Here is a 72,089-nt window from a genome sequence, read left to right as displayed (position 1 = left end):
ACCATGATGATTAAGTTGATCTTTTACAGGTTGTTTGTAATTTTGGATGGGTCAAAATATTGTTTTACCCCCGAGATTACATCTTGCTCCTTAAGACCCACTGATCCACTATTGAACAATTGGTTTAAGGTCAACCTATAAACCTGAGTCCTTCTCGGGCCAATGAGAAGGTGGGGCCCCTTGTTCAAGACTTGGATTCAGTCCTTAAGGGAACAACATATCTACTATTCCAGAAGTGGGTAGGAGTAAGTTCTATCTTGCACCCTATGTTCTTAGCTATCCACTTGGTCTTATCCCTAAAATGGGAGGCTTATTGGGCCAGCAATGATGAGCTGTCCTCACCTATGCAGATCTAAGGATACTACCGAATGAACAGAAGTTCATAATTATCTCAGGATTAAGATCAAGTTACCTAGGTCATCATAATTGAAATAGTCAATTTATAGTTTACGGTGTTATAACTAAAAGTGATAGTCAATTTATAGTTTACGGTGTTATAACTAAAAGTGACTATTTCGAGATTCCAATATTATGCAAACCATTTACATAGGATGTCCCTACTCCCATGTCTCTACATGAACGATTCAGGATTACATCGTTTGTACTAACTACGGAGCAGGCCGGATCCATAGTGTTTTTTCAGAATAAGGTGCCCAACCTTATTCATACACTATAGACTATTTGGGCTATTAACTCAAACTTAATTCATGTTTATGTCTCTACATAAAGTTCAAGTGTATTGACAAACTTAGTAAAATAGCCTCGGGATCTTAACTTATTGGTTTTAAGATTATAACATTCAATAATAAATTTTATTGAATCAAATAACAAAGTACAAGTTTTAGGACATAAATTCCAACAGGAGTTGTTACATAACAACACAAAGAGGATACCCCACATCTCGTAGGATACTAGTCATAGGATTAGACGGTTAACATATTTTGGCATGATTCATGTGTAAAACCTAGTGTGTCAGCAAAGTACGAGAACGGACCAAACAGGTTTCGCCATTCTATGCCACCTACTTAGGACCATTGCTGGACTAATGTCGACAAAAGTGTCAATGTTGAGGAGATGGTCGAAATGTTCCTCCACATACTTGCGCATGACGTGAAAAATCGTGTATTCAAAGGGAATTCATGGGGTCGAGTAAGACAATTTCATGTCATTCCAACATGGTGTTATTGGCAGTCATTCGACTGCATGACAAGCTCTTGAAAAAATGTAAGCTCACGTCCCGCTCTCCTTTATTTTATTTATTTAATATTTCCTAAATAGTGAAAAACAAATTGGAACACTTTTATATTTCTTGAAGGTTGATTCATTTGAAAAGAAAATTTTGAAGCATTTTTAGTTGGGTATAAGATTTGAGTTTTTATTAGATGTTGAAAAGAATAAAGTTATAAGGGCCAAAAGTAAGTTATTTTGAAGCGAGAGGCAGTTTGGTCTTTTCTATATATTATTATATACTTTTTGGTAAATAAAGATAAAAAGAAAAGGGGGGAGTCTTCTTCTTGGTGGAATCACACACCTCTCTCGAAATTTCTCTCCCTCTCCTTCATGTTGACACCGATGCCTCATTCTGCCACCGTCGATCGTCGAGCCACCACGATCTTCCGGCATTAGTCGTCTAGCACAGCCGTCGACGGCTGTTCGTCGTGCGCCAGCCCACTTACGACCTTTGAGCTTTAACCGACGGATTTGTTGAGCCACGTACCGAAGGGTTGCAACACAGCCATAGAGTTGTTGCTTCGTGTCACCAAATCTGGAAGATTAGGTTAGTTTTGGGCTGTTCGATGAGTTTTGTGTTTCTTTTAATTGAAGATTTATATTACCCAGCAGCCTTTGGCTTCGAATGACTAGTTTCTGTCATGTCTTAGTGTTAGATTGAAGAGATGTGATGTTGTTTAGTTGTTTTCTTGCGAGTTCCATAAGGTTTTTGTCGAGATTTAGGTGATTAGTAAAGGTGGAATTATTAAGATGTGAAATAGAGTTTTGGGTAAAGATTTGCTTATGTTAGTTGTATGTTTTGAAGAGTTTCGACTACCCATTCAGTTTCAGCTTTGATTTTTCTTTTCCCATTATAATTCATTGTTAGATGTGGAGTTCTGGAAGATTTCTTAGCTGTAAAGTTGAGAGAAGAAGATGAAGTCTGGAAGTTTAGTGCGAGAGAAAACAAGAAAATTGCAAGAAAAAGCTTCAGCACGGCAGATTTTTGGTTCATTTGATAAATCTCTAGTTTTCTGTTAATTTTGAGCTACACAAAAAGAATTAGAAGGTAAGTTTTATCAGGTTTGAAAGCTAATCCAATTTATAATAAAGATTATGATGCATGCTTGAGCAGATTCTGATGAGAATTTTATGAAAATAGAAAGAGAAGACAGATTACAGGTTTCGTGCGTGAATCTGCGAAGACTCTATTGTGTTGAGTAGTTAGAAGCGTAGAAGTAGAGTTAGGATCTCTATTTGGTATCGTTGGAAAACTTATTCAATGTACTACAACTTTTATGAAGAAATTGTGAGCTAAATATGATTGGAAGTAAGCTTAATTTTATAAACAAGTCAAGGGATAGCAGAAGACTCTGTTTTTGAACTCTCTCTATTTCGGGCAATTTCTGTAGCAATATGTTGGGAATCATATTTTTCTTCCTTCAAGTAAATTATTGAAGACATCAAAATGAATATTTTAACATAAAGAAAACTTATTTTGGTTAAGTATTGGAAGAGTTATGATCATTTGAAGTTCATGTTGTGAATCTGGAAAATTTTGAGAAATGTGTTGTCGAGGTGATTTTGATATGATTTTAGATAAATTTTAGTGGGTTCTCTCATGTTTGGGTGCTTGTGGCGTTAAGAGATTAATGTGATGCTAAGGGTCCAAAGTTGGAATTTTTAGAATAGATTAATGCATGAAGGGATAATTCAATTTAAGTCTTGGAAGAGAGAAATTGGAGTCTTTGGAACATAAAATAGTTTGAGTTGACTTTATAAAGTATGTTGAATATTGTTGTGTCGTCTTGCTTTGTAAAGTTAATTGATAAACATAAATCTTTGTTTCAGGCTAAATTGAAGTGAGGAAAGTGTAAAATCCCGGGGGATCGAGTAATTGATTTTAAGTGGTTTACTTTTAAGTATTTTCCCTATAAATCTAGTATGATGATTTCTAGTACGAAAATTTAGAATATGATTTCTTAATGAATTATGTGTTAGAATGGCTTTCAAATATGATTTTCAGTTTTCCATGAATCCTTGTATTTCGGAACTATGGTTGAACCCAAACTTACTAAGCAAGTTTTAGATGACAACTAGTTTCTAAACATTTATTGATTTATAACTAGACTTGAAGGATTTCTTAAAGTACGTATTGATGGCAAAAGATCGAAAATAATTTGAAAATGTGTTTCTAACCATGTTTGGTTTTTAAACTCAAAAGATGTGATTTCTATGAATGTTAGTGATTACCCTTAAGGCTACGAGAATGTGTTTCTGTAGGGTCACTTACGATTGTCAGAGGATTCCGGGGCTGAAAGAGGTCGTGACCGGAGATCCAAGAACCTGAGCCTAGGTGAGGACATGGATGGAGGATTGTGATATGGCTTCAGGCCTAGCTTAACCCATAGTGGGTGGCTCTATGTGCACATAGGAGCGGTATGTTGTTACCGTGGTAGGTGCTAAGTATGCGTGAGCTTCGTTTGGCCGTGTGTTTCCTTGCGGATATGAAGCACGTGTGAGCTATCGTTAAGTCGTATGCTTAGTATGCTATCATGGTTGGGTTGGATTTGTTGGATCGGATTCGATGGAGGTTGTTATCGTGGTGGGTACTAAATATGCGTGAGCTAGTTTTGGCCGCATGATTTTTGGTCATGTGCGAGCTATCTTTGGCCGTATATTTAGACGCCTTGCCATAGTTGGTTTGGATACAGGTTTGTTGGCCTTACTTATGGTTTATGGTAATATATGATTCTAATGTTTTAATTATCATTTCGATGGTGATTTATAACTAAACCGTTAAATGTATGTTTTATAAGTTTTTAAGAAAAATAAACAAAATTGCCACTCACTGAGTTTCAACTCATGTTTTCAATGTTTTCTCCCCTCCAGGTAACGGTCAAGGACCAAGTGTTGGTTGTGCTTTCCTATCAGTGATTGTAGTATCTCGTTTTGTAGTATGTATATACTTTATGTATTCTATTCCATTATTGGGTGATTAGAAGAAGTGGTAGTCACAATGAAAATTTGAGTCTGTAATGTCTCTTATTAGACTGTTTTTCCTTTGCCACTAATTCGTAGTTGAATATAAACTTTGTTTGGGACTCTGAATTATGTTGGATGAGTGTGTGGTGAGACACACTCGAGGATATTTCAGTTTTTGAAAAGTATAGAAGTGTGTCTTTCTTCTATTTTCCAGGTATGGTTAGTTCGTTTTTCAGGGGAGACTCTGCCGAAATTTTTATATAATTTCTTGAAAAAGGTTTTACTAATCCTATTTATGAAAGGAATGAATTTAAGGAGTAGATTCACACCATGATCTAGGTTAGAGGGGAAAACTTAGAACGGGGTTTGACAAAAAACCACAACCAGTGTCGAATGGTTGTACAGATTAAAGATGGAAGTGGTTTGAGGTTCGTCTTTTTTCTTCAACTACGTACTTCAAACCAATAAACGTAAGATCTTGTTATTAATCATCAGTTATGCATTACAGAATTGTCTTTGTGCATTAGATGGCACGTATACCAAGGTCAACGTTCCAGTAAGTAAGCAGCCTAGATATAGAACATGCAAGGGGGATGTGGCCACAAATGTCTTTAGCGTATGTGATACGAAAGGAGATTTTGTATACATACTAACCGGTTGAGAAGGATCAGCTGCGGACTTACGCACCATTTGAGATGCCATTTCAAAATCAAATGGCCTGAAGATGCCTAAAGGTAACTACCTACAGTATTGTATATAGAAGTACAAATTTTCCATTATCAGATGCAGCATTTTAATCGTGCAATGTGATCATAGGCTGTTACTACCTAGTCGATGTCGGGTACCTAAATGTAGAGGGTTTTCTGGCACCATATAATGGGCAATGCTACCACCTGCAAGACTAGCGTTGCACTGAGAATGCACCTTCAGCATCAAAAGAGTTCTTCAATATGAAGCATTCTTATGCACGTAATGTAATTGAAAGACCATTTGGTGTCTTGAAGAGTTGATGGGAGATATTGCGAGGAAAGTTATACTATCCTGTAAAAGTCCAATGTTACACAATACTCGCATGTTGTCTACTACACAACCTCATCAATAGGGAGACGACGAACTTCGATATACCGGACGACAGATGAGGGCGATTCATGTAAAACCGAAATTCTCTATGGATTTTTTTATATGAAATGAATAAAAGAAAAATGGAAATTAAGTATATATATATATATATATATATATATATATAGAATTAAAGGTTTGAATTAAATAAAAAAGAAAATAAAATAAAAGATAAAAGGAAAGAAAAAGGAAAGTGGGAGAGAGAAAGAAATAAAACAGAAGGGTTTGTTTTTGTTATTCATTTCTCCATCTTCATCATTTCTTTTTCCATTTCCACCGTCTCCTCTCAAGGAAAAGCAAAACTCATCCACCAGAAGTTGAGCAAGGAAGAAGAAGGAAGGTTTTGTGAAATTGAGGCTGAAGGAGGAAGAAGAAAACCTTGGAAAAGTGACAGCTATGGCAGAAGTATGGTAAACACAGACCACCTCTAGTGTTCTAAACGGTTTGAGCTACACAAAATGAATTAAGAGGTGAGGTTTAAATTTACTGAAAGCTACTTCATTTTCAAACAAATTTTAAGAAGAAAGTTTGAGAAAATTCGGATGTTCATTGGGTGATTTTTGATGAAGAAAACAGGGTAGCTGGTTTTCACGCGAATTCAGGAGGTCTCTGGTTTTTCCTGTATTGTTGAGAGTACCAGTGGAGTTAGGATCTCTATTTGGTATGGTTGGAAAGCTTATTCAATATGAAGAAATTGTGAGCTAAATATGATTGGAAGTAAACTTAATTTCAGAAACAAGTCAAGGGATAGCAGAAGACTCTATTTTTGAACTCTCTCTGTTTCGGATCATTTCTGTAGCAATCTGTTAGGAATCGTATTTTCTTTCCTTCAGGTAAATTATAGAAGACATCAAAATGAAGATTTTGACATAAAGAACACTCATTTTGGTTAAGTATTAAGGGAGTTATAGTCATTTGAAGTTTATATTAGAAATCTGGAAATTTCAAATAGTTGTTGAAATAGGATTTTATTTCTTAAGCTTTGTTTTCGTGAGCGTAATCTTTAGTGCGACATGTTATGTATATCTTTAGAAAACCAGAATGTTTAGAGTTCAAATACTCGGTTTGGTTGTTTGCAGACCAAGAAGAATTAAAGTGAGCTTACAGACCAAGGATCTAACCTAAGACTATGAGAGACAAAACAAATTTTGAAATATTTTCCATAACTCTTATTTATGATTGAATGCGATAAATGTTTATTTACGAAGCCATGAAAGGTATTTGAATTTCATGACTATTTTCAAGTATATGTTTGGAGACTAGATTTCTTAATGAAATTTATGCTAGCACGTGGATATTAAATGTTTGGAAAGTATTTAAACCACAATGTTTTAAGCAAAGCATGAATTAGTAAGAAGTTTTGTTTTAAGAAATATAGCTTTTCACGAATAACCTAAGTTTAAGCTTTACGAAAGAAAAGGATAACATGCATGTTTTAATGTTTTCATACGATTTTTCTAATGTTTCTATTAACTACATGACTGAGGTGTTGAGCCGAGGCTATATGGTACTGTGTGCACACAGGTTAGATTCTGTTGTTGACGTTGAGTGTACTCTGTAACAACGATGCTGTCGTGAGTGCTGGGCGGGCCCGACTATGACAAAGACGATGGGAGTGCTAGGTAGGCCCCACTACATCGTAGAGATTGTAAACGTTGTTGTACTAGGTGTACCCTACACAACATAGATTTGTCATGTTAGTTAAAATATTTTGATATACTTGATAGGCTTTGCTAGATTTCAATGACGTATATACTGAGTATTTAAGGAAGCTATTCTTACGATTATACGTTTATGACTTGTATAAACAAATTTATAAGTGTAAGCTTTCACATGCTCTTACTTTTAAATTTCTAGTTTTAAACTGAGTCACTCACTGAGCTTTATAGCTTACCATTCCAAAATGTTTTATGTACACACTTTCCAGGTAGAGATCGAGTTCCCGATGCCTGATAAATTGCCTTAGTCTGCTGAAGTTTCGATATCGATTGCCAGTACGTGGTTAGAGTTGTGCATAGAGTTTGTTGTATTATAATGTATATATCTTTGTATGATATAGATACTCTAAAGTTTGTTAAGCTTTAGGAGTTGCGGTTGTATAAACCTTTGTTGGTTATATTTTGGTTAAGGTGTCTCTAGGTTTACTTGTGAAATTAGTTATTTTTGAGATACATTTCATGCATGTATATGATTAGTCTAGGATTCGCTGCGTTGTGTTCATGTATAATAGTTTATATCCGAGGTAGGCAAGTTCATCATATTAAAGTTTTAAGCAGAGTAGACAGATACAAGTAAAGAAAAGTGTTGTCCGTCGACTTCACGCCATCTCTTGGTCTAAGCTAGCAGGTAGTCCGAGAAGGGGTGTGACAATTTGGTATCAGAGTAGTTTGCTCCATGGGAATTAAGATAGAGTAGTTAGCTCTAAGAAGAAACTAGAAAGTAAATAGTTGGAAGTCAAGTTAGCTTAGAGGGAACTAGTGAAGTATGGTCTAGGTAATGGTAGAAGTAAGTCCAGTTATGATTAACATGTGAGTAGACATTTAGTATCATGCATTTAAGTTAAGTATCTATAGTATGTCTAATGTGTTGACATATTATAGGAGTCATGCCACCATGTACTAGTAAATGATGCACGCAGAATCAGGACGGGATGCAAGGTCCTACCCAAGGTCGGTCTGTAGGGGAATCTAGTACCCTAAGAGTTCGAGGTGGAGTAGGAAATGAGCAGTTTGCAAGAACTGCACAGGAGATAGGAAGGCTAGAGAGAGCAGAGCCTAGTGATCCAGAAAAGGCATACGGAATTGAACGGCTGAAGAAGTTAGGGGCTACAATGTTTGAGGGTTCCACAGATCCAACTGATGCAAAGAACTGGTTAAATATGCTTGAAAAGTGTTTTGATGTGATGAATTGTACTGAGGAGCGAAAGGTTAGATTGGCCACATTTTTGTTGCAAAAGGAGGCTGAAAGATGGTGGAAATCTATTTTAGCTATGCATAGTGATACACGTCCTTTAGACTGGCAGACTTTTAGAGGCATATTCGAAGATAAGTATTATCCCAGCACATGCTGCGAAGCCAAGAGGGATGAGTTTCTGGGGTTGAAACAAGGATCACTTTCAGTGGCTGAGTATAAGAGAAAGTATACCGAGCTTTCACGGTATGCTAACGTTATTGTGGCTTCTGCAAGTGATAGGTACCGAAGGTTTGAAAGAGGGTTGCGTTTTGAAATACGTACCCAGTTACAACCATTGCTAGGTGGATGAACTTTTCTCAGTTAGTGGAGACTGCCCTTCGTGTGGAGCAGAGTATAACAGAAGAGAAATCAACAGTGGAACCTAGTCGTGGGACTTCAACAGCTAGTGCATTGAGAAACCGTGAGCAGCGGAGGTTCACACCTGGGATAAATATTTCAACCCGTCAAGACTTTAAGAATTGGTCTGGAGGCCAAGCATCGAGGAGCGTGAGTTATGGTAGTATTTTTCAGAGACAGAGCCGGATAATACCTAGTCTACCCACTAGATCAACAATAAGATTGCAACCAGGTTAGGAGTCCATTGCTAGTACAGTCAGGCGAACACCATGCACGAGTTGTGGTAGGAACCATCGGGGTCAGTGTTTGGTGGGTACCGGTGTATGTTACCAGTGCGAACAACCAGAACATTTCAAGAAAGATTATCCGCAGTTGAACATGACAGTTCAGAGAGATCAGGGAGTTGGGTCCCAAACAGTTGAGCAATCAAGAGTTTCAGTGGTTCCAACAGAGGGCACCAGTGGTGTAAGCTAAAAGGGAGTTGTTGGAAGACCTAGGCAACAGGGAAAGGTCTATGCTATGACTCAACAAGAAGCGGAGGATGCACCAGACGTTATTACTGGTACGATTCTTATTTGTAATGTACCTGCAGATGTTTTATTTGATCCAGATGCTATGCATTCATTTGTTTCTAGCATATTTTTGACTAAGCTGAAATGGATGTTAGAGCCTTTATTGGGGAGTTAGCTATATACACTCCAGTTGGTGACGTTTTACTTGTCAACGAGGTGTTGCGTAATTGTGAAGTTTTAGTAGAAGGTATCAGTATGCTAGTGGACTTGATACTACTAAAGTTACAGAGGTTAGATGTAATTTTGGGAATAGATTTCTTATTTGCTTACTATGCATCTATGGATTGCCATAGGAAGAAAGTGGATCTGAGGAGTTAGTTATATACACTCTAGTTGGTGACGTTTTACTTGTCAACGAGGTGTTGCGTAATTATGAAGTTTTAGTAGAAGGTATCAATATGCTAGTAGACTTGATACTACTAGAGTTACAGAGGTTAGATGTAATTTTGGGAATGGATTTCTTATTTGCTTACTATACGTCTATGGATTGCCATAGGAAGGAAGTGGTTTTCAGAAAACCAAGCCTTGCTGAAGTGGTTTTCAGAGGTATGAGGAAGGTCATTTCTAGAAGCTTAATCTCAGTTTTGAAAGCTGAGAAATTGCTGAGGAAGGGTTGCATAGCGTTTCTTGCACAAGTCATAGTAGTACAGAGAGAAAAGCTGAAGCCAGAAGATGTTCCTGTGGTGAAAGAGTTTTTTGATGTATTTCCCGATGATCTATAAGGTTTGCCACTTGATAGAGAGATTGAGTTCACCATTGAATTGTTACCAGGAATAGCACTTATTTCACAGGCAACGTATAGAATGGCTCAAAGCGAGCTTAAAGAATTTAAGATGCAGTTACAAGAGCTGGTTGACAAGGGATACATCAGGCTTAGTGTATCGCCTTGGGGAGCACCAGTACTATTTGTGAAAAAGAAAGATGGTACCCTCAGATTATGTATTGACTATAGATAGTAAAACAAGGTTACAATACGTAACAAGTATCCTTTACCACGCATCGATGACTTATTTGATCAACTAAGGGGAGCAACATTGCTCTCTAAGATTGACTTAAGGTCAGGATACCACCAGTTGAAGGTTAGAGAATCAGATATTGCTAAGAAAACATTCAGAACGAGGTATGGGCATTATGTGTAACGCCCCAACAATTTGGAACTTAATTTATCATCTTAAGTGTAATTATGGAAACATTGGAAGTAATTGAGGAACTTGATTATTTTGACTTTGTGTTTAATAAAGATTTAGAGTTATATAATTACCTTGTTTTAGATAATAAATTTGGTAGAGTTATATGTGGAAAATAAAGATAATTGGGTTGAGGAGAGAGAGAATTGATTTTTTTTGTTCAAGGTAATGGTGAGATATTATTTGGAAAAAGAAAGAGAAAGAGAAGGAATTGATGTGATTGGTTGAAATTGAAAAAGGGAGATTTTGATGGGTTTAATGGAAGAAAGAGAGTGAGATTTTGGGGAAGAGAAAAGATAATAATAATGATAAAGAATTATTATTATTGCATTAAATAGCTCACTATTCATCTTCCTCTTCAACCAAACCAAAAAGGAAAAAAAAAAAAAAGAAACCCTAGCTCTAAAAGCGTCGCTGCCACCCTCCTCCCTCGTCGCCGGTCGCCACGCCGTCCGCCCAAGCCTTTCGTCGGGCCTTCGCCGCAGATCAACCCGAACAGATCAGCCCGAGCCGATCGACACCCATCCGAGCCGCCACTCTTCGCGTCTCCAAGCCGTCAGACCCCCGCCGGCAGCCGCTCGAACCCGGAAACCCGTGCGCCACGCCTCGTTCACGCGTAAAACCTGACCCAATCGCGTCTCCGCTCCACTCCCAAATGAAACGCTTGCCGGACCGCGTCTCTTCCCCCTGCAAGCCGTCACCGAGCACCGTGTTCCGTCCCTGCCGTCGCCCGAGCTGGAAACGCGACCCGCATACCCAACTCCGTGCGAATTAGATCGATCCACATCACCCTTTGTAACCCAAGCCGCGCCTCACCTGTCCGCACCATAGTCGATCCGCTCTCCTCTGCATCGAGCCACGTCTTATGTCGTAAGCCGAGCCGATTCCTACTTTTCTAGTCGAGCAAATTCGTCTGTCCTTGAGCTGCCAGCCTGCTCCGATCCTTTGCACCTATTTTGGTAAGTTAATTGGGCTTTTGGCACACCCAGCAAGGACTTAAGATTTTGAACCTAAATAATTTATTTGGATTAAACTGATTTATCTCTCTTAAAAATGTAGCTTGGACCAATTGAATTGTAGAGTGAAAGACTCCTCCAATATGTCAATTAATGAGGGCATGATGTGACTGATGATGTGATTTGATATGATGACATGGTATAATGTGATGACGTGGCTTGTTATAACTGTATGTTGGATATTGTGATGAGAGGTGATGTGATGATTAGATTGATATGATTACGTGATGATGCTACGTATATGTATGTTATGGTTAGGGTACCTGTTAGCTTAGCCTATTAGAGTCGTACCTGCATGGTCTCCTTTGGGATCACCACCTATTTAGGACTGCGTAGTCCGACGGGACCGCCAGTCTGGCATGGATATAGATATGATTCGAGTGATTCGACGGGATCCTCGCATCCCGATTGTCTTAGTGTTTCCTCCGGGTTCGCTACAGACCAGTATGTCCTAGGTGCTCCCTCAAGACACCGAAGACCAGATTCTGTTCCTATGGGAGCGCATGTTGCACGTGTTCGGGAACGTGCCAGTTATTGGGTACCATTTTCAGGACTCTAATAGGAAGTTAACAGGCACCTAGTGGGACTAGTAGTGGGTCCCTTACTGAGTATTTTGTACTCACTCTTTCCATGTCATATTTTTCAGGTAGGGGCAGAGGTAAGGGCAAGGGCAAGCTGACGAGCGACCAGAAGTGACCGTGGCGAGCCATAGGGATTTCTGCTTCCGCTTTACACCCCAGTTTAAACTTTCAGTATTTGAATTTTTATTATTCTTTATTTATTATTTCGTTTCTTCAAAAGTAGATAGGGTCCGAGTAGGATTTTAATATTTGTTACGTTTTGCACATTACCTTTGATTTGTTTTTTTTAATAAATAAAATTTTGAGGTTTTGTTCGTTTTAGCCAACTTTATAACTTTAATTATGTTATTTACATTTAGTAATGACTTCGACTCAGTATAAGGAGTTGGGTCGTTACAGTTGGTATCAGAGCCCAGTGTTTTAGGTTCTGTAGACTGACTTACGATGTAAGTCTTTGTTTTGTTTTGTTCTATTTTACCCCTATGGCTATACGGTCCTTCGTCACTCGCCAGGTATGTCTTAAGGCCTTGCTAAATGTTATAGTTACAATCTTGCCTGAATGAAATGAGAATAGATAGTGTGAACGTTATGTTTTTGTGGTGAAAAGTTTTACTTGTGAAATTTAGGGATAATGCCGCCACGTAGAGGTGCACACCGAGGAGGTGGTAGGGGAGGCAGATGAGCTGGACGTACCCAGCAGGAGGAGCAACCTGCTGTGCCGGCAGCTAACCCTAACGCACCGATCACCCAGGCAGATCTCGTCGTGATGGATCAGCGTTATCAGGACATGCTGCAAACTACTCTAGCGCCTTTCCTCGCTGCCCAACAAAACCAGGTCGCCCCTGTTCAGGCCCAGACCGTCACCCCTCCAGTCCATGTGGAAGCTCAGCCCGCGCCAGTTCAGCTGTCGGCTAAGGTCAAACACCTGAGAGACTTTAGGAAGTATAATCCTAAAATTTTTGACGGGTCCATGGACAACCCTACCAAGGCCCAAATGTGGTTGACGTCCATAGAGACCATCTTTCGGTACATGAAGTGTCCAGACAACCAAAAGGTGCAGTGTGCAGTTTTCTTCCTGGAGGATAGAGGCACCCCCTGGTGTGAGACTACTGAGAGGATGCTGGGGGGAGACGTCAGCAAAATAACTTGGGAGCAGTTTAAGGAGAGCTTCTATGCTAAGTTCTTCTCTACCAACGTGAAGCACGCTAAGCAGCAAGAGTTCCTAAACTTAGAGCAAGGCGACATGACGGTGGAGCAGTACGACGTCGAGTTTGACATTTTATCCCATTTTGCCCCCGATGTGGTAAGGGATGAGGCTGCCAAGACTGAGAAGTTCGTTAGAGGTCTTAGACTAGACCTCTAGGGCATCGTCTGAGCCCTCCGGCCAGCCACTCACGCTGATGCACTACGCATAGCACTGGACTTGAGTATGCACGAGAGAGCGGATCCGTCCAAGGCTGCGGGCAGAGGTTCAGCCCTTGGTCAGAAGAGGAAGGTTGAGTCGCAGCTTGACGTGATACCGCAGCAAAACCTGAGGTCAGAAGGTGTCTTCCAGAGGCATCGACGGGAGCTTGCCGCAGCCGGGAGGACCCTGAGAGAGCTACCCGTTTGTCCTACCTGCGAGAGAGTCCACGGAGGTCGTTGCTTGGCCGGGAGTAGAGTTTGCTTCAGGTGCAGACAACCAGGGCATACCGCTAATGCGTGTCCTCGAAAACTTTTTGAGATAACACCGCACCAGCCTTCCGCTTCCCAGCAGGGAAGAGTTTTCGCCACTACCCATCAAGAGGCCGAGCGAGCTGTGGTGACAGGTACGCTCCTAATCTTGGGGCATTATGCTTTTGTGCTGTTTGACTCTAGGTCATCCCATTCGTTCATATTCTCTGTGTTCGTTCAGCATGTGGGTTTAGAGGTAGAACCATTGGGTAGTGTTTTGTCTGTTTCTACTCTATCTGGGGAGGTCCTGTTGTCTAAAGAAAAAATAAAGGCATGTGGGGTAGAGATAGCGAATCATGTGTTAGATGTGACCTGCTAGTGTTGGACATGCGTGATTTTGATGTGATTTTAGGCATGGATTGATTGTCGGCTAAGCATGCAAGTCTAGACTGTTTTGGTAAGGAAGTCGTTTTTAACACTCCCTCTGGGCCTAGTTTCAAATTTAAGGGGACAGGCATTATATGTGTACCCAAGGTCATCTCAGCCATGAAGGCTAGTAAACTACTCAGCCAGGGTACTTGGGGCATCTTGACAAGCGTAGTAGATACCAGAGAACCAGAAGTTTCCCTGTCCTCCAAACCAGTGGTAAGGGAGTACCCTGATGTTTTCCCCGACGAGCTTCCAGGACTTCCGCCTCCCAGGGAGATAGACTTCACCATCGAGTTAGAGCCTGACACAACTCCTATCTCGAGGGCCCCTTACAGAATGGCTCCAGCCGAACTGAAGGAGCTAAAGGTACAGCTGGAGGAGTTGCTGGACAAGGGTTTCATCCGACCTAGTGTGTCACCTTGGGGAGCCCCAGTGTTGTTTGTGAAGAAGAAGGATGGGTCGTTGCGCCTTTGCATTGACTATAGAGAGCTGAACAAGGTGACAGTTAAGAACCGCTACCCCTTGCCCAGGATTGATGACTTGTTCGACCAGTTGCAGGGAGCCACTATCTTTTCTAAGATCAACCTGCGATCAGGCTATCACCAGTTGAGGATCAGGGACAGTGATATTCCTAAGACGGCCTTCTGTTCAAGATACGGACATTACGAGTTCATTGTGATGTCTTTTGGTTTGACTAATGCTCCTGCGGTCATGGACTTGATGAACAGGGTGTTTAAGGATTTCTTAGACTCGTTCGTCATAGTTTTCATTGACGACATTTTGATTTACTCCAAAACTAAGGCTAAGCATGAGGAGCACTTGCACCAGGTTTTGGAGACTCTTCAAGCCAATAGGTTGTATGCCAAGTTCTCCAAGTGTGAGTTTTGGCTAAAGAAGGTGACTTTCCTAGGCCACGTGGTTTCCAGTGAGGGAGTTTTTGTGAACCCAACAAAGATCGAAGCGGTTACCAATTGGCCTTAACCATCTACGGTTAGCGAGATTCGTAGTTTCCTGGGTTTGGCAGGTTACTATAGGAGGTTCGTGGAAGACTTCTCACGTATAGCCAGTCCCTTGACTCAGTTGACCAGGAAGGGGACTCCTTTTGTTTGGAGCCCAGCTTGCGAGAGTAGCTTCCAAGAGCTTAAGCAGAAGCTTGTGACTGCACCAGTCTTGACAGTGCCCGATGGGTCTGGAAGTTTTGTGATCTACAGTGATGCCTCCATAAAGGGACTGGGTTGTGTTCTGATGCAGCAAGGTAAGGTAGTTGCTTATGCCTCCCGTCAGTTGAAGAGTCACGAGCAGAACTACCCTACCCATGACCTAGAGTTGGCAGTAGTGGTTTTTGCACTGAAAATATGGAGACACTACCTGTACGGTGAGAAGATACAGATTTTCACTGACCATAAGAGCCTGAAGTACTTCTTTACCCAGAAGGAGCTGAACATGAGGCAGAGGAGGTGGCTTGAGTTAATGAAAGACTAGAACTGCGAGATTCTGTATCACCCAGGTAAGGCAAATGTAGTAGCTGATGCACTGAGCAGGAAGGTTGCTCATTCAGTAGCGCTTATCACCAAGCAAGCTCCCTTACTCAGAGTTTTTGAGAGAGCCAAGATTGCAGTCTCAGTAGGAGAGGTTACCTCACAGTTGGCTCAGTTGTCAGTACAGCCGACCCTGAGAAAGAGGATTATTGTTGCTCAGCTAAATGATCCTTATTTGGTCGAGAAGCATCGTTTGGTAGAGACAGGGCAAGGTGAGAATTTCTCCATATCCTCTGACGATGGCCTTACGTTTGAGGGACGCTTGTGTGTGCCGGAAGACAGTGCAGTCAAGACAGAGCTTTTGACTGAGGCTCACAGTTCTCCATTTACTATGCACCCTAGAAGTACGAAGATGTACCAGGACTTGAGGAGTGTCTATTGGTGGAGGAACATGAAGAGAGAAGTGGAAGATTTTGTCAGTAGATGTTTGGTATGCCAGCAGGTGAAGGCACCTAGACAGCAGCCAGCCGGGTTGTTACAACCCTTGAGTGTGCCGGGATGGAAATGGGAGAGTGTGTCGATGGACTTCATTACAGAACTGCCCAAGATCCTAAAGGGCTATACAGTGATTTGGGTTGTTGTCGACAGACTCACGAAGTCAGCCCACTTTGTTCCAGGGAAATCCACTTACACTGCTAGTAAGTGAGGACAGTTATATATGACGAAGATAGTGAGACTGCATGGAGTACCTGTATCCATCGTTTCGGACAGAGATGCTCGTTTCACATCAAAGTTCTGGAAATGACTTCAGCTTGCATTGGGCACGAGATTAGACTTCAGCACAGCTTTTCATCCTCAGACCGATGGTCAAATAGAGAGGTTAAACCAGATTTTGGAGGATATGTTGCGAGCCTGCGTGCTAAAGTTTTTAGGGAGTTGGGACTCCCATCTACACTTGATGGAGTTCGCCTATAATAACAGCTACCAAGCTACTATCGGCATGGCACCATTTGAGGCTCTATATGGTAAGTGTTGTAGATCTCCTGTCTACTGGGGCGAGGTCAGTGAGCAGAGGATGCTAGGCCTCGAGTTAGTTCAGACCATCAATGCAGCCATACAGACGATCCAAGCTCGTATGCTGACAGCATAGAGCAGACAGAAGAGTTATGCTGATGTACGATGTAAGGATCTCGAGTTTGAGGTGGGAGACATGGTCTTTCTGAAGGTAGCACCTATGAAGGGTGTTCTGAGGTTCGAGAAGAAGGGAAAGCTAAGTCCATGTTTCGTAAGGCCGTTTGAGATACTGGAGCGGATTGGCCTTGTAGCTTACCGCTTGGCGTTGCCCCCATCTTTTTCTGCAGTGCATGATGTATTCCATGTCTCCATGCTGAGGAAGTATGTTGCAGATCCGACGCATGTAGTGGACTTCGAACCACTGCAAATTAGTGAAAACTTGAGCTACGAGGAGCAACCTGTTAAGATCTTGGCAAGGGAAGTCAAGAAGCTCCGTCGTTGAGAAATTTCACTGGTCAAAGTTCTTTGGCGAAACCATGGAGTTGAAGAGGCCACATGGGAGAGAGAAGAGGACATGAGAGCCCAGCACCCTGAGCTGTTCGAAGATTAAAACTTTCGAGGACGAAAGTTTTTCAAAGGAGGGAAGATTGTAACGCTCCAACAATTTGGAACTTAATTTATCATCTTAAGTGTAATTATGGGAACATTGGAAGTAATTGAGGAACTTGATTATTTTGACTTTGTGTTTAATAAAAATTTAGAGTTATATAATTACCTTGTTTTGGATAATAAATTTGGTAGAGTTATATGTGGAAAATAAAGATAATTGTGTTGAGGAGAGAGAGAATTGATTTTTTTTGTTCAAGGTAATGGTGAGATATTATTTGGAAAAAGAAAGAGAAAGAAAAGGGATTGATGTGATTGGTTGAAATTGAAAGAGGGAGATTTTGATGGGTTTAATGGAAGAAAGAGAGTGAGATTTTGGGGAAGAGAAAAGATAATAATAATGATAAAGAATTATTATGATTGCATTAAATAGCTCACTATTCATCTTCCTCTTCAACCAAACCAAAAAGAAAAAAAAAACCCTAGCTCTAAAAGCGTCGCCGCCACCCTCTTCCCTCGTCGTCGGTCGCTGCTTCGTCCGTCCAAGCCTTCCGTCGGGCCTTCGCCGCATATCAACCCGAACAGATCAGCTCGGGTCGATCGACACCCATCCGAGCCACCACTCTTCACATCTCCAAGCCGTCGGACCCACGCCGGCAGCCGCCCAAATCCGAAAACCCATGCGCCATGCCTCGTTCATGCGTAAAACCCGACCCGTTCGTGTCTCCGTCCCGTTCCCAAATGAAACGCCTGTCGGATTGCGTCTCCTTCGCCTGCAAGCCGTCGCCGAGCGCCGCGTTTCATCCCCGCTGTCGCTCAAGCCAGAAACGCGACCCGCGTGTCCAGCTCCGCGCGAATTAGATCGACCCGCATCACCCTTTACGACCCGAGTCGCGCTGCACCTGTCCGCACCGTAGCCGAGCCGCTCTCCTCTGCGTCGAGTTGCGCCTTCTGCCGTAAGCCGAGCCGACTCCAGGCTTCAAACCGAGCTGACTTCAGCCTTCAAGCCGAGCCGATTCCTGCTTTTCTAGCCGAGCCGATTCGCCTGTCCTTGAGCCGCCAGCCTGCTCCGGTTCTTTGTACCTATTTTGGTAAGTTAATTGGGTTTTTGGCACACCCAACAAGGACTTAAGATTTTGAACCTAAATAATTTATTTGGATTAAACTGATTTATCTCTCTTAAAAATGTAGCTTGGACCAATTGAATTGTAGAGTGAACGACTCCTTTAGTAAGGACCACCTCCTTGTAACCCGACCACGAGTAAGTTATTCCAACTAAATCCTTGAGTCCTTGGTCGTTTAATGTTCAAGTTATGAAAATTGGCGTTATTAAACATTTAGGACCTCGCTGCTTGGAAAGCGCATTTTCTTGTTGTTAGGACTCGTTAAGCAAATCTCCAAGTAAGAGATTTCTACTACTAGCTCTACAACTAGAATCATGAGACCGCATGCATTCCTAGTTATGCACGTTGAGGACTAGACTGTATAACGATATGTCAATTAATGAGGGCATGATGTGACTGATGATGTGATTTGATATGATGGCATCGTATAATGTGATGACGTGGCTTGTTATGACTGTATGTTGGATATTGTGATGAGAGGTGATGTGATGATTAGACTGATATGATTACGTGATGATGCTATGTATATGTATGCTATGGTTAGGGTACCTGTTAGCTTAGCCTATTAGAGTCGTACCTGTATGGGTGTCCTTCGGGATCACCACCTATTTAGGATTGCGTAGTCCGACGGGACCGCCAGTCTGGCATGGATATAAATATGATTCGAGTGATTCGACGGGATCCTCACAGCTCGATTGTCTTAGTGTTTCCTCCGAGTTCGCTACAAACTAGTATGTCCTAGGTGCTCCCTCGGAACACCGAAGACCAGATTCTGTTCCTATGGGAGCGCATGTTGCACGTGTTCGGGAACGTGCCAGTTATTGGGTACCATTTTCAGGACTCTAATAGGAAGTTAACAGGCACCTAGTGGGACTAGTAGTGGGTCCCTTACTGAGTATTTTGTACTCACTCTTTCCATGTCATATTTTTCAGGTAGGGGCAGAGGTAAGGGCAAGGGCAAGCTGGCGAGCGACCAGAAGTGACCGTGGCAAGCCATAGGGATTTCTGCTTCCGCTTTACACCCCAGTTTAAACTTTCAGTATTTGAATTTTTATTATTCTTTATTTATTATTTCGTTTCTTTAAAAGTAGATAGGGTCCGAGTAGGATTTTAATATTTGTTACGTTTTGCATATTACCTTTGATTTGGTTTTTTTAAATAAATAAAATTTTGAGGTTTTGTTCGTTTTAGCCAACTTTATAACTTTAATTATGTTATTTACATTTAGTAATGACTTCGACTCAGTATAAGGAGTTGGGTCGTTACATTATGAGTTTTGAGTTATGTCATCCGGTTTAACGAATGCGCCAGCGGTTTTCATGGATCTCATGAACAGGATCTTCCATCAGTATTTAGATCAGTTTGTGATCGTGTTCATTGATGATATATTAGTTTACTCGGTTGACAGAGAAGCCATGAGGAACATCTGAGGATTGTTCTACAGACTCTACGTGATAAACAGTTGTACGCTAAGTTCAGCAAATATGAGTTCTGGTTGGAACAAGTAATATTTTTAGGGCATGTAGTTTCAGCAAAAGGAGTTAGTGTCGATCCACAAAAAGTGGAAGCGGTTGTAAATTGGGAAAGACCAACCAGTGCGATAGAAGTACGTAGTTTCCTGGGTTTGATAGGATACTATAGGTGTTTTATTGAGGATTTCTCACGATTGGCATTGCCTTTAACTGCTTTGACAAGGAAGAATGCTAAGTTTGAGTGGTCAGATAAATGCGAGCAAAGTTTTCAGGAATTGAAGAAAAGACTAGTCACAGCACCTATTCTAGCACTTTCTGTAACAGGGAAGGACTATGTAATTTATTGTGACGCTTCAAGGCTAGGATTAGGTTGTGTGCTTATGTAAGATGGGAATGTAATAGCTTATGCTTCAAGGCAGTTGAAGAAGCATGAATGTAATTACCCTACCCATGATCTTGAGCTAGCAGCATTGTTTTAGCATTAAAAATCTGGAGACACTATTTGTTTGGGGAAAAGTGACATATTTTCACAGATCATAAAAGCCTGAAGTATATTTTTGATCAGAAAGAGCTAAATCTGAGACAAAGGTGATGGCTTGAATTGATTAAAGATTATGACTGTATTATAGAGTACCATCCAGGTAAGGCTAACGTAGTAGCGGATGCATTAAGTAGGAAGTCAAGACTTCTGAAGAGTGCCTTGTGTGGAATTCGAGTAGCTTTGTTGAGTGAGTTAAGAGTTTCCAAGGCAGTAGTAACTATAGAGGATTCAGGAAGTCTCTTAGCTCAACTTCAGGTTCGGTCTTCTCTAGTAGCTGAGATTGTAAGAAGACAATTAGAGGACAATAATTTACAGAAGAAGCTTGGAAAATCCAAGAAAGGCTTAAAGGTGGAGTTTGAAATGAGAACAGATGGAACCATTGTTAAACAAGGAAGATTATGTGTTCCAAATATCAGTGAACTTAAGAATGCTATTATAAAAGAAGCTCACAATTCAGCTTACGCTATACATCCAGGTAGCACCAAGACGTACAGAACTTTAAAGAAGACTTATTGGTGGACTGGAATAAAGCAAGAGATAGCTGAATATGTTGATAGATGTTTGATTTGTCAACAAGTTAAAACCAGTGAGACAGAGGCCAGGAGGATTTCTTAATCCTTTGCCAGTGCCAGAGTGGAAATGAAAGCATATTACTATGGATTTCCTGTTTGGATTACCTCGTACATCCAGTGGACATGACGATATATGGGTAATAGTAGACAGACTCACCAAGACGGCATGATTTATTCCGGTTAAAGTGACATCTACATTAGACCAGCTAGCTAGATTATATGTCGATAAGATTGTGAGTCAGTATGGAGTACCAGTGTCCATAGTTTCAGATAGGGATCTGAGGTTTACTTCTAAATTTTGGCCTAGTTTGTAGAAAGCAATGGGGACAAGGCTAAAGTTTCGTACATCATTTCATTCCCAAACAGATGGTCAGTCTGAGAGGACCATCCAAACTTTAGAAGACATGCTGAGAGCATGTGTCCTTCAACTTAAAGGAAGTTGAGATACCCACTTACCACATATGGTGTTTGCTTATAATAATAACTATAAATTTAGTATCGGTATGACACCATATGAGGCCTTATACGACAGACCATGCAGAACTCCTGTGTGCTGGAATGAAGTGGGAGAGCGGAAGCTAGTAGGTCTTGAGTTGGTTCAGATTACCACAAACAATATTAAGTTAATCAGCGAAAACCTGAGGATAGCCCAAGATTGGCAGAAAAGTTATACGAATAAGCGATGAAGAAACTTACAATTCCAAGTTGGAGATCAAGTTTTCTTGAAGTTATCTCCATGGCGAGGTGTTATTCGTTTCAGAAGGAAAGATAAGTTAAGTCCTAGATATATTGGGCCATATTAGATAACGGAACGAGTGGGACCAGAAGCGTATAGACTTGAGTTGCCTATAGAACTTGCACGAATACATGATGTTTTTATGTATCCATGTTAAGGAAATATATACCAGATCCATCGCATGTGTTGCAAGAGCAACCGATTGAATTGAAAGAGGATTTGAGTTATGTTGAAGAACCAGTTCAGATTCTCAACAAAAAGGAACAAGTTTTGAGAAACAAGACGATTCCACTCATAAAAGTTTTGTGGAGAAATCACGGAGTGGAGGAGGCAACTTGAGAACCAGAAGATCAAATGAAGAAGAGATACCCGATACTTTTCACTTAAGGACATCTAAATTTCGAGGACGAAATTTTCTAAGGGAGTGGCAAGTTGTAAAACCAAAATTCTCTTTGGATTTTTTTTATAAGAAACGAATAAAAGAAAAATGGAAATTAAGTGTGTGTGTGTATATATATATATATATATAATTAAAGGTTTTAATTAAATAAAAAAGAAAAGAAAAGAAAAATTAAAAGGAAAGAAAGAGGAAAGTGGGAGAGAGAAAGAAATAAAAGAGAAGGGTTTGTCTTTGTTACTCATTTCTCCATCTTCATCATTTCTTTTTCCATTTCCACCATCTCCTCTCAAGAAAAAGAAAAACTCATCCACCAGAAACTGAGCAAGGAAGAAGGAAGCTTTTGTGAAATTGAGGCTGAAGAGGAAGAAGAGAACCTTGGAAAAGTGACAGCTATGGTAGAAGTATGGTAAACACAGACCACCTCTAGTGTTCTGAATGGTTTGAGCTATACAAAAAGAATTATGAGCCGAGGCTTAAATTTTCTGAAAGCTACTTCATTTTCAAGCAAATTTTAAGAAGAATGTTTGAGCAAATTTGGATGTTCATTGGGTGATTTTTTATGAAGAAAACAGGGTAGCTGGCTTTCACGGGAATTCAGGAGGTCTCTGGTTTTTCTTGTATTTCCAAGAGTACCAGTGGAGTTATGATCTCTATTTGGTATGGTTTGAAAGCTTATTCGATTTACTACAACGTTTATGAAGAAATTGTGAGCTAAATATGATTAAAAGTAAGATTAATTTCAGAAACAAGTCAGGGGATAGCAAAAGACTCTATTTTTGAACTCTCTCTGTTTCGGGGCATTTCTGTAGTAATTTATTGGGAATCATATTTTCTTTCCTTCAGGTAAATTATAGAAGACGTAAAAATGAAGATTTTGACATAAAGAACACTCATTTTGGTTAAGTATTAAGAGAGTTATAGTCATTTGAAGTTTATGTTAGAAATCTAGAAATTTCATAGAGTTGTTGAAATAGGATTTTATTTCTTAAGCTTTGTTTTCGTGAGCGTCATCTTTAGTGCGACATGTTATGTATATCTTTACAAAACTAGAATGTTTAGAGTTCTAATACTCGGTTGGGTTGTTGGCAGGCTGAGAATAATTAAATCGAGCTTACAGACCAAGGATCTAGCCCATGACTGTGAGTGACAACCAATTTTGAAATATTTTCCATAACTGTTATTTATGATTGAATACGATAAATGTTTATTTACGAAGCCATGAAAGGTATTTGAATTACATGACTATTTTTAAGTATACATTTGGAGACTAGATTTCTTAATGAAATTTATGCTAGCATGTGGATATTAAATATTTGGAAAGTATTTAAACTGTGATGTTTTAAGCAAAGCATGAATTAATAAGAAGTTTTATTTTAAAAACTACAGCTTTTCACGAATAATCTAAGTAAGTTTAAGTTTTACGAAAGAAAAGGATAGCAGGCATGTTTTAATGTTTTCATACGATTTTTCTGATGTTTCTATTAACTACATGACTGAGGTGTTGAGCTCGAGGCTATATTGTACCATGTGCACACAGGTTAGATTCCATTGTTGACGTTGAGTGTACTCCGTAACAATGATGTTGTCGTGAGTGCTGGGCGGACCCCACTACACCGTAGAGCTTGTAAACGTTGTTGTACTGTGTGTACCCTACACAACGTAGATTTGTCATGTTAGTTAAAATATTTTGATATACTTGATAGGCTTTGCTAGATTTCAATGACGTATATATTGACTATTTAAGGAAGCTATTCTTACGATTATACGTCTATGTTTACGACTTGTATAAACAGATTTATAAGTGTAAGCTTTCACATGCTCTTACTTTTAAATTTCTAGTTTTAAACTGAGTCACTCACTGAGCTTTATAGCTCACCCTTCCAAAATGTTTTACACACTTTCCAGGTAGATATCGAGTTCTCGGTGCCTGATAGTCTGCCTTAGTCTGCTGAAGTTTCGATACCGATTGTCAGTACGTGGTTAGAGTTGTGCAGAGACTCTGTTGTATTATAATGTATATATCTTTATACGATATAGATACTCCACAGTTTATGTAAGCTTTAGGAGTTGCGGTTGTATAAACCTTTGTTGGTTATATTTTGGTTAAGGTGTCTCCAGGTTTACTTGTGAAATTAGTTATTTCCGAGATACATTTCATGCATGTATATGATTAGTCTAGGATTTCCTGCATTGTGTGCATATATAATAGTTTACATATGAGGTTGGCAAGTTCATCATATTAAAGTTTTAAGCAGAGTCGACAGATACATGTAAAGAAAAGCGTTGTCCGTCGGCTTCACGCCATCTTTCAGTCTAAGCTAGCAGGTAGTCCGTGAGGGGGTGTGACAATTCAACCCATGCGACTACTATCAGAGATGATATATATTATATAGAGACCTCTAACGAGTGGAGTCAGTGGAGGGACGAGCTTGTAGATGGAATATTTAGTGACTAGGAGTTGCATAACTAGTAGCACAACTAGTGTAGCACTATTGAATGTTTTGCGTTCAATTTCTTTGTTAATGATTGCCTTGGGTCTTCTTTTGTCAAAGTTTTGGAATTTACTTTTTTCGAATGTATTAGTTAAGCAAGTAAATGAATGGCAATATGGCAGTTCTCTAGAAGTTGAATGTATGGTAATCGTAGGAAAATTAATGATACTAATATGTTTGCGTTCATTTTATAGCATGACAAGACTGCCTAAGCACAGTTGGATGAAAAAGGAAGAGATAACCTTTGTTGAATGCCTCGTCAAGTTAGTTAATGGTGATGGCTGGAGGTCCAACTATGAGACCTTTAAACCCAGGTACCTTAATCAACTCGCAAGAATGATGGCCTTTAAGATTCCAGGTTGTAACACCCATGCTACAACACTATTGATAGCTAGATAAAATTGTTGAAAAGAATGTTCCATGCGCTTGTGGAGATGTGTGGGCCGTCCTATAGTGGCTTTCGGTGGAATGATGAACAAATATGCATCGTCACAGAATAGGAAGTGTTCAACGATTGGATAAAGGTGCGCTATTACTTATATGAACGGTTATTGTAGTATAAGTGAAAATATTACTAACAATTTTTATTGTACTTGAACAGAGTCATCTGACGACGAAAGGCCTCATTAACAGATCGTTTCCCCACTGTGACAAACTTTTGTACATCTTTCGCAAAGATGTGCGACTAGAGGACAGACGGAGACTTTTGGTAACGTCGGGTCTAATGAGCTTGGTGGGTACGAGGGATTTACCCTAATGCTGCACACGATATGGAGTTTAATGTATAGTCAGGGACTAGACATGTCACCTGACGAAGTAATGGGAATAAGAACCGCTCGGGTAAATGACGATAGGCATATTTCTAGCGGGTCTGAGCATAAATAGGAAGGACAGTCAGTAGACAATATGAATGTAATTCACAATGCCATTAAGTATGACAACGAACAACTTAACCGCATTGTTGATTGACCCGTCCTACAACATCAAAATGCAAGCACAACATGGCAAGACGTCGTCCAATAGTTACAGGCCATCCTTGAGTTGATATTAATGGATAGGTGTCGCTTAATGCGTATACTGATGCGTAACGTGGACGACATGAAAGCTTTCCTTGATGTACCCGACGAAATACTTATATTAATATTCTTTATTTTAAAAAAATATCATAAATCCATTAATGTAACCCTATCTCCAAACTCATATTATTATAATACTACACTCATAATCCTTTCCCCAAACATATGTTATAATAATACTACAATAATAATCCTCCCCCAAACATATATTATAATAATACTATAATAATAATAATATCCTTCCCCAAACACATACTATCATAACACTACCTTTCATATTCCTTCCCCAAACACAAATTGCCACTACCAATAATAACCTTTCCCCCAAACACATATTATCATAATCCTTTTCCCCCATTACTCTTTCCCTCCCCCAAACGCACCTTATAGATATATTTTCTCGGTTTGAACCCAAAACAAAACCAATAACTATTCCAAATCTCTAAAGGGAAATAAATATTATTAAAGAAGAAATTTCTAATATTAAAAAAGAAAATTCTCAAATTAAATTTGAACTTCTATCCCTCCAAACTCAACAAATAATTGACCAACCTTCAATTTCTAAAGACCACACTGAAATATTCCTCATGATTCTTTTATCAATCTTATCGACAAGGTTCAAGTACAAAAATGGCATTTTGTCATTAACCTTGTTATCAATAAAGAATATCAAGTGACTTCAAAAGTCTTGATTGATTCTGAAGCTAATCAAAATTGTCTATGAGAAGAACTAATTCCTACTAAATACTTTGAAAAAACCTCATAAAAATTACATGGTGCTGATGGCCATATGTTAAAGATTCATTACAAACTATCAAATGCACACATTTGTAACTAAGGTTATTGTTTCAAAAATACATTTATTTTAGTCAAAGATTTAGATGAAGAAATAATTTTAGGAACCCCATTCCTTTCTCAACTATATCCTTTCTCAGTAAATGAAAAAAGAATAGTTTTAAAGATCCTAGATCAAGAAATCATTTTTAAATTTGTAAACTCTATTTCTACTAAAACAATACATTCTATTCAAAGTTTTTCAATCTATAAAACTATTAATTGTATCCATAGAAAGACACGACAAATACAATTTTTAAAGGAAGAAATAAGTCATAAAAGAATTGAAGAACAACTAAATAATCCTTATATTCAAAATCAAATTAAGGAATTAATTGACAAGGATATTTGTGCCTCTATTCCTAATGCTTTTTGGGAATGAAAGCAATGCATTGTTAGCTTACCTTACATTAAAAACTTTCATGAATAAAAAAATCCTACTAAAGCCAAATCCATACAAATGAATGCTAAATTATTACAATAATGTCATAATGAAATTCAAGAGTTTTTAGAAAAAGAACTTATACGCGAAGTGAATCACCTTGGAGTTATGACGCTTTCTATGTTAATAATCAAGCAGAAATTGAACGAGGAGTACCTCGCCTTGTAAATAACTATAACCCTTAAATTCTATACTATAATGGATTCATAATCCTATACCAAATAAGAAAGACTTAATAAACTGAATACAAAATGTCCTAGTTTTTTCAAAATTCGATATGAAATTTGGATTTTGGCAAATCCAAATTACTGAAAACGCAAGTATAAAATAGCATTTAATGTTCCATTTGGACAATATGAATCGAATGTAATGTCATTTGAATTAAAGAATGCTCCTTCTAAATTCCAAAATATAATGGATGATATTTTTAATACATATCAAGAATTTTCAATTGTTTATATTGATGATGTTTTGATATTTTCTTAATCCATAGAACAAGATTTTAAACATTTAAGAATTTTTCATAAGATAATTAAACAAAATGGTGTTGTTGTTTCTCTACCCAAAATAAAATTATTCCAACAAAAAAAAAAGATTTTTAGGTAATGACATCTTTCAAGGAAGAATAAAACCAATTCAGAGAACAATTAAATTTGCTAACAAATTTACCGATGAAATCATTAATAAAAATCAACTGCAAAGTGTTTTAGGATGTTTAAATTATATTTCAAATTTTATTCCAAATTTAAGACAAACTTGTGAGCCTTTATATCAACGATTTAGGAAAACTCCTCCTCCATGAACTCATGAGCATACATGAGTGATTAAAACCATTAAAAGTCTTGTCAAGAGTCTTCCTTGTCTATCTATTATCAATCCACATGCATCACTCATTGTAGAAACAGATGCATCAGATATAGGATATGGTAGCATTCTTAAATAGTCCATCAACGATCAAGAGCAATTAGTTAGATATTTTTCGGGTATTTGGCTAGAAGCTTAAAAAAATTATTCAACTATCAATTTTTTCTTTTATCATTTGTCTTATGTACAAACAAATTTCAAAGTGATTTAATAAATAAAAGTTTTTTAATACGTGTTGATTGCAAAGCTGCATCAGATGTTTTACAAAAGAATGTTAAGAATTTAGTTTCTCGACAAATCTTTGCCAAATGGCAAGCAATACTTTCTTGTTTTGATTTCAAAACAGAAGCTATAAAAGGAAGTACCAATTCATTCCTGATTATTTTAGTAGAGAATTCCTACAAGACAAGAGGGAAAAAGAGTGAAAAAGAAAAAGAAAGTAAGGAGAGCAATGAATATGTAAGTTGGAGTACTTTTTATACTCTTTTAAGCTTGAGTTAATTGAAAAGAAAATTTGGAACTATTTTTAGTTGGGTTTAAAACTTAAGTTTTTTTTATTAGATGTTGGAAATAATGAAGTTAAGGGCTAAAAGTAAGTTTAAATTGAAGTGAGGGGAAATTTGGTCATTTCTATCATTATTAATTATTATTATTATTGTTGTTATTATTAAGTTTTTTAAAAGAAAGAGAGAGAGAGAGAAAGAAAATTGAGGACATTTTTTTTCTCTCCTCTCCTTTTCCTTCCTCACCCTTCTAGACCGATTGCCCCCCTCTCTCTTGAAAATCTCTTCTACCGCCACATCTCTTTCTCGCTCCTTCAAGTCGACATGTCACTCAACCATCGTTGCACCACCCCACCGTCGTTGCACTGCCTAAGTCGTCTGACAATGATCACCCCACCCGCGCACAACCTTCGAACCATAGTATTTTGAAGTCGTAGTTTTGATCGACATAATTTATTCGAGTTTCCTCCCTATGTTTCATCATTAGCCGAGTTGTGCTATACCTAACCATCTTTCATCGTCATTCGACAAGTCGAATCATTGCTAACATCGTCCTTTACCAACTCCCTATCATCGGATCTAAGTTTTGGGTAAATCTTCTTTATTTTAGTTGGATTTCTTCCTGAGTTTCAATTACCCATTAAATTTCGACTTGGTTCTCATGATACCCATTACATTTTAATGCTAGATTTGAATATTAGAGGAGTTTGAGCCGTGTCCAACCATTCGAAAGCTTGAAATTAGGCTTTTTGACACAACTTTGGTAAGTTTCTAAGCTTTTTGGAGCGAGGGTTGAGTACCATTTAACTTCATTGGTAATATTGAGTAACCTCTGATGTTAGATGCTTAATTCGAATTTAGATAGTAGTTAGGCTTGTGTTTGTTGAAGTTACGGATGCTTTACTAAGTTCTTTGTAATGTTTAGAATGGTTTTATTGAACTTTCTTAAAGCTTTTGAAATACCCATTAAGTTTAAGCATTAAAATGGAATTACCCATGATACTCGGTTCCTAGAGTTGAAATGGACTTTCCAATAACCTTGGAGTTCGCTTGAGTGTTACCTCCATAAGCTCGAAGCATAAAATGGTTTTAGGTACTAGCTTTGAATTTAGAAAGTCGTTAATGTGCGGTCAAGGCGATTTCAACAAGGTATCAAAAAGGTTTTAGGTAAATTTAATGAGTTCTCATAGAGTCCTTAAATACCCATTTAGTTTTAACATGAACTTAATATTACCCATGATGTTTGAATGGAAAGTTGGAGGCTTTACATAACTATGAAGCATTTTCGCTGCACTTAAGATCATTTAGGACAAGTGTAGATAATCTCTTAAGTTATTGACTTGTTAGTTTGGCTTTGAGATTGTTAATGAATCTAAACCTCTAAGGTGTGGATATTGGGTATACGAGCATATGGTTTTAAAAGACGACTTAAGTTTGTTTGCTTGTAGCGTTAGAAGTTTAAGGGCCCAAAAGTGAAATATTAGCCTAAATTAAAGACAACTTATTTTTGTTAATTAATTGCAATTAGAGTAATCTTTCGGTCTTTCTTCCGCTCTGCTCGTTTAATCTCTATCAGTACCAAATCTAAACGATGTTGTTTTTAAGTCTACACAATATTGAACAACCAAATAAAAGTTTGTAAAGAAATAGATATTTTATATTTGATACACGATCTTGAACCAAATAATAGTTTGGAAAAAAGAGAGGAAAAAAAAGAAAGACGATAGAAAGAAATCGCACCGAAGAGGAGAAGCAAAACGAAAGGGCAAACTTCGAATATTTAAAAAATGACTAACTTCATGGATGGTAAATATTTTACTAGTTTGTTATATTTATGAAAATCTTCCTAAGTTTTAATATAAATAATATATGTGGAATAAAATATTTATAGCTATAGATTATATATATTTTGAAAAATATGTAATATTTGAAATTAATGTGAAGAACAAATTCATCCATAAAAATAATCAAATCTAATTAACGAAAATAAATGATATTTTAAGACATTTATGTAAAAACAAAACCAAATTAGGTGTTTCCTCTATTTTTTTTTCTTATATAGCATAAGAATGAAATAAATAACTAATTAATCACTCATTTGATAAGAAGAAAGCGTTGGGATAGGAAGGATATATTTTTGGTAAAAATTGATAGGGGTGACAAGAAGAATAACATAATTAGAGGTTTACTTTGGATAAATGACAATTTTATTTTTAAATTGACAAAATAGCAAAACAGTTAATTTTTAAATAATAAATTAGAGAACAATGCCTTAAATGCCCTAAATGGCCTTACCTTATTGACAAATGTGATTTCTAAATACAATTGTAACAAATATCACAAATACCCTATAATTTATACAAACTATGCATCCACACTTGAATATTCTAATTTCCCCACCCCCACTCCACTCCCCCAAAGAAAATAAACATCTTCTGCAATATATCAAATCTTCTGCATGCAACCACTTCACATCTTCTGCATTTACTTCTCCACTTTTGAAAACCCTAGAATTTTTTTGTGCCATCTCATTTCCTTTATATTTTTGTTCCTTTAGCATCTTCGTTGCTTCAAATCTTCAATTAGCATCTCTGTTCCTTCAAACTTTCGTTCACGCAGCCATCTTCGTTCTTTCCTCTGTTTTGATGACTTTTAAGATCGCTTTCCACCGGCCTTCGTTCAGGTATTCAATCGTTTGTTTCGTCTTCAACCTTCTGTTCATTTTCAACCTTTTGTTCGTTCTTCAACCTTCTGTTTTTTAACCTTCTGTTCGTTTTCAAATCGATGAGTTATTCTTTGGATTTGTCCCCTATTCTCACATTTTCTGCAAGTAGATAAAAAATACCTCGTCCTCAAATTTTCTTCTTATGATTTGTCCCGGGTTTTAACATTTTCTGCATCTGCTTTTGATGTTCTTCTTGACTGGTGTTCTTCTATTTTGAAAATATAGTACAAACTTTTTTTTCTCCACTTAAATGTAAAATTTATAAATACAGTTGAATAGATATTTTATATTTTATTTGTTTATTTTAATCTTCCTAAAATAAATGGCATAAAATGTGAACATATATGCCCTTTATTTTAGGAAGATTAATTGTGTACTCATAAATATATATTGTTCTTATAAATTTTATAAATTGTAGAGAATATAAAGATGAAAAAGGGGAAGGGAGAGGTCAAAACAAGAACAAGTGATCGGTTAAGAGCCGCGGGGATCACTAGTTCTAAAAAATGATTGCTAACTAAAATTCCAACTTTGTCGAGTTCTTCTGGGGAGGTATAAATGTATGTTTTTAAGAAGTATACAAAAGTTGTAGATGTTTATAATTTTTTCAATGCCTATCAGAGAATAGAAAATATAATGGGAGAGAGATCGGTGAGCAAGCGAGAGAGTCTAGAAACTTCAAAAGAGAGGGGGAGGACTGAACCCCCAAAAGAAAACGTCAATGTACAGAAGAAACAAAGGATAAAAAGCTTGGTAAAGTGCATATTTATTTTCCAATGACTTGTGGTCTGTTAGGTTTCAACAATGCTTATTTATGTTATTGCCTGTTTAAGTTTCAAGAAAGCGAGTTTACAGAGGAAAAGTTGAAGGAAAGAAACAAAAAAGAGATTGAAGGAAACCCTTTGTTGTACTTGAATTATGTATTATATAAATTGATTATAACTTTGACAAACAGAAAGAAACTGAAAGCGAAAGCGAAAAGGAGGAACAAGTAGAAGAAGATAAACAAGTAGAAGAAGAAAATGATGAAGAAGGGGAAGCTGAGACAACAGTAGATGAAGATTCGAGTTCATCGACGAGTCAACGAGATGAAAGACCAATGGATACTAAGAAGAGAAAAAAGGTTGGGGAAAACGGAACGAAAGTAAGCACATAATTTGATAATGTGTTTGTTATTTTATGTATTGGCTATATATTTTGGTTTTATAAAATAGGTGAAGGATACTAAAATAGAACAAAAGGCAAGAGAAGATCGAAGGAGGAAGGGAAAGGCACCAATGAAACCGGAAAAATCTGGGGTATGTATTGTATGGTACTTCTGTTATATGTGATTCATTCAGATACTCTGAATCTGTGTTTTGTGAATGTAACTTGTGTTCTGAATGTAACTCATGTTCTGAATGTTAAGTATGGTATTGTGAATGTAACTCATGTTATGTTTTTTAACGTAAGTTTTGAATTTATATTTTGAATTCCATAAGGCATCGTATATGGAGTTTATATGTTTAGTGTATTTGGTTGTATGTTATTTTATGTTGACAGTGTATTCAATTATATATGTTGAGTGTATTTATATGTTGAGTGTATTTATGGGTTGAGTGTATATGAATTCCAGTAGGGAGCATATGTATTGTGAACGTATGTGAAGTTTTATGTACTTTGTATGTTGAATATAACTCATGTGGAGTTTTTGAACGTATGTTTTGAAGTCAACACTGTATGCTTTGAATCCTCGTGTATGTGGTGCAGTTAATTAAACTGTATTTGTTTATTATGAATGTAAACCATGTTCTGTTCCATTGAATGTATTGACGGTGTATTCAACTATATAGACTGTCTAAGATTCATTTGAAGTAGTTACAATATTTTTGTTTAATATATCTTTAGTGTTAATTAATTAAAAGTGATAGATATATGTGTGGTTACTGATAATTTTATTCAAATCAGTGTTAGGACTCGATCTACTTAATGTGCTCTGAGAGGAGAAACAAGCCTTTAAAGATCAATCTACACACTAAGAGTACAGTAGTAGACAAAATTAAAGGAAATCTTGGAGATAGGCTGATTAATAGGTTTAAGGATGAGATATTTAGGCACTTTCTAAACTTCTCCATAACAAACCAATCCTCACAATTGTTGTTGCACCTTATTCAGCGAATGTGCAAACCCAAATCGACTAGTCAGCTTCAATTTCTAATAGGAGGGAGAGTTCTGAAGTTTGGGTTGAGAGAATTTGCCCTTATAACTAGCCTAAAATGCCATGAGATTCTTGATATTAACCAGAAGGATATAAAGGGGGTGGGCGGCTAAAATGAGTATATTTTGAAAACCTTAAAATTGTGACGAGACAGTACTAGAACATTATGTTTAATATAAGTACTGTTGGCACTGATGATGATAGAATAAAAATGGCCAAACTGTACTTTCTCGAGAGTTTTTTGATCCCTAGGCAAGAATGTCGTCTAAGTATAGAGTGGGATCATATCATTATGGTAGATGATAATGAACTATTTGATATGTACCCCTGGGGTAGGGTTGCTTTTAAACTCTTAGTAGAATTCATAGAGTTGTTTGTAGCAAGGAGCAAACAAGGATTTTGATGGGGGTTTATTTTCCCCATTCTTGCTTGAGCTTACAAGGTAATCCCAACATTAAGTACCCCGCCCAACTTCTTTGCAACAAGGATTTCAAATGAAGTCCTTAGGATTATAAATTGGACAGCCGACACATAACCCAAATGGAAGGACTTAAAACAGAAAATCTTCGATTCACCAACGGTATGTAAATCTGATAATTTGTAGAAGTTTTGATATTCATAACAATTTTAATATTTATAAAGTATTTTGTTCCTTTTTTAAACAGTTTGAAGTGTCCCCCATGCTCGCCACACCAATTAAAGTAAGAATGTCATACTTTCTACCATTTATGGAGATAGAAAAATATATACTCAAAGAAGCAGAAGATGAGCTTCGAAAGACCCAAAATTCTGACCACGTAGCCCATGTTTCACTGAATAGAGGCATGCCCTCTACAAGTGGGATTGATGGCCTGACGAGAATGGTAGAAAAGATTAAGAAAAGTCAAAAGAGTATGGAGACAAGTATGGAGAGTATTCTTGAGTTTCTTAAATCTATAGAATTGAAAATAAATACTCGATTTGAAGAACTAGGGTAGAAGATTAATGAAATAATGAAGCTATAAGGAGCCAACAATCTAGTTCTTCGAGTGCCTAATACACCAATGAATTTATGGTAAGCATGTTCTGTAGACTTCAATAATTTGTGTGCAAGTAACATAATCTTAACAAATACACTGTATCTAGTATGTATTTGTTACGTAAGGAGCAAGGGCATTTGAAGAGCACCTTGACAAGGTGGAGGAGGACCAAGAAGAAGATGACGTTGAAGATTTGAACTTGGATTCAAGCAATCCAACGATGCTTGGAAAAAGGAATGACGACGAAGACAAAGACGAAAAAGGGCTCATGGATGAAAGTCGAACAGAAACTTCCAAAGGGCAAGATGGTGGGCAACCTAAAATGGCAAAATCAGGCACACCACCAACAGTCGGAGATAGAGATTATTCGCGATATAAGGTAAAAAAAAATCAAATTGTTGAAGCTGTGTATAATACATATTATAAACTAACATATGTACATAATTGTAATAGGCCATGGAAGAAATCGAGGAGGAGATAAACAGGATGATACGGTCAATCGATGAAAATGTTATATATGATGAAATCAAGAAAAAAGAAGATAGAAGAAAAACGATATAGTTGTGGATGTGTGTATGTTTCTTATATTAAATGACTATTAGTTTAAGGACATTTATATATCAAATACATTGAATCTGTATATTTAACTGTGTGAAATAGGCTGACCATATTAGGAAGTGTGTGGCAATCGATGATATGAATATTTCTTTGGGTTATTTACAAGTTGGCACTATTTGCGTTGTAATGAATGATGGTCATTATAGTGTATATGTTGATTACAATGTATTTGTTATTCTAGCTAATTAAAAATGGGATGTTGTGATTCATTTATCATTATGAATATCATTGAATGAATGGATTAATATAATACTAAATAAATGGATGACTATTATATTTAAACAGTTAGGATCACAATTGCAGGGTATATGACCTCTGATAGCGTGAGATAAGTTGGTGTGATCATAAGTTGTCGTTTCTGATCATGATAAGCGTAGTTCTGATCAAGTGTAGCTCTGATCATAAATTACAGGATATTTGAAACTGTGACCAAGTGAAAAAGGGTTGCTGTGATTGGTGGTGACATGTATTTTTTATTTTTTTTTTGTTGTTATTGTGCGTGATTGTTATAATAGACGTCTATTAGTTTTACGTGTGTAGCACAATTACAGGGTATTTGAAATTTGGCTTATAAGGATGTGAATGGTTGTATTTGTGGTTTGACTACCTATTTCTTACAAGGATGTGAATGGTTGTATATAAATGATATATTTTCTTTAACTAATACCTGAGAAATATTAAAGAATGCACAAGGTCAATATTCATTGAATTCAACCCCAAGAATGTTGAAGAATGTGCAACTAGCATTTGGCAAAATTAAAAATAGACCGCAAATGACCAAGGTAATAACATATATAGTATGAATCTGGGTTCAAAATTTTGAAAATGGTAATAACATACTTAATATAAACTCTTGTTTGCCAATAACTTGTAGATTAAAGGGAAAATGCCAAGTAAGGATAGGCTTTCAAATATAGAGGAAAATAGTCCAACAACGAGGGTTATTCTAAAACATGTAAGCATATCTCATAATTTATACGTAATTTATAAATTATTATCCTATTAATGGACTTCCTTTTTTCTTAGTTGAACCCCACAAAGGAAGGATTGGTAAATATGGCAGAAGACGGGGAACATAGAATGAAAAGATTAAATGTTAAACAGTATAGAGAGATTATGCCAGTTTCAACAGGAATATGGATAGATGCTTTAAGAGAAAAAGTAGCTCCATGAAGCAAGGATAAAGAGAATTCATCCTCAGAATGACCATTGTTTGATTTGCATCTAAGTCAGGCTTGATAGATCCATTTTAAACTTTTTTGTTAGGGGTCTACAATTTATGGGAATATTTATTATTTTATTGGATTAATTACATTAAATCTATAAATTTTTTGTTCAACTAAAATATTTGTTTTTAGATATACGAAATTTATCAATTTATTTGTAAAGTGATTTCCAAATTCATGCTTATAAGTTGCAAATTAAGTAAATTGAAATACATTGTATTTGGAGATTGATGTTTATATGAAGGCAATATAATAATACAACTTATATGTACAACTTATAATTGCGATAATCAACATCATATAACCTGCCTATTCAAAATAACCAATATAGTATATTTACAAAAAATTATACATGTCAAATATGATTAGAAACTATACATAATGTACCTTGCCCCTATGTGGTAATATATGTCATCACTTTCGTATTAGGACAACCTCAATGTATCTAGTTTGAAAATAACTATACTTGAATTTAAAACAGGTCAATACAATATAATGTATTTAGTCAACATACCTAAGTCACTGTAAAATATAAGAAATACTTTGTATTTCAATGAACAAAAGATCAATCTTATTTGAATGAATCATTCAACCCACTTAATAACAAATACAACTATGAATATAGACAATTAGAAATGAAATATAAAGTTCTTACAACTTTAAATTATTAAATATGAAAATTATTAAAACAATAACTTAACGTTGAATGGGTTCTTTATAAGACCTACAATTGTGACATTTTTTACCACACCTGCTGCAACGAATAGTCGCTTTTTTCTCTAAAAATGAAGTAAACCTCTTCTTTTTTGGTCTTCCAGTTGGACATTTAACCTACGGTGGAAGTATTCCATCATTGCTACCTTAGTGCGTATTTCTAATTTGGTCTACACTACCAATAGGACATGTTCCCTTCTTGTACAGGTTTATCAAATTTGAGACATAGTAGAACTTATCAGTGAACAAATGGAGATTAAGATTCCTTGTGGACAATGCAATACATGCATGTGAACAAGGGATCAGATCAAGGTTCCATTGATGACATGAGCATGTGCGATCTAAAATGTTGACGACAAATTGTTCCTTACGATGGTGAACTTCAAATTCATGTTGGTCTACATGATATATCTGTCAAAACAATACAAAAAATGTCATTTACTTATTGCATTTATTTTTCAAATATTAAATAACTTATATTCATTAAGCGACTTTCCCTTAAAGATTCCTGAATCATATCTTCTGCATATATTGAAAGTTCCATGCATTGAAAACTCCATTTGGTACAACGTTCGAAGAACCCTTTTTGAACCAAACTACAAATTGATTCTAGAAGTCCAATTACAGGCAATTCTCGTTGTTCTTTCAAAGTAGGATTCATACTTTCAGAGATATTGGTTGTAATAACCTGGTATCTTTGTCTCCTAAAAATGCCCTAGCCCACCTCTGTCTTCCAACAGCTTCCAACTCATGCCTTATTGATAGAGATAGTTATTCGAGTTGTCTTCTGTAGTACTCAAATTCCAATGGTGTATAGGCTTTGACACAGTTATTGAACGAGTCCTCCATAGGAAGTGATTTATGGTTCTTTTTCAAGTTCTTCAACAATTGGAATGCACATAATCCATGTTCAACTATTTCATAAACGACATTAAACCTCTTTTCTATACTTTTGTGAGCATCAGACACAATTACCATTTCATTATGTTCCCCAAAAACGGCCTTAAGATTTCAAAAAAACCATACCCATGACAAATAATTCTCTGAATCAACAACAGCAAAAGCTAATGGCACAATTTGAGAATTGTCATCAATAGTACAAGCAGAAATGAGCGTACCAAGATATTTGTTCTTCATGGCTGCACCATCAACGAAAATAACTGGTACGCAATAATTCCATGCATCACTTGAAGCAGCTAGTGCCACAAAATAGAATTTAAACCGACCTTCATCATCTACTTCTTCAGCTGTATATGTACCCAAAAACAGCCAAATACAATAATTTAGGATTACAGTGTATTTCTAAATTGATCATGTGTTATTTGTTAAAATACAGAGTATTTGTAGTTTTTATACCTAGGTTGTTTCGAATCAATTTATCCAGAAATGCAGACATGGCATATGAGTTCTCCAGAGTACCCCTAATGGAATTCAAAGCAATTTCACGTCCTCTCCAAGCTTTATCATAGCTTACGTTCACTCTGTGATGAATCTTCATATAATTTATAACATCCCGAAGGACGACATGGAGCCTTGTCATTCATTTTAAAAATTGATTTCGTACACTCAGATACAATCCAAGATGTTGCTTGTTTGTGATCATTCTTCACGACGTCAACAAAACATTGATGTCTCCGTGAATTTACGAACTATCCAAATATCACTCTTTTTTTAATATCAAAGCACGTAGATACCAAGGGCAAGATGAATCTTTACATCTAATATTGAACGATGTACGATTGGACGTAACAGTAACTAGTTCAAAGCTATTATTCAAAGCAAGCATATAAATAGCTTTCTTCAAAACTGAATTTTGCCTAAACATTGATCCAACTCTAATGGATATACCAGTATGAGACGATTCAAATGCATCAAGGTCAATAATTCCATTTTCATTACGCGAGTCTTCAATTCTAGGTAATTCACTACTCAAATACGAGGTATTTCTGATATTAGTAGCAGATACAGTGTCAACGACAACAAGTAAGTCATTGTCGATGAATTTCGACATGACTAACGTAATCCAAGACACATCCTTATCATCCACAATTCAAATGAGGTTCGAATAGTTGCAACCAATCTAGTAAATGGTTAACCGAGAGACAGAAAGTTCTGAAGTTGGAAAAAATCTAAGTTGGATGCAGTTTACAAATTCTTGAAACGACGATGAAACTGGAACATATACATCAATGACGCAATAGTCAATATATCGGGATGATTAATCCATCTACCATCGAATACAGTCTTCACTCGTTGTAAAGCCATCAAAAGAATTCAAAGGGAACACGTTTATTGAGTACTCCAAAATCTGTTAGATTCTATATATGAGGGATATATATTAAATTAAATTATTGTTTCATATATTATACGAACTCTATGGGTTCAATAATGGATATTTGTTTTTCTTTTTACTCTGCAATGCGTTTTCTGTAGCCCTCGCGTTTTAGTTTGATGTAGCGGTCGGGTATTAAGAAAATATGGTAAACTAGGGCGAAGGAATAAGATGTATATGACATAATCTTAGGAATCTAATATTAGGAAGACAAAATTAATGATTTTTCATAAATAATTTAGAAAATAAAATGTTAAAATTAAGAGAATGTAAACTTAATTTATTATATGTGTTTTCTTGGTAAATAATTTAGAAAATAAAAAATGATGTTGGTTCTTTCCTCCGTTATTTCCTCAAATCAATATCCTTCAAATTTTCGGGAGGGATTGAATTTTAAATAATTTAGAAAATAATAATTATTGCATTATATTTGACATGATTTTAGGGAGGGATTGAATTTTAAATTTAAACTTAACTAATTTATGATAATTATTTGCATTATATTTGACATGATTTTAGGAATGGATTGATACGATGTTCGTAAAAAATTGAATATTTGAAATTCTTTTTCGTTTATTTCTTAATATTTATCGTAATAATTAATTACTACATTATCTTTGATAGTTTGCTATTTTTCTTCGTATATGCTATTTACGCGGATTCCCCGAATTGATATCTAAATGGGCTTTTAGTTATAAGCCAGAACTGGTGGGCTATTGTGCAAATTCAAAAAGCCCATTAAACGTTGGTACCTCAGAAGATCCAACCCATCAAATCAACAATGAACATTAACCGTCAGATCTAGGTTAAATCGAAACCCTGACCCTCAAATTACGTATATAAAGCAAACCAGCGGCCATTTTCATCTTCTACCAGTCTTTTAAGCTCCCCAGGAGTTGTCCAAAACCCTAAAAAACCCTTCTTAGCATTACACAGAGGTTAAAGAGACGGCATAGCTTCGCTGTCCGCCTTGGCAGAGCATCCAGCTTCGTCTTGGCCCTCAGTTTTGCTTTTTTTCTTTCTTCTGTAACCTCCTTTTTTGTTGTATCTTAGAATTTTACCCATTTCAATGGCTATCAAACCCACCAAGGCTGAAAAGAAGGTTGCTTACGACTCCAAGCTCTGCCAGCTTCTCGATGAGTATAGCCAGGTCTTGGTTGTGGCCGCTGACAATGTTGGATCCAACCAGCTCCAGAACATTAGGAAGGGTCTCCGTGGTGATTCCATTGTGCTCATGGGGAAAAACACCATGATGAAGCGCTCTGTGAGGATCCACTCTGAGCAGACTGGTAACAAGGCTTACCTCAACCTTCTTCCCCTTCTTGTGGTAAGTGAAGTTTTCGGGTCTTATATTTTGATTTGAATTTCCATATCTGTGTTATTATGATTATTTTTAAAGTTCCTATCTGCTAATTCTCTTCACATATGGAGATTTTGACATTGTACGTGTATTTGGTTGTAACAGGGCAATGTTGGTTTGATCTTCACCAAGGGTGATTTGAAGGAAGTCAGTGAAGAGGTGGCCAAATACAAGGTTTGTAGTTCACTTTATGCTGTTCTTTTTGTTGTTTAAATTGGTCTCTCTCTAAATTTTCTATATGGGTGATACTTTAATGGCATAATATCACGAGGCCACTATAAATATGAAATTTTTAGCATCATTATGTTTAGTGTTGAATTATAGCGACTATTGTAACGAATATTTCACACCTTCAAGCTTAAACGTTATTGCTGTTGAGTTCTGTTGAATAGTGTTGAATGATGGATAAATAATGAATATTTCACACCAATTGTTCGCATGGACACACACATTTGTTCATCATGTAGCACAATAGGTATGTTTACTGGCTGTACAAAGTCAATATGAGTTCAATTAGTTAGTCACTTAACATTTGTTAAGCATAATAAATATTTGACTATATGATACAGATTAATAATTTTGAGCATGAATTTAAAACTGTTCTTTTACCAACATGTGTCACTTTGGCTGTGTGTATGTTTCTCGTCTATGTATTCCTGGATCTTGGACTTGAGGCCATTATTAGTTACCAGTATTGCTTAAACATTTATGTAGATCTTGGATTTAGGCATTTAGGAATCGTGGACACGTTCTAGTATTGAAGTTTACCACGTGCTTCTGTTTTGTCTGTGGGTTTTCTTAGCTTGTTCGTGTAGCTTTAATTATGGTTATTGTTTTTTTGAAAAGCATTCATGTCACATGTGTTTTGGGCTGGTTTTAGGACGTGTTTTCACATGTGTTTTCATGACGATCCATTTTCTTTTGTTCTTATGTTTTCTAAAATTGCAGGTTGGAGCCCCTGCTCGTGTTGGTTTGGTTGCTCCAATTGATGTCATCGTCCCACCAGGCAACACTGGGCTTGATCCATCTCAGACCTCTTTCTTCCAGGTTTGTAAATTTGATTATAAAGTAGCAACCCTTTTCCATGAATGTGATCTGAGTTTTTGAATTCTTCTCCTTGCAGGTTCTTAATATTCCAACCAAGATTAACAAGGGTACTGTCGAAATTATCACTCCCGTGGAGCTCATTAAAAAGGGTGATAAGGTTGGATCTTCTGAGGCTGCTCTCCTTGCCAAGCTAGGAATCAGGCCATTCTCGTATGGTCTTGTTGTCCTCTCTGTTTATGACAATGGATCAGTCTTTAGCCCTCAGGTGCTTGATCTGACCGAGGATGATCTCCTTGAGAAGTTTGCATTGGGTGTTTCCATGGTTACATCCCTTTCATTGGCCATTTCATACCCAACTCTGGCTGCTGCACCACACATGCTCATCAATGCATACAAAAACCTTCTTGCTGTTGCAGTTGCTACTGACTATTCCTTCCCCGAGGCTGAGAAGGTTAAAGAGTATCTTGCGGTATGTGCCCTGTTCCCTTGGTTGGGTTATATTATTGTTACATTTATCTTTTAAAAGCTTGCTTTGGCTATTGCGGCTGACAAAATTCCCAATGGCTTCTCTTGTACTTGTACAGGATCCTAGTAAGTTTGCTGTTGCTGTTGCCGTGTCTGCTGCTGATTCTGGGTCTGCCCCAGAAGCTGCTGCAGCTGTTGAGGAGAAGAAGGAAGAGCCAGCTGAGGAGTCCGATGACGACATGGGTTTCAGCTTGTTTGATTAATCTGTATGTTAGAGATAATAGTAGGAGGACCTTTTGTGTTTTGTATCTCTTAGACTTACAGTTTGGTTTTTTCAGAGTTGTTTTATTCTGCTGAATGTTACAATGTTTTTTGTTATTTAGGTTTCTGTTATGGATCGATTGCTTTATTTAATATTTGAAAGAATTTTGAGACTTCTGTTTACAAAGTCTAAGCAGTATGTATTAGCCATTGCGACGAAGCCCTGGATAAATTTAATGCTTCGTTTCAATTTTCTTTTTTTTCTAAAGCGTAAAAAACTTCTGTACTTAAATTTAAGCTTGGTTTTATGTTTTGTGTTAATCAAGTCTAGGACCACGATTATGTTAGACCTTCAATTATCCATCAGTATGAAAGGAGGAAGAAAGATGGAAATAAAAACTAATAAGAAAAATAGAGAATATTGTTCGGTTAGAGTTAGTTACGGTAAGGGGGGACCACGAGAGGATTATAAGTAGTTAGAAGAGAGGAGAAAATTCATTCAGTAACTGGGCTCTCTGGTGAGTGGGGTGAATTACATACTGTAATTCATGTGTTTGTTAAGTGAGTAAACTTTGTGTATAAATAGATGCTCATAGATGGAAGAAAGATATGAAAATCTTAGAGAGAATCTGTACTTGAATCTTGAGAAGCAAGATCAATAGATTGTAACAGGAATCAATTCTGTGTGTTCCTTATTACTGAAATAAATAGAAAAGTACAATTTCGATATACTTGAACGGAGTCCTATCAAATTGGTATCAGAGCCGTGATCCAATAAAATGGTACAAACTAGGATTGAAGAAAGACTCGAAGTAATCGATCAAGAAATAGCACTGATGAAGAAAGAACTCGGGAAGATGCCGATCATCGAATTAAGCCTGAACGATATTGCGAAGAATATGCAGACGATGCGAGCCCAGTCGGACAAACAAGAGCAGATGCTGTTGATGATAATGGAAACTATTGCCAAGGATCGTACCACAACCGGTGAACGCAACAAAGAACCTAATGTGCACATGTCTGTGACGAATAAAGGAAAAGAAAAGGAAGCAACCTCCAGCAAATCGGCCGTATGGGGTCGAAGTAACTCCGACGACTGAAACGAAGGAAAAACAGAGACCGAAGAAGCTGCAGCAGACCGGAATAAATTCAAGAAAGTTGAAATGCCCGTGTTCGCCGGAGAAGACCCAGACTCATGGCTCTTCCGCGCTGAAAGGTAATTTCAGATCCATAAACTTTTCGATTCTGAGAAAATGCTTGTTTCCACGATTAGTTTCGACGGCCCTGCCTTAAATTGGTACCGATCTCAAGAAGAAAGGGAGAAATTCATCAGCTGGTCAAACCTGAAGGAAAGATTATTAGTAAGATTCAGATCGAGTAGAGATGGAACGGTATTAGGAAAATTCTTACGAGTTAAACAAGAAACTATAGTCGATGAGTACCGGAACTTGTTCGATAAACTCGTCGCGCCATTGAGTGATGTCCCGGATCCTGTTGTCGAAGACACTTTCATGAATGGCTTGTTCCCATGGATAAGAGCAGAGGTGATACTTTGTCGACCAAAAGGATTGGCCGAAATGATGGAAATCGCGCAATTGGTTGAGAACAGAGAGATCATACGAAACGAAGCCAATTTGAATAGCTTCGCGGGCGGGAAATACCTTCCGCAAAATACAACAAGTAGCAGAGGAACGACAAACACTATCAGCGATAACAAAGCGAATACCACCTTCCCAATGCGAACCATCACTATGAGGAGCTCTAATAATGCCGAAATCCGTAAAGACACCAACTCAAGAAGATTGCCCGACGCAGAATTCCAAGCTCGAAAAGAAAAAGGACTCTGTTTTAGATGCAACGAAAAATACTCAGCTGATCATAAATGCAAAATGAAGGAACTACGCGAGTTGAAGATGTTTGTTGTGATAAAAGAAGGCGAAGAATATGAGATAATTGAAGAAAATACTACCGAAGAAAAAACACTAGCACTACTGCAAGTAGAAGAAGAGCAGAAGACTTTTGCAGAATTATCCCTAAACTCTGTTGTTGGATTGAACGATCCTGGCACAATGAAAGTTAAAGGAAAGCTTCAAGAGAGAGAGGTGATCATTCTCATAGATTGTGGGGCCACTCACAATTTTATTTCCAAAAAATTAGTAGAATCACTACAATTGTCGATCAAGGAAACTGCCCACTATGGTGTTATACTAGGATCCGGAACAGCGGTACAAGGTAAAGGAGTGTGTGAAAATGTAGAAATTCAACTAACGAATTGGAAGGTGAAGGAAGAATTTCTACCGTTAGAACTCGGAGGGGTTGATGTTGTGCTGGGTATGCAATGGCTTCATTCACTTGGAGTAACAGTGGTTGATTGGAAAAACTTTACACTTACGTTTCCTAACGAAGGGAAACAGATCTCAATAAAAGGAGACCCTAGCCTTACTATATCACGAATCAGTCTCAAAAGTATGTTCAAAACTTGGCTTGATCAAGATGAAGAATTTTTGATCGAATGTAGAGCAATACAAGTTCATAAAGAAAATGAACAGGCCGATACAGCAATTGCAACCATTGAAGATGAATCCCTGCAAAACATACTGAAACAGTTTGGAGATGTGTTTGACTGGCCGGAAAAGCTCCCACCAAGAAGAGGAATTGAACATCAAATACATCTCAAAGAAGGGACTAACCCAATAAACGTTAGACCCTATAAATATGGGTTTCAACAAAAAAACGGAAATGGAAAGATTGGTAGAGGAAATGCTAACTTCAGGCATTATCAGGCCAAGCAATAGCCCCTTTTCAAGCCCAGTACTGTTGGTTAAGAAGAAAGATGGCAGCTGGCGTTTCTGTGTCAATTATCGGGCAGTAAATAACACTACAATTCCAGACAAGTTCCCAACACCAGTGGCTGAAGAACTATTTGATGAGCTAAATGGCGCAACGATGTTCTAAAAAATAGACCTCAAGTCAGGATATCATCAAATAAGAATGGTTGACAAGGATATTCCAAAGACGGCTTTTCGCACTCATGAAGGCCACTACGAGTTCCTTGTTATGCCGTTTGGATTAACCAACGCCCCCGCCACTTTTCAAGCCTTGATGAACAACATTTTTAGACCATTTTTGAGAAAATTTGTTTTGGTCTTCTTCGATGATATCCTGATCTACAGCAAGAATAAGAAAGACCACGTAGAGCATATTGAAAAGGTCTTCCTCGCATTGAGAAAACATACCCTATTTACCAATAAAAAAAGTGTAACTTTGCCAGAAGAAGATAGAGTACTTGGGGCACATCATATCGGAGAAGGAGTAGAAGTAGATTCTGAAAAAATCAAAGCAGTTGCGGATTGGCCATGCCCAACAAACATAAGAGAAGTCCGGGGATTCCTTGGATTAATAGGCTACTATAGGAGATTTGTCCAACATTATGGGTCAATAGCGGCCCCATTAACTCAACTCCTCAAAAAGGGAGGGTTCAAATGGAATGAAGAATCTGAAGAATCATTTCTAAAGTTGAAATATGCAATGATGTCTCTACCAACATTGGCCTTACCCAACTTTGAACTTCCGTTTGAAATAGAAACAGATGCATCCGGTTTTGGAGTGGGAGCCGTGTTAATCCAGTCAAAGAGACCCATTGCCTTCTATAGCCATACACTATCCATGAGAGATAGAGCCCGACCTATATATGAACGCGAGTTGATGGCTGTTGTACTATCCGTACAAAGATGGAGACCATACCTACTTGGGGCAAAGTTCGTAGTAAAAACAGATCAGAAATCACTAAAATTCTTGCTGGAACAGAGGGTCATCCAACCACAATATCAAAAATGGCTATCTAAACTACTGGGATATTCGTTTGAAGTGGTTTACAAACCGGGCTTAGAAAATAAGGCAGTCGGTGCCTTATGAAGAAAACCTCCCGACATACAATTAAACAGCATATCAGCAGCATATTTTGTGGACTTGCAAGTCATAAAGGAACAAGTAGAAAAAGATGAGAAGCTAAAGAAGGTAATAGCCAATTTAAGCAAAGAAGACGAAGCTCAAACCAGTAAATTTACATTGAAGAATGGCCACCTGCATTACAAAAATAGACTGGTAATCTCAAAAGCTTCATCCCTAATTCCAGTCATGTTAAACACTTTTCATGACTCAGTAGTAGGAGGACACTCCGGGTTCCTAAGAACATATAAAAGACTAGCAAGTGAGCTATATTGGTAAGGGATGAAATCGGATGTCAAAACACACTGTGAGTCCTGCATAACTTGCGAACGTAACAAAAGTTTAGCTCTATCACCGGCCGGACTATTAATACCACTTGAAATACCTCATCAAGTTTGGAGCGACATCTCTATGGATTTTATTGATGGTCTACCTAAAGCAAAAGGATGTGATGTAATACTCGTTGTAGTAGATCGGCTCAGCAAATACAGTCATTTTTTGGCCCTTAAACACCCTTACACAGCCAAGTCAGTAGCAGAGATTTTTGTGAAAGAAATAGTCCGACTGCACAGATTTCCTACTTCTATTGTCTCCGACCAGGATAAGGTGTTTCTCAGCCATTTATGGAATGAATTGTTCAAAATGGCCGGTACTAAACTAAGTAAAAGCACAACATACCATCCGCAGACCGACGGACAAACGGAAGTGGTAAACAGGGGCCTAGAAACTTATCTTAGATGTTTCTGTAGTGAACGTCCAAGGGAATGGATTTTGCGGCTACCTTGGGCTGAATATTGGTATAATACTACTTATCAAGAAAGCACTGGATATGTCCCCGTTCCAAGTGGTGTACGAACGTAAACCTCCAACCTTGTTATCTTATGGAGAAAGAAGGACTTCAAATTCTTCGGTAGACAAACAGTTGAGAGAACGAGATGTGGCATTAGATGCATTACGGGAACATTTGTTGCTAGCACAACAACAAATGAAATTATATGCTGACCAGAAAAGACGACATGTTGAGTTCCAGATTGATGAATTAGTGTTGCTTAAGATACGTCCATATCGACAAACCACCTTACAAAGTAAAAGGAATGAGAAGCTATCATCGCGGTATTTTGGACCTTACAAAATTCTAGAAAGAATTGGTGAGGTAGCATATAGATTGAAATTACCAACGGATGCAGCTATTCATCCTGTTTTTCATATCTCTCAATTAAGGAAATTCGTGAGTCATCAGACAAATGTATTGCCTACACTACAAAACGTAACAGAGAAGTTTGAATGGCAGTCCCAACCGGAAGAAGCGCGCAATTACAGACAGGACAAATCGGGGAAATGGGAAGTGTTAATTGCTTGGCAGAACCTACCGAACTATGAAGCCTCGTGGGAAGACTATGATGAAATAAACAAGCGGTATCCTAATCTACACCTTGAGGACAAGGTGAATCTAAAAGGGGGAAGTAATGTTAGATCTCCAATCAAGTTAGTTTACCAAAGAAGAAATAAAAATAATAATAAACAGTAAGTAATATGTAACAGAATTAGTTAAGGAAAGAGGTTAGCAGATTAGTTAGAAAACACATGTTAAATGTGCTAAGAAGAAGTCAGTAAACTTTGAGTATAAATAGATACTCATAGATGGAAGAAAGATATGAAAATCTTAGAGAGAATCTATACTTGAACCTTGAGAAGCAAGATCAAGAGATTGTAACAAAATTGATATCTCATCAATTCTGTGTGTTCCTTATTACTGAAATAAATAGAAAAGTACAATTTCGATATACTTGAACGGAGTCCTATCATATTGTAATCAACACTCTTTTGAATTCAATAAAGAGATACATACCTTTTGAGGTTTGTGTTGGTATTGAGGTCCATCATATTGGTATCAGAGCCAATCCTGGGAAAACCAAAGAAAATGGCAAAGAAACATGAAGAACGGTTTGAAGCATTGGAGCAGGAGGTTTCGGAGATGAAGAAGGATTTACAGAAGTTACCGGCGGTCGAAGACAAGCTCTCAACGATCATGAAAACGGTCGAACGTTTGAATGTGCAGCACGAAAAGCAACAATAGCAACATCAAGGCTTGATGAAGAACCTGGATCGGTTGAGTACAAAATCCGAGACACAGCAGCAACAATACCAGGTAATTATGAAATATATGGATAACGTCGTTAACGAAAAATCCACTACGACTTCCGATTTGGAAGGATCTTCGAGTAAGATGAAAGGAGTAGTTAATAACGATGAATCGAAGGAGGAAACAAAAACAGAAGTGAAAGACGATGACGATAAGGCAGTCGAACGAAATAAATTTTAAAAAGTTGAGATGCCTGTGTTTACGGGAAACGATCCAGATTCCTGGTTATTCCGAGCCGATCGGTATTTTCAAATTCACAAGTTAACCGATGCCGAGAAGATGACTGTTTCGGTTATCAGCTTTGATGGCCCGACACTCGACTGGTTTCGCTCTCAAGAACAACACAATAAATTTACCGATTGGTCGAATTTAAAGAGTAAGTTGTTGGAGAGATTCCGGTCAATCCGTGAGGGATCCTTGTATGACAAAATTTTTGCGATAAAGCAGACCACGACGGTTGAGGAATATCAGAATTTATTTGATCGACTTGTGGCGCCGTTATCTAACTTATCCGATAAGGTTTTAGAGAAGACTTTTATGAATGGGCTTTTTCCTTGGATCCGAGCAGAAGTGGCGTATGCAAACCATCACCTTGTAGAACACGGCGAATGAAGAAGCAAAGCGGGAAGGGTCGAGCAAACGATTATCCGATGCCGAATTTAAGGCTAAAAGGGAGAAAGGCTTATGCTTCAAATGTGATGAAAAGTACTACTCCGGGTATAAATTCAAAGTACCAGAGTTGAGAGAGTTGAGAATGTTTGTGGTGCATGATAACAATGTTGAAGAAGAAATCATTGAAGAAGAAGATGAAGAACCGAAGGAGCTGAACATGTTTGAGTTGGAAGGGGGAGTTAATACTGTGGTAGAACTATCCATTAATTCAGTAGTTGGACTGACTAACCCGAGAACCATGAAAGTCAGGGGAAAGTTACAAGGCGAGGAAATTGTTGTGTTAATTGACTGCGGAGCAACTCACAATTTCATCTCGGAAAAGTTGGTGAAAGAAAAGAAGTTGCATACTAAAGAAACTACCCACTATGGGGTAATCCTGGGGTCTGGAACGATGATAAAAGGTAAGGGGGTATGTGAAAATGTTGAACTGCTGCTGAATGAGTGGAAAGTGAAAACCGACTTTTTACCACTGGAATTAGGAGGGGTGGACGCAATTTTAGGGATGCAATGGCTATACTCCTTTAGTGTCACCGAGACGGATTGGAGGAATTTGACTATGACTTTTTTCCACGAAGGGCAGAAAATTATCATTAAAGGAGATCCGAGCCTGACGAAAACCCGAGTAGGATTGAAGTCAATGATGAAAGCGTGGACAGAAACTGACCAAGGATACTTGGTAGAGTGCAGGGCAATAGAGGGAGGAGTAGTGCTTGCTGAAGAAGAAAAGGGGACAGAGGTCGATGTGATACCTGCTACTGTGCAGAATGTGCTGGATAATTTTAGTGATATTTTTGACTGGCCAGACACTTTACCACCAAGGAGGGCAATTGAACATCCCATTCATTTGAAAACAGGAACAGACCCAGTGAATGTTAGGCCTTATAGATATGTTTTTCAGTAGAAGGCAGAAATGGAAAAATTGGTTGACGAAATGTTGACATCTGGAATTATACGACCAAGCTCCAGCCCCTACTCCAGTCCGATATTACTTGTAAAAAAAAAGATGGAAGCTGGAGGTTTTGTGTGGACTACCGTGCCCTTAACAACGTCACTATACCAGATAAGTTTCCTATTCCTGTTATAGAGGAGTTGTTTGATGAACTTAATGGTGCAAATTTATTTTCTAAAATTGACTTAAAGGCTGGATATCATCAAATAAGGATGCATAGAGAAGATATTGAGAAAACAACATTTAGAACACACGAGGGACACTATGAATTCTTAGTGATGCCCTTTGGTTTAACAAATGCGCCAGCTACCTTTCAATCTCTTATGAATTCTATTTTTCGGTCATATCTGAGGAAGTTCGTTTTGATATTTTTTGATGATATTTTGATTTATAGTCGAGGGATGGAGGAGCATATATATCATTTAGAGTTGGTGTTTGAAGTATTACGTGAACATAAGCTTTATGCTAACAAGAAGAAGTGCAGTTTTGCTTTTCAAAGAGTAGAGTATCTTGGCCATATTGTTTCAGGTCAAGGGGTGGAAGTGGATACGGAGAAAATTAAATCCATTAAACAGTGGCCAGTTCTTTCCAATGTGAAAGAATTACGGGGATTTTTGGGGCTGACCGGATACTATCGAAGATTTATGCAAAATTACGGTTCTATTGCTGCCCCACTGACTCAATTATTGAAATTGGGAGCTTTTAGATGGACCGAAGACAGTCAGACAACGTTTGATAGATTAAAAGAGGCCATGATGACATTGCCAGTTCTGGCATTACCAGATTTTAGCCTTCCGTTTGAGATGGAAACAGATTTTAGCCTTCCGTGTGGGGGCAGTATTAATGCAAAATAAAAGGCCGATTGCTTTTTTCAGTCACACATTGGCTTTAAGAGATCGTGCCAAGCCTGTAAATGAGCGAGAATTGATGGCGGTAGTCTTAGCAGTCCAACGCTGGCGGCCATATTTATTGGGAAGAAGGTTTGTGGTTAAGACTGATCAAAGGTCTCTTAAATTCTTACTGGAACAGCGGGTAATTCAACCACAGTATCAGAAATGGATTGCGAAATTGTTAGGGTATTCGTTTGAAATCTTATACAAGCTTGGGTTGGAAAATAAGGCGGCTGATGCCTTGTTTCAAGTACCTTCTGTGGTACAACTTAATCAGCTGATAGTCCCAGCCTTAATTGACTTAAAGCTCATTCGGGAAGAGGTAGACAAGGATGATTATTTGAAGCAAATTATAAAAAGAATCACAGAAGGGGAGGAGGTACCGAAATATACAATGCAGCATGGTATGCTTCAATATAAAGGGAGGATAGTTATTGCCAAGAGTTCAACGTTGATTCCTACTATTCTTCACACTTACCATGACTCGGTATTTGAGGGACATTCGGGTTTTTTACGCACATATAAGAGACTAATCGACGAATTATTTTGGCAAGGAATGAAGGGAGATGTATAGAAATATTGTGAAGAATGTACGGTTTGTCAAAGGAATAAATCCCTGACATTATCACTAGTAGGTTTATTGACGCTATTGGAGATTCCTAGCAGAATTTGGGATGACATTTCAATGGATTTCATAGAAGGATTACCTAAAGCGGCTTGATTTGACGTCATCTTAGTGGTGGTGGATCGTTTTAGTAAGTATGGCCATTTTCTAACATTAAAACATCCATTTGATGCCAAAACTGTGGCAGAAGTATTTGTGAAGGAGGTGGTTAGATTGTACGGCTTTCCTCAATTGATTGTATCGGATCAGGATAAAGTCTTCTTAAGCCACTTTTGGAAGGAACTATTCAGATTGGCTGACACCAAATTAAATAGAAGTACAGCGTACCATCCTCAAACTGATGGGCAAACTGAGGTAGCTAACCGTTCGGTAGAGGCGTACTTACGTTGTTTTTGTGGGGAAAGGCCAAAAGAATGGATTAAATGGATCCATTGGGCGGAGTACTGGTATAACACAACGTATCAACGGTCACTTGGTGCGTCTCCTTTCCAAGCTGTGTACGGCAGAACACCTCCACCATTAGTATCCTATGGAGATCACAGCACGACTAACTCCACCCTTAATGAACAACTTAAACAAAGGGATATCGCCTTAGGAGCATTGAAGGAACATTTGCGCGTGGCTCAAGACAAAATGAAAACTTATGCTGATTTGAAGAGACGCCATGTAGAATCTGAGGAAGGAGATATGGTTTACTTGAAATTACGACCATATAGACAAGTCTCTATGAGGAAAAGAAGAAATGAGAAATTGTCGCCTAAGTATTTTGGGCCGTATAAAGTCCTTAAGAAAATAGGGACTGTTGCTTATAGGCTGGAGTTGCTGTATTCATCCGGTATTTCATATTTCTCAATTGAAAAGGGCTTTTAGAGACTGTCAAAACCCACAGGATTTGGCCCCGTATATGACAGAAACACATGAATTGTAACGACCCAACTTTTCGGACTAAGCTGAGGTCACTACTCAGTGCTAAGACTCGACCACAAAACACAAAATTCATAACGGACCGGTACGATTCATTAAAACGTTAGAAATATTACAAAAACAGTTTCGAACCCTATTTAAATCACAGTCACAAAAGTTTCAAATAAAATACTCAGGTCATCAACTCAAAATCACAAAACCAAATATTCTAACAAAATACATCAGCGGAAGCATAAAGAAAACCAGATGCGTCTATATGGCCTTCACGCATCCTTCCTGCCTCTCGTCGGTCTGCCCCTCGCTGTACCCTTACCTGAAAAGTTAAAGAAGAGAAAAGGGGTGAGTATAAATATACCCAGTAAGGGACCCACTACTGGGCCCGCTAGGGAACAACAGTTAACTTCCTATGTAGGGGTACCCTACGTAAACAGTCTAGTAGTTTCGTAGAACGCACGCATCAGTCTCGTGATCCCGAAGGATGCACGTATCAGTCTAGTGACCTCGAAGGATACACCTATCAGTCTAGTGATCCCGAAGGATGCACATATCAGTCTAGTGATCCCGAAGGATGCACGTATCAGTCTAGTGATCCCGAAGGATGCACATATCAGTCTAGTGATCCCGAAGGATGCACGTGTCAGTCCAGTGATCCCGAAGGATGCACCTAACCGTAAGGTACACTGTCCCATAGATGAAGCTAACTGTTACCCCCAGTCCATATTACACCGTCTACAACAGTCACACTCCGACAACCTTCTTATTACTAATTCACCATAGACTTTGCCAACCAGATAGTATAGATTTAAACAATTACATCCTCAGTTGCTATATGCGTTTCCAATTTACACATCCTTTGTGATATTCCTTAGGTACAGTCAACTAGTCAAATCTGAATCGGACTCATAGTCCCTCCACGACAACCCTCCATGAACAACATCCAGACAATAGACTACCACACACCTAACCTTAAGATTTGTAAAGTCCATCAACATACAATTCCAGTCCACAACGTAGCCCATTGACATAACTACAATATACAGAACATCCGGGCATCGGTGTCTATCCGCAAACAACTACTTACTCCCAATGGCACACAAGCTGCATCTAGCGGTCACGTTACCTTTACATCAGACCAGAGCATAACAGCAATACTTAATAGTCAAACATGCATAAATTCATTCAGTACAGTTACTAACGCGTAATCCCCTGTGGATTTCTACGTTTCCAGCCTCGATTCGAGGTCCAGTAATAGGAAAACCCTTACCTGATACTCGGTTATGCTCCTCGATCGAGTCCACGCTCAACGGATCCACCTAAACGAAAACACGAAGGTTTTAATCGATGATACTAGTAGAAGTCATTTTAAATGGTCCTAAGCAACATCCGTTGACTTATTCAAGGAAAGGAAAGCTATCTCCAAACAAGCTTGCCTCGGAACCCGAGAACTTGAACGTCAACTCCTTAATACCTTCAAGGGATGAAAGGTAGGACCAAATCTTATTCCAATATTCAAACTCGAATCGGATGTAGCAACATTAGGAAAATCATCAAAAACAATCCTTACCGAAGACTCACCGTGACCCGAAGTGGAGGAAGGAAGGCTTAGGTGGCTCGGTGAACAGGGAGCTCGGCTTGGCTTGGAGGTGTTCGGCTCGGTTCGGCTTGGATCAGTTCACGGCTCGGCTCGGTCCTCGGCTCAGCTCGGCTTGGGGCTTGGCTCGGTCTTTGACTTGACTCGGCTCGCGGCTTGACTCGGCTCGCGGCTCGGCTCGCGACTTGACTCAGCTCGCGGCTTGACTCGGCTCGCGGCTCGGTTCGGCTTGGTTTTCGACTCAGGTACGGCTCGCGGCTCGGCTAGGATTCACGACTCGGCTTGGCTTCGTACGGGCGCCTGCAAGACTCGAGCTCCACGATCGTTGAAGGCTCGTCGTCGGCCACTTGGCGAACGGTGCAACTTGCTTCAACACGGCGGACGACCAATGGAGGAGACGTTCGGCGGTGGAAACGAATGGACAGTGGCGGCGGTGGCGTTGGCTGGGTACGAAGTGGAGATTTGGAAGGGCCGACGGCGAAACCGAATGGAAGCGAAGGTAAGCTTCCACGAACGGCGGCTGTAGGTCCGGGTTGACCGGAGAAGAAGGAGAAGAAGGGGCTGATGTCGCGTCGGCTAAAGAAGGAGAATGGAAAAAAAAAAGAGAAGACGCGGAGGGGGCGGCGGCGGCATGACACGAGGAAGAAGAAGACGAATTTGAAAGAGGGGGGTCGCGCACGCCTTTAGGGTTTGTTTAAAAAAAATATATTATTACATATATATATATATATTAAACAAAATAAATATATAAAAATAATAATAATAATATAAATAATAAAAGAAAATATTAAATAATAAAAATAAAATTAATAATACAATTTTTAATATTAATTAATTAAAATAACATTAATATCACATAATGAATATAATATTCAATAATAAAAAAAATAAAGGTTTTAATATTAATTTATAATGATAATAATGAATAATGATAATAAGATGAGTAATATTATATTATTATTTCATCATCTACAAAATTTTAAAATCCCGAAAAATTCACATAAATGCTAAAATTTTACCTCGAAATTCGGGGCGTTACATTCTTCCCTCCTTAGGGAACTTTCGTCCTCGAAAGTTTTATTTCTCGAACAGTTCGGGATAACGGGACCTCATGTCATCTTCTCGCTCCCATGTAGCCTCTTCCACCCGGTGATTCCGCCATAAGACTTTAACCAAAGGGATTTCTTTATTCCTCAACGTTTTCACCTCTCTAGCCAACACCTCAACGGGTTGTTTAGTATAGCTCAAGTTTTCATCATTCTCTAGTGGCTCGTAATCCACTACATGGGATGGATCTGGCACATACTTCCTCAACATAGAAACATGAAACACATCATGAACTGTCGAGAGTGATGGTGGCAACGCCAAGCGATAAGCTACAGGGCCAATCCGCTCCAGAATCTCAAACGGCCCAACAAAACGGGGACTCAGCTTTCCCCTCCTTTCAAATCGTAAGACACCTCTCATAGGTGCTACCTTTAAGAACACCTTGTCTCCTACCTCAAACTCAAGATCCTTCCGCCTCACATCTGCATAACTCTTCTGCCTACTCTGAGCGGTATGCATGTGTGATCTAATCTTCTGTATTGCTTCGTTAGTAGACTGAACTAACTCAGGACCCATCAATCTCTGCTCACCCACCTCACCCCAACAAACCGGGGATCTACAACATTTGCCGTACAAGGCCTCAAATGGCGCCATGCCAATAGTAGCCTGATAACTGTTATTATAAGCAAATTCCATCAAATGCAAGTGGGAGTCCCAGCTATCTGGAAATTCCAATGCACACGCTCGCAACATGTTCTCTAAAACTTGGTTCAGACGCTCAATCTGACCGTCAGTCTGTGGATGGAAAGCTGTACTAAAGTCTAACCTCGTGCCCATAGCAGTCTGCAAACCTTTCCAGAATTTGGAAGTGAAACGGGCATCTCTATCAGAAACAATCGACACTGGCACTCCATGTAATCTCACTATCTCAGACATGTACAGCTGTGCCCACTTATTAGCAGTATAGGTGGATTTACCCGGAACGAAGTGCGCTGATTTGGTAAGTCTGTCCACCACAACCCAAATCACTGTAAAACCCCTCAGAGTTCTCGGCAGTCCTGTGATGAAATCCATGGACACGTTTTCCCACTTCCATTCCGGTATGCTTAAGGGTTGTAATAAACCCGCTGGTTTCTGCCTTGGTGTCTTAACCTGCTGACACACCAAGCATCTACTAACAAATTCTGCTACCTCCCTCTTCATGTTACGCCACCAATAAACCCGCTTCAGGTCCTGATACATCTTCGTACTACCTGGGTGCATGGAAAATGGAGAACTGTGAGCCTCAGATAATAATTCTGTCTTATTCGCACTATCTGACGGCACACAGAGGCGTCTCTCAAACAAAAGTCCACCATCAGAGGATATGGAGAACTCAACCGCTTGCCCTGCCTCTGCTAGGCCACGTTTCTCAACCAAATGAGCATCAATGATCCTTTGCCTCAAAGTCGGCTGTACCGTCAACTGGGCTAACTGTATGGTGACTGCCCCCACTGACACTGCAATCTCAGCCCGCTCAAGATCTCGATGCAATGGGGCCTGTCGGGTAATAAGTGCTGCTGAATGTGATACCTTTCTACTAAGAGCATCAGCTACCACATTTGCCTTGCCTGGATGATACAGTATCTCACAATCGTAATCCTTCACTAACTCAAGCCATCTTCGCTGTCTCATATTCAATTCCTTCTGAGTAAAGAAGTATTTCAAGCTCTTACGATCCTTGAAGATCTGTATCTTTTCACCATATAAGTAATGCCTCCATATTTTCAAAGCAAAAACCACTGCTGCTAACTCTAAATCATGTGTAGGGTAGTTCTGCTCATGACTCTTCAACTGACGAGAAGCATAAGCGACCACCTTACCTTGTTGCATCAAAACACAACCCAAACCCTTCTTGGAAGCATCACTATAAATCACAAAACTGCCAGAACCATCAGGTACAATAAGAACCGGTGCGGTAACTAGCTTCTGTTTAAGGTTCTGGAAACTGTCCTCACATGCCTTGCTCCAAACAAAAGGGGCTCCCTTCCTGGTCAACTGAGTAAGAGGAGTAGCTATACGAGAAAAGTTCTCCACAAACCGTCGATAATAACCTGCTAAACCCAGAAAGCTACGAACCTCACTGACTGTGGAAGGTCGGGTCCAACCGGTGACTGCCTCTATCTTAGCTGGATCTACAGAGACTCCAGCCTTAGAAACCACGTGGCCCAGAAAGGACACCTGCTTCAGCCAAAACTCGCATTTCGAGAACTTTGCATACAACTTATTATCCCGAAGTGTTTGCAAAACTATACGTAAATGCACCTCATGTTCGGCCTCCGTCTTGGAGTATATCAAGATATCATCAATAAACACGATCACAAAACTATCTAGGAACTCCCTAAACACTCTGTTCATCAAGTCCATAAACACTGCCGGAGCGTTCGTCAAACCAAAAGACATCACAATAAACTCGTAGTGTCCATATCTGGAACGAAATGCTGTCTTCGGTACATCACCATCCTTAATCCTCAGCTAATGATATCCCGACCGAAGATCAATCTTAGAGAACACTGTGGCTCCCTGTAACTGGTCAAATAGATCGTCGATCCTGGGCAAGGGATATCTGTTCTTAACGGTTACCTTGTTCAACTCCCTATAGTCAATGCATAGACGCATCGATCCATCCTTCTTCTTAACAAATAAAACTGGTGCACCCCAAGGTGACACGCTCGGTCGAATGAATCCCTTATCAAGCAATTCTTGTAACTGCACCTTCAGTTCTTTCAGCTCTGCGGGGGCCATTCTGTAAGGGGCTCTGGATATAGGAACCGTGCCTGGCTCCAACTCTATGGAAAACTCAACCTCTCTGTGAGGAGGTAACCCTGGAAGTTCTTCAGGAAAGACATTCGGATAGTCCCTCACCACCGATTCTGATGACAGGGATACATCGACCTCTCTAGTATCCACCACGCTCGCTAAGATACCCCAAGTACCCTGACTGAGCAGTTTACTGGCCCTGATGGCTGAGATTACCTGAGGTAACGACCTTGAACCTTCTCCCTTAAATTTAAAACTGGCCATCGAGGGAGGGTTAAACGCTACCTCCTTACGGGAACAATCTATGCTGGCATGGTTAGCTGCCAACCAATCCATACCCAGGATTATATCAAAGTCGAGCATATCCAGGACTAACAACGTTACTTCAATCACATGGCCTGCTATCTCAATCTGGCATGCTTTCACCTTTTTCTTCGACAACATACACTCCCCGGAAGGAGTAGATACTGATAGAACATGGTGTAAGGGCTCTACCTCTAAGCGGGCATCCAACACAAATGCGGAAGAGATAAAAGAATGTGACGAACCCGAATCAAACAAAACTAAGGCGTAATGCCCCAATACTGGAAGCGTACCTCTCACCACCGTGCCTGCCCTCTCAGCCTCAGCTTCCCCTGCCTCAAAAGGTTTCTGCTGGAAGTGGCGAAACTCACCACCTGGTCTGAAGTTCCGCTGCGACACTGGAGTAGGCTGCTGCTCAGCCTTCCTTTTCTGTCCCGAGGTCGAACCTCTACCTGTGACCTTCGACGAGTTAGCCCTCTCCTGCAAACTGAGATCCACTGCCAGGCGCAGTGCATCAGCATGTGTAGCGGGTCGGAAAGCTCGAACCAAACCCTGAATGTCCAGTCGGAGGCCTCTAACAAACTTATCAGCTCTGGCCGCCTCGGTCGCTATCATCTCTGGAGCGAAGCGGGATAACATGTCAAACTCCGCATCATACTTCTCCACTGTCATGTCACCCTGCTCTAAGTTCAGGAACTCCTGCCGCTTGGCATCCCTCAAACTAGCAGAGAAGAATTTCGCATAGAAACTCTCCTTGAACTGTTGCCATGTGATCTGACTCACATCACCACCTAGCATCCTCTCTGTAGTCTCCCACCATGTAGTACCTCTGTCTGTCAACATGAAAACAGCACACTAAACTTTCTGATCCTCAGGGCACTTCATGTATCGAAATATGGTCTCCAAAGATGATAACCACAGCTGAGCCCTTGTGGGGTCCTCCAAAGACCCATCGAATGTCGTGGGATTATACTTCCTGAAATCCCTCAGGTGCTTGGCCTCTGCTGACAACTGATCCGGCACAACCTGGGGCGCAACTGGTACTAGAGCCGGAGCTGGAGCAGAAGCTGGTGCTGGAGCTGGCGGGGCAGGCTGCTGCTGCTCCCGCATCTGCATAATCAAATCCCTGAATCTCTGCTCCATGGCAGCTAGGTCCGCATAAGTAACTGGCGCAGCCGGGTCAGTGGCTTGGGCTACAGGCTGCACCTCAGGTTGAACACGTCTTGCTCCCCTCCCTCGGCCTCCTCGGCCACCCCTACGTGCACCCCTCCTTGGCAGCATTTCCCCTAACAACCACCAATGATCCCTTTAGTCATAAGTGATAATTTACTTCGCAATTTAATTTAGGTAAGGTAATGCATATAGAGTTATACATATAATTTCATGAGAGCGTACCTGACGAGTGGCAAGGATCGTTTTAGCCATAAGGACACAAAACACAGACTCACATCATAAGTCAGTCTACAGAACCTAAAACTTAGGCTCTGATACCAACTGTAACGACCCAACTTTTTGGACTAAGCTGAGGTCACTACTCAGTGCTAAGACTCGACCACAAAACACAAAATTCATAACGGACCGGTACGATTCATTAAAACGTTGAAATATTACAAAAACAGTTTCGGGCCCTATTTAAATCACAGTCACAAAAGTTTCAAATAAAATACTCAGGTCATCAACTCAAAATCACAAAACCAAATATTCTAACAAAATACATCAGCGGAAGCATAAAGAAAACCAGATGCGTCCATATGGCCTTCACGCATCCTTCCTGCCTCTCGTCGGTCTGCCCCTCGCTGTACCCTTACCTGAAAAGTTAAAGAAGAGAAAAGGGGTGAGTATAAATATACCCAGTAAGGGACCCACTACTGGGCCCGCTAGGGAACAACAGTTAACTTCCTATGTAGGGGTACCCTACGTAAACAGTCTAGTAGTTTCGTAGAACGCATGCATCAGTCTCGTGATCCCGAAGGATGCACGTATCAGTTTAGTGACCTCAAAGAATACACCTATCAATCTAGTGATCCCGAAGGATCCACATATCAGTCTAGTGATCCCGAAGGATGCACGTATCAGTCTAGTGATCCCGAAGGATGCACGTATCAGTCTAGTGATCCCGAAGGATGCACGTATCAGTCTAGTGATCCCGAAGGATGCACATATCAGTCTAGTGATCCCGAAAGATGCACGTGTCAGTCCAGTGATCCCGAAGGATGCACCTAACCGTACGCTACACTGCCCCATAGATGAAGCTAACCGTTACCCCCAGTCCATATTACACCGTCTACAACAGTCACACTCCGACAACCTTCTTATTACTAATTCACCATAGACTTTGCCAACCAGATAGTATAGATTTAAACAATTACATCCTCAGTTGCTATATGCGTTTCCAATTTACACATCCTTTGTGATATTCCTTAGGTACAGTCAACTAGTCAAATCGGAATTGGACTCATAGTCCCTCCACGACAACCCTCCATGAACAACATCCAGACAATAGACTACCACACACCTAACCTTAAGATTTGTAAAGTCCATCAACATACAATTCCAGTCCATCAACGTAGCCCATTGACATAACTACAATATACAGAACATCCGGGCATCGGTGTCTATCCGCAAACAACTACTTACTTCCTATGGCACACAAGCTACATCTAGCGGTCACGTTACCTTTACATCAGACCAGAGCATAACAACAATACTTAATAGTCAAACATGCATCAATTCATTCCGTATAGTTACTAACGCGTAATCCCCTGTGGATTTCTACGTTTCCAGCCTCGATCCGAGGTCCAGTAGTAGGAAAACCCTTACCTGATACTCGGTTATGCCCCTCGATCGAGTCCACGCTCAACGGATCCACCTAAACGAAAACACGAAGGTTTTAATCGATGATACTAGTAGAAGTCATTTTAAATGGTCCTAAGCAACATCCGTTGACTTACCCAAGGAAAGGAAAGCTATCTCCAAACAAGCCTACCGCGGAACCCGAGAACTTGAACGTCAACTCCTTAATACCTTCAAGGGATGAAAGGTAGGACCAAATCTTATTCCAATATTCAAACTTGAATCGGATGTAGCAACATTAAGAAAATCATCAAAAACAATCCTTACCGAAGACTCACCGTGACCCGAAGTGGAGGAAGGAAGGCTTAGGTGGCTCGGTGAACAGGGAGCTCGGCTTGGCTTGGAGGTGTTCGGCTCGGCTCGGCTCGCGGCTTGGGTTGGCCAGCTTGCGGCTCGGCTCGGCTTGGATCAGTTCACGGCTCGGCTTACGGCTCGGCTCGGTCCTCGGCTCAGCTCAGCTTAGGGCTCGGCTCGGTCTTCTGCTTGACTCGGCTCGTGGCTCTGCTCGCGGCTTGACTCGGCTCGCGGCTCGGCTCGCGGCTTGACTCAGCTCGCGGCTTGACTCGGCTCGTGGCTCGGTTCGGCTTGGTTTTTGGCTCAGGTACGGCTCGCGGCTCGGCTGGGATTCACGACTCGGCTTGGCTTCGTACGGACGCCTACAAGACTTCGAGCTCCACGATCGTTGAAGGCTCATCGTCGGCCGCTTGGCGAACGGTGCAACTTGCTTCAACGCGGCGGACGACCAACGGAGGAGACGTTCGGCGGTGGAAATGAATGGACAGTGGCGGCAGTGGCGTTGGCTGGGTACGAAGTGGAGATTTGGAAGGGCCGACGGCGAAACCGAATGGAAGCGAAGGTAAGCTTCCACGAACGGCGGCTGTAGGTCCGGGTTGACTGGAGAAGAAGGGGCTGATGTCGCGTCGGCTGAAGAAGGAGAATGGAAAAAAAAAAAGAGAAGACGCGGATGGGGCGGCGGCGGCGTGACACGAGGAAGAAGAAGACGAATTTGAAAGAGGGGGGGGTCGCGCGCGCCTTTAGGGTTTGTTTAAAAAAAATATTATTATTATTATTATATATATATATATATATTTATATATATATATTAAACAAAATAAATATATAAAAATATAAATAATAAAAGAAAATATTAAATAATAAAAATAAAATTAATAATACAATTTTTAATATTAATTAATTAAAATAACATTAATATCACATAATGAATATAATATTCAATAATAAAAAAAATAAAGGTTTTAATATTAATTTATAATGATAATAATAAATAATGATAATAAGATGAGTAATATTATATTATTATTTCATCATCTACAAAATTTTAAAATCCCGAAAAATTCACATAAATGCTAAAATTTTACCTCGAAATTCGGGGCGTTACATGAATGGCTAGCTGTTCCTGATGAAGCCTTCGGGTACCAGAAAAACGCCAAAGGAGAATGAGAGGTATTGATGAGTTGGAAAGGACTACCGCCTCATGAGGCTACGTAGGAGAAATATGATGATTTTCTGCAGTCATTTCCAGATTACCACCTTGAAGACAAGGTGAAATTGGAGGTGGAATGTAATGTTAGACCTCCAATTATACATCAGTACCAAAGGAGGAAGAAAGATGGAAATAAAAAGTAATAAGAAAAATAGAGAATACGTGGGAGTCAGTTGTTAGGAGGACCACCTGGTCGGTTAGAGTTAGTTACGGTAAGGGAGGACCACGAGAGGATTATAAGTAGTTAGAAGAGAGAGAGAAGAAAATTCATTCTAGAAAGTAGGCTCTAGAGAGAGTTTTAGTGAGTGGGATGAATTACATACTGTAATTCATGTGTTTGTTTTTTCCTTGTTATCGTAATCAGCACTCTTTTGAATTCAATAAAGAGATACATAACATTTGAGGTTTGTGTTGGTATTGAGGTCCATCAGATTATAGTTTTAAAATGTTAAACATGATAAAAATTTAACTTTTTCTGATATGACAAAGAAAAGCACACTTATGACTTGTGAGTATAAAAGCATCATTAAACGTTTGTTATTCTTGTCTATATAATCTATTGTTTTTGTTTTTCTTTTAGAAAATTGTTATTTAACTAATTAGTTGAAGATTTATTTTAATTTACTTTTATTGTTAAATTCTTATTTCATAGTTGATATATGTTTATATGTATAGATATTGAAAGAAAATTTTAAGACATAATTTTTTGCTAGATAAAATGTAAAAAAAAAAAAAAAAAAAAAGCTCTAAATCAGTTTCTCTCTACTATTGGGATTTCCTCTCATTTCCACCATTTCTTCCGGTTAAGATTACTTGTCGCCTAAACTGTGTAAACTCTTGATTAAAAAGTGATTTAGATTTTGTATTTTCTCTTTAAATCACTAACCATCCATATAAGTTCAGGAATTAAATATACAAAAGAATTTCTTAACCAACTTCAAAATAAAATAAAACAAAACAAAAAATCATCGAAACAACATTAAGCTTAGGGTATGTTTGGGGTGGGGTTTTAGGAGGAAAAGGATTAGGAAATTGGGCCAAACCGTGTTTGGCCCAAGGATTATGATAAAGGGGGATTAGAGTTATCCTAATCCCTAAATAACCCTATCTTATCCTATTTTTACTTTTTTACAACTCTACATTACCCTACCCAAACAATCCAATCAAAAATTTATTATTGTTTTTTAAATTACTACAATCATAACTCTTCTCCCAAACACATATTACCATAACACTACTATCATAATCCCTCCTCCAAACACATACCATCATAACACTACCTTTCATATTTTCTCTCCCAAACACATATTACCACAACACTACCAATAATAATCTATTCCTCAAACACATATTATCATAATACTAGGATTATCATAATCCTAGGATTATTATAATCCTTTTCTTCCATAACTCTTTCCTTCCCCCAAACACACCCTAAGGATTTTGCTATCATTCATAATAAGGTAGGGGCAGACAACTTGGACATATGAAAATTTTCTAACCTCTACCAATTTGTTCATACTCAAGGCAGGGCTGGCTATGTAGGGGAGTATGATCATGGGAGAATTGATATTTGGCCAAAGAAATAATTGAAAACTGTCAGCAACTCCCGGAAACTGAAGACATTGATTTAGAGGTTTCTTTTTCTTTTTAATTTTTTAATTTTTTAATTTATTTTTTCAATATTTTAAACCATTTTAGTTTCACATTGTTGGTTAACTAATTAAATAATTTTGGCACGTAGACTTTTCATCCCATCCATATTAGCATCTGGCATTGCCAAGATGGATTTGGCAGCTGATGGGTAGCAGCTGATGGTTAACTAATTAAATAATATTAGCATATTAGCATCTTCAATGTGTTCATTGATGGGTAGCCAGTTTGATCACCATTTCGTTAGTTTATTTTTCTCTTACTTGTTTCATTAATGATTTAATGATGAGCAATGTCTATCATCTATGTTACAATATTTTACAATTAGATAACCATTTTAGGAGTGACTGACTAAAAATCATAAACAAAAATCACCTACCAGATAATTCATCCAAAATCAATTCCAATTCATGTCAAACACAAACATTTGAAGTAATTTTAGCAAGAGAAAAGGTGAATTTGATCACCTCAAAACAACTATTGAACATACCTTTAGTTGCTGATATTTAGATCATTTCAATTGGATGTATTGATTCTTGATTTTCTCCTTCAAGTGGTGAATCAACTCCGTTCTAAGGAAGTTCTGGTATTTGGTACGACATGCTGGATCATTTGGTACGATAGAAACTAGAGGAATCAATGTTTTGCGTTGATATTCAAAGTGCCGGTATGACAGACAGACAGTGATTGAGCACAAGCTCCCCTTCTCGAATTGATGAATTCTTTGGGGGAGGAAATGATTATGCGCAAAAGATGTAGTCAGCCTCCTCGAAAAACTTTCAAGATGGATATTGATGCCACAAAGATCCCCAATAAAGATGGGATTGGCACGAGGGTGGTGATTCAAGGTGATGTCGAGCTACCAAACGGGGCTGTTTGATGGGGAGATTGCGATTGAAGCAATAGATTCTCTTCCACTTTCGAAGGAATTGCAGTTGATTGATGAGTTAGATTTGAAAGATGTTTGGGTGTTATATGATGTCCTCTTAGTTATTAACAGGATTCTTTCATTAAATTATACTCACTTACCTTATAGAATTTATTATGCTAAAGTGATCCACTTACTTGGTATGTTGAAAATTTTGGGCATTTTTCATGTGTCTAGAGATCAACAAGACAACTCATAATGTGGCTACTTATGCTTAGTTTTTTTTCTTTTAGTTTATGGACTCATTCTTACCCTCCTTAGTTAAACAGACTAAATTAAATGAGGTTGATAAAGGGTATTTTGTACGTTTGATTTTATGTGAATGAATCTCTTTGTTTCAAACACAGCCCCAACAAAAAGTTGTTGATATTTTGAGGGAACGTATCCTTGCACAAATGGTTTTGTGACAAGAATCTATTATATATATTAATTATGAAAACCATATCTTTTTATTTTCAAAGATAATAATAGTCTCTATTTTCTAAAATTTGGATATATGTACATGTTATCTTTTTCTTCCAAAGAAAACTATTATCATTATTTTACGACTTGAATAAATTGAAACCTTGAGAGGACAAATGCTGAGATTTTATTAAAAGTAGGAGTGGAAATTTACAGACTTAAAATCTTGATAGGCAAAAAAAATGATATCCAATTAAACACATTAAAAAAGACGATCAAATCAATCTATCTTATCTAGTACTACATAACCCAAGAAAAAATAGTTCTTAAATCTCAAAATTTTCGGATAAGAAAAACAGATAGTATTAAAAAATAAAAAACACTACAAAATTTTCAATTAAAAGTAAAAATAGGGAATGAAAAACAAAATTGGGATGAATGAATGAATGAATGATATATGATGTGTGTTACCAAGACCATAGGCGACGAGCATCAACAGCCTTAAAAGTTGAAGGTAACAAAGGCATAATTCCACCATATTCTTCAACAAATATATTCAAACATTGGCTTCTTCTTTCACTATGTCCTCCTAAGCTACTAATTCCACTTGACCCTATTTCATATATCTTACCTGCATCCACATTTCATCAATTTAATTAATCACCAAATTTAACAAATTAAAACAACTTAATTATTATTAATTAATTACTAAGAAATAATTATTCATCTGTCCCACCTTGGACCCAAACCGGGGGAGAGCCACTAAGATTAGCAACGACAAAAGACATAGCAATGTCTTCACAGTTTCTAAATTAGAAAAAAAAAACAATAATTAATTAGGAAGTGATTTATATTTATATATATATAAAATGGGATTGAAGAATATGAAAAGAAAAAAGAAACCTGTTATTGGTAATATAATGTCTGATGGAAGAAGGCATATGGTTAGTGTAAAAATCCAAGTACTTAGAGTGGAAAAAAGCAGCTTTTGAAAGCACCATACTGTAAGTGCCACTCCACCAAACTGACCACCATCCTCCATATCTATATCTCCCTTTCTGCATTACTATTACTAATCACATCATCATCAATCACTCATTAACCATTATATCCAATTGTTTAATCTCCCACACTACTCAATCAACTATATTTCATTTTAATAAGGCTATAGAATTCCATAGTTTTAAGAGTTTTTTTAAATAATAATTACTAGAAAAATATTTCTACAATCAATATATATATATATATATATATATATATATATATATATCAATTACAAAACAGAATTAGGTGATAATTATAAATTCAGTCTTTATCCTTTTAAATGGTTATTAGATTGGATATAGGAATCTATTTGGAAACGTTTGGGACAAGAAATAAAAATAAAATAAATATTATTTCGTAGTTATGATTTACAAATTCTTTGGACCAAATCAAAGAGGAGTCTAGTATTCATCCCTAGTTTCATGGCCAAACACACTCTTAAATATCTTTAAAGATCTATGGTTTATTATACACAAAATTAAAAGTTAAAAATTCAAATAAACTTCCAAATCACAACCATATACATTTGTACAATAACAATTTCGTTTTTCTCTAGCAAACTTTTTGAAAACTAAATTAAAAAAAAATTAACGATTCATTTTTGTTTCTAGAAATTTATGAAGGTAAAAATATTGTTAAACCAAATAGTTACGATATTGTACATAAAATTATAATTTAAACCATAAAAAATCTTATACATACCTGATCAAAAACAACATAATGAAGAAAGAGGATGAAAAATTAAAGAAAAGAAAAGAATGGGAAAAGAGAAACATACCGAGCGATCAATCCAATGCATGCGAGGAACAAAGCCAACCATAGTGTGAGGAGCAGTTTGCCAAACACTAAAAGCAAACTCCAAAGTAGAACAAGCAAATATAACATCATCATCTACTGAAAATATGGCTTCTGTTCTCAATCCTTTTATTTCCTTAAACCTATTGTTCAAGCTGCTATCTTCTTCATTTATTTCAAATCTCAACTCCGTTTCTCGACTGTCTCGGGAATTCGCTTTCACCGTCTGTTGTAAATAACTCACCAAAGAATCAGGTGGAGGAGAAGGTTCGCTCCATACAATGTGTATGGATTCAACTCCCATACATGCTGTGTAGTGATCAATTGACTTCTTTAATAGATCATGACGCTTCCATGTGTTAATTACAATTGCATAACCTTTCCTACATTTCCATGTTTATTGTAATACAAATTATATACCTCAATCACTAAACTATATATGCTTACAAATTATTGTTCAATACACACAACTATTTCATGCTACATATAAATTCAACCATTAACTTGATTTTAAATAATTAAAAACATGTTTTAGAAGGATTTTAATCTAATTCTAGTCATCCCAAATTAAATACAATCTTAGATCACAAGTAAAAAAGCACTAGTTATTTAGATACAATACAAGAATTTCGGGTATAATTACTTAATTAGACAAAATTTGGGAATAATAAACTCACTTCAATCAGATTAAATTGTCTCTTTAGAACTTTATAAGAACTTTATGGTACACAGTAATCTTGGGCTTATAAATACTACTTGTACGTGTAACATAGCACATTAAATAGCCTCTAGAAATTTGTACAAAAATTATGAAAAACATAAAAGAATTTTTAGAAACAAAAAATTAAGAATCAAGATTGTCTTTGGTAATCATTTGGGTATCGTTGGGTATATATTTCTTTTTCTTTTTTTTTTTCCGTTTTTTCTTTTTTGAAATTGAAGTCAATTTACTTTCATTTTCTTACCATGATATGATTTTTGTATCAATCTTAATTAAATAGAAAATTTGCTTTCTGCAAAATTTCAAAAAACAAAAACAAGAATTTTACCTCTAAATTCATAATTCATGTAATTAAGAAGAAGGATGCAACAAATGAAATGATTAACACTTTTCTATCACATAAACGCAACAATTTGGGGCGTGGAATCTAAAATTCATCCAATGAGAAAGAAACACGCAAAGATCCAGAAATCGTAACCAATTCACGTAAAGAGATCACATAACGAACAATTAGTGAAGCACACAAAATTCATGAACGAATCAAATAAAAGGGTTCGAATTCAAACCGCGGCGTAGAGTATCGGACAGCCGTAGAGCAGTCGTCACATGTCCATCCCATGAGATCGGAGGCGCGGGAAGCGAAAAACACAACGGCAAGTACAATGCAACAACACAGAAGAAGCTTGATTTTAATCGTGACTGCGATTTGTCGAAGCCGTTGAATCGTCACCGGACGACGTAAAGAGGTCCCTCTCATATTCCGGCGGCGAAAGTCACACAAAACTCATATCCGATCAATCATTTCGGGGTAGTGGATCTTGACGTGAAATTCCATAGCGGAAGGGAAAAAGTAGACATATTGTTGGATGAAGAAACTGTTATAATTTAGGTTAAAATGGTCACTCATATAACTGATCATAAAGGGAAGTTTACATTCCCATTTAATTCTATTATTTTTATGTTTTATGGTTTTGGCTTTTCTTTGTAAGAGAGAACAAAACAATTGGGCTAAAACTGATATTGGGTTTCACATTAATCGGCATAATCTTCTATTCAGGGATGGAAGAGTTTCCATTCCTTGTCCCGCGATTGTACTAAAAGATTAGTGTATAGTATATATACACTTTATTTTGTTATGAAACATGGTTATTTTAAATTGTATGGATTATCTATAGAAAAAAAATATTTTTTATTAGTACATATTCTTTTGAGCAATTTCTTTTTTTTTTAAAAAAATGAGTTTAAAATTTACAGATCCACATGTTTAATTAGATATTTTTATAAGTGTTTATATATACAATTTTGTTTAAAAACCTATTTTCTTAAAATTTGGTTCCGAATATTTTCTTATGAATTATTTTTTAATTTTATTTTTAAAAATACATTTTGAAAAGTTATCAAATATTTCGTATTTTTTAAAATCATTATTTTTCAAATGTAAACAACTAAATCATTGTAAATCAAAGTGTATAGAAGGATTAAAATTTTATTTTTATGAAAGTTTAAAATCTAAAAGTGATTTTTACCGATCTTGCTAAATTTATGGAACTATGACCATTATGGTGCCTTATTTGAGAATATATATTTATATATTTTGAATTATGTTGTATAGGGTGTCTCAGAAAATGTTATATAAGGTGGGTAAACTTTTTCCAAAAGTTCAAAGATAAACTTGCTATAATTGGAGGGTAATTAATGAAGCTACGGTTTTAAATTTTGCATTTAAATTTTAAACTTTCCCAAAATTATCGCAGAGACCATTATGTTGGCATATTATAATCAAAATCTGGAGAGAGTCGGAATTATAGCAAACAATTGAATTAATAAGTTTTTTTTAACAAATTCCTTGACAACCGCTCTTTTTATATTTCTGCTTTGCCCCTGGTTCTATGCTATGTTATTATTTTCACCATACACTATATTTTAAATACATCAGACATTTGTAACTTATATCGTAACTGAACATTTATATCTATTAAATGTTTATATAATTATTTAATAAAATTATATCATATTTAATAAATGTTTATATATTTATTTTATAAATTTTCGAAAAATATATTTAACTAATCCATAGTATCCATTTTTCTAATATTTTGAAAAAAATATACATTTAACAAAGTTTTCAAAATATTTTATTCCTATGTTTTACAATGCCTTGTACATGATCTCAGAATGCATATCTCGATGCAATGGTAGTCTCAAATCCAACGGGATCTATTATCTATTGCTTTAGAGTATATAACTCTAGCCATCGTTATCTCGAGATGCCCCGAGTTTTAAATAAGGAATTCACAGAAGACATTTTATAAAGCATTGGTGTCTAAAGATGCCCTGAGTGTTAAATAAGGAATTCACAAAAGGCATGTCTCGAGGCATTATTGTCCCAAGATTCCCCGAGTTTTAAATAAGGAATTCATAGAAGTCATTTCTCAAGGCATTGTTGTCTCGAGATGTCCTGAGTTTTAAATAAAGATTTCACAGAAGTCATTTCTTGGGGCATCGTTCCCTTGAGATGCCCCAAGTTTTAATATTAGGTTAGTGTTTAAAATATAATTAAAAACAATGTTTTATTGTTAAATTCAAATATATCCAACATTGATCAAATTCTACCGAATATACATTTAAAAAATTTATATTATATTTGAAAATAGCAAACAAACAGTGGAAGCAATATGAGTAATTTTTATGTCAGTTGCGTAATGTGTCCAATATTTTGGTAAGTTACTAATAGTTGAGCTATATTTTAGGAGTATTTAAAGAAATCACCTACTTTATAGATGATTTTACGTAAATATCTCAAGATTTCATTTATTTTCTTAATTAAAATTTCATCGCTTTTAGAACCATTTTAACCTTCACATCAGTTATAAATAAAATTGATTTTCGAAAATATATATAATATAATACCATAATTATATTATACCACGTGTACTATCTATTTTATAACTTCCCTAATTAATGTAATAAATAATCCATATTTATATTTGTATTTAATATTAAGATATCATTTATTGGAGAAATAATTTTAATATGGTATAAAGTTGAATCTAATATGGTAACATTATATTAAATAATTTATACAAATTGACTTTATTCAATTTCATTCACAAGACAATTTGAGAGATCTCCTTCAACTAATTTTTTCATATTTCGGTTCCCACATTTTAAATTTTTCATATACCTACATAATATACTATATATTTTTCATAATATACTATATATTTTTTATTTACTCTAATTTGTTGACTGAAAACTGCATAATATATTATATATTTTTCATATTGTAACGCCCAACAAATTCGATATTTCTTTTTGTTTTGTCCATTGTCATTAATATTAAGTGTGGTTATGAGAATTTTAAATTTATTGGAAGAACCTTACCATTTTGATTTTCTCGAGTAATTAAGGTTGGGAATCCTTATTTTGTTTAAGACAATAAGTATTATTTTTTTACTTTTATTTTTATGGGAAATAATTGGGGAAGCCCTTATTAAACTAAAGTTGGTTTTTTTAATTATTGAAGTTAGGGGTGAAATAATCAAATTAATGGTGATTAGCAAATTAATTATTTGCCTTGGAAAGGGTCAAGGGTGGCTTAATTGAAGAGAGAGAAAAGAGGGTTTATTAAATTCTTTTATTATTTTAAATTCTTTTAAAAATGAGGCATTGGGAGACGTGAGACTCCTCATCTCCCCCAAGAAGAAAACCCTAGCCGCCGCCACTCTCCGCGCCGCCGCCGCACGCCGCCGCCAGCTTCAAGCACAAGCGTCGGAGCCGGCCGCAGTAGAAGCCGAACCACCCTCCCAGCCGCGCCGTGTCTGCAGCTGTCGCCCGAAGCCGAGGCAGCGCCACCTTCGCGCGTCGGAGAACAGATCAAGCCGAGCCGCCGCACGCCGCGCTCGCGTCTTTCCCGCCGACCTCAAGCCGCCTGACTCGCGCCGTCAGCTGCCCGACTCCGCCAGCCGATCTTCCACCGTCCGCGTCGCGTCGCAGCCAAGCTGCAAGCCGCGTCGCACCTCGATCCGAGCCACACCGCCGCGCGCTAGCCGTCGGAGCCGCGAAGCCCGTCGCTCGACCGCGCCATCTTCCGGAAACCCGACCGGCGCGTGCCTCCAGC

The 72,089-nt window shown here is 37.9% G+C and overlaps 2 protein-coding genes and 1 long non-coding RNA gene across 4 annotated transcripts; 2 read left to right on the top strand and 1 right to left on the bottom strand.

Annotated features, from left to right (window-relative positions):
* The first annotated feature begins 1,543 nt into the window (after nt 1-1,543).
* Nucleotides 1,544-3,963, top strand: LOC127151130 (uncharacterized). Its single transcript, XR_007823870.1, has 3 exons — nt 1,544-1,777; nt 2,099-2,278; nt 3,493-3,963. It is a non-coding gene; the product is annotated as an uncharacterized LOC127151130 (long non-coding RNA).
* A 35,881-nt stretch (nt 3,964-39,844) lies between these two features.
* On the top strand, nt 39,845-42,365 carry LOC103501429 (60S acidic ribosomal protein P0). 2 transcript variants are annotated; one of them, XM_008465001.2, is made up of 5 exons: nt 39,845-40,372; nt 40,511-40,579; nt 41,354-41,452; nt 41,529-41,921; nt 42,037-42,365. In XM_008465001.2, exons 1-5 carry the CDS (start codon nt 40,115-40,117, stop codon nt 42,178-42,180), a joined length of 963 nt encoding a protein of 320 aa, XP_008463223.1. In that variant the 5' UTR covers nt 39,845-40,114; the 3' UTR covers nt 42,181-42,365. The 2 variants fall into 2 exon arrangements, with proteins under 2 accessions (XP_008463223.1, XP_050946480.1); XM_051090523.1 differs by having other exon boundaries at nt 39,899-40,369.
* A 23,214-nt stretch (nt 42,366-65,579) lies between these two features.
* On the bottom strand, nt 65,580-68,859 carry LOC103501448 (glycosylinositol phosphorylceramide mannosyl transferase 1). The gene is made up of 5 exons (XM_008465024.2): nt 68,536-68,859; nt 67,232-67,631; nt 66,313-66,467; nt 66,146-66,216; nt 65,580-66,040 (listed from the first exon to the last, which is right to left on the bottom strand). Exons 1-5 carry the CDS (start codon nt 68,724-68,726, stop codon nt 65,877-65,879), a joined length of 981 nt encoding a protein of 326 aa, XP_008463246.2. The 5' UTR covers nt 68,727-68,859; the 3' UTR covers nt 65,580-65,876.
* Between the last annotated feature and the right edge of the window lie 3,230 nt (nt 68,860-72,089).

This window comes from Cucumis melo, chromosome 10, assembly GCF_025177605.1.
Source record: "Cucumis melo cultivar AY chromosome 10, USDA_Cmelo_AY_1.0, whole genome shotgun sequence".
NCBI lineage: Eukaryota > Viridiplantae > Streptophyta > Magnoliopsida > Cucurbitales > Cucurbitaceae > Cucumis > Cucumis melo.
The sequence above is the reverse complement of the archived record's forward strand: the minus strand, read 5'-3'. Positions and strand labels throughout refer to the sequence as shown.

Bases quoted from the DNA above. Each gene is read 5' to 3' on its own strand.
- LOC103501448 (XM_008465024.2), bottom strand. From the start codon at position 68,726: ATGAGAGGGACCTCTTTACGTCGTCCGGTGACGATTCAACGGCTTCGA. The intron at 66,468-67,231 runs GTATGTTTCTCT...ATAGTAATGCAG, and splicing joins TGCATTGGATTGATCGCTCG to AAAGGGAGATATAGATATGG. The intron at 66,041-66,145 runs GTGGGACAGATG...ATGTGGATGCAG, and splicing joins TCCCCCGGTTTGGGTCCAAG to GTAAGATATATGAAATAGGG.
- LOC103501429 (XM_008465001.2), top strand. From the start codon at position 40,115: ATGGCTATCAAACCCACCAAGGCTGAAAAGAAGGTTGCTTACGACTCC. The intron at 40,580-41,353 runs GTTTGTAGTTCA...CTAAAATTGCAG, and splicing joins AAGAGGTGGCCAAATACAAG to GTTGGAGCCCCTGCTCGTGT. The intron at 41,453-41,528 runs GTTTGTAAATTT...TTCTCCTTGCAG, and splicing joins CTCAGACCTCTTTCTTCCAG to GTTCTTAATATTCCAACCAA.